Raw genomic sequence first — 69,326 nt, forward strand, 5'->3', positions numbered from 1 at the left:
AGAACGGGGTCCGAGGGCTGAGAGAGAAACAGAGAGTTCCAGGGGAAGGGAGCGGAGGGAGACTCGGAGAGAGGGAGAGCGAGCCAAGGACAGAAAAACAGGGAAGGGAGCGAGAGACAACACACAAGGGAAGGAGGGGGTTAGACAGAGACATTGACAGGGAGACGCCGAGACAGAGGTGGGTGGAGAGAGGAAAGAAAACAGAAAAGCAGCCCGAGCGAGACGGGCCGGGCCGAGCGGCCAGGAGGAAGGAAGGAGAGAAGAATAAGCGACGGAGGAGGAGGCGGCGCCGGGAAAGGGAGCCGCGGGTTGGGGACGCCTCGCGGGAGGGTCCTGGAGGGCGCGGGGCGGCCGGACCTTCGACAGCGGAGTGAGAGCCGGGCGGCCGGAGGACCCGCGAAGCCAGCGGGCTGCCGGGGGAGCGGACCGGGGCGCTGGGGAAGGTGGGCGAGGGGCGGGAGGGTACCCGAGGGCGGGGCGCTGCCGGGCTGGGAGCGGCGTGAGGGCGTGTCCGCAACGGAGCCGCCCCCTCCCCGCCCCCGGCTTGCGCGGCGAAGCTGAGCCGGGCCGGGGCAGCCGGGGCCGGGGGCGGCTGGCGCGGGCAGGAAGCGGCTCGCGGCCCGGGCCCGCCCCCCGCCTCCTGCTGCCTCCAGGCTCCGGGCTCCCGGCCGCGCCGCGCCCCATGCACTCGCCGTGCCGCGGAGCCCGCGCACGCCCGGATGGCTCGTCGCGCCGCGGGCGGCGCACCCCTTAGCGCCCGGGCCGCCGCGGCCAGCCCCCTAACGCCGCGCCCGCCATTCCGGGCCCCGCTGCTGTGCCCGCTGCTCCTGCTGCTGCTGCTGCTGCTCGGGGCGGGGGCCCGCGCTCTGGAGATCCAGCGCCGCTTCCCCTCGCCCACGCCCACCAACAACTTTGCCCTGGACGGCGCGGCGGGGACAGTGTACTTGGCAGCCGTCAACCGCCTCTACCAGCTGTCGGGCGCCAACCTGAGCCTGGAGGCTGAGGCGGCCGTGGGCCCGGTGGCCGACAGCCCGCTGTGTCACGCCCCGCAACTGCCTCAGGCCTCTTGCGAGCACCCGCGGCGTCTGACCGACAACTACAACAAGATCCTACAACTGGACCCCGGCCAGGACCTGGTGGTCGTGTGCGGTTCCATCTACCAGGGCTTCTGCCAGCTGCGGCGCCGGGGCAACATCTCGGCGGTGGCCGTGCGCTTCCCGCCCGCAGCACCCCCGGCGGAGCCCGTCACCGTGTTCCCCAGCATGCTGAACGTGGCGGCCAATCATCCGAACGCGTCCACCGTCGGGCTGGTGCTGCCGCCCGCCGCCGGCGCGGGTGGCAGCCGCCTGCTAGTGGGCGCCACGTACACCGGCTACGGCAGCTCTTTCTTCCCGCGCAACCGCAGCCTGGAGGACCACCGCTTCGAGAACACGCCCGAGATCGCCATCCGTTCCCTGGATGCGCGCGGCGACCTGGCCAAGCTCTTCACCTTCGACCTCAACCCTTCCGACGACAACATTCTCAAGATCAAGCAGGGGGCCAAGGAACAGCACAAATTGGGCTTCGTGCGCGCCTTCCTGCACCCGCCCGACCCTTCGCCGGGCACCCAGCCCTACGCGTACCTGGCGCTCAATAGCGAGGCGCGAGCGGGCGACAAGGAGAGCCAAGCGCGAAGCCTACTGGCACGCATCTGCTTGCCTCGCGGCGCTGGCGGCGATGCCAAGAAGCTCACCGAGTCCTACATCCAGCTGGGCTTGCAGTGCGCGGGTGGTGCGGGCCGCGGCGACCTCTACAGCCGCCTGGTGTCGGTCTTCCCCGCGCGAGAGCTGCTCTTTGCAGTCTTCGAGCGGCCCCAGGGGGCCCCAGCGGCCCGCACCGCTCCGGCCGCGCTCTGCGCCTTCCGCTTCTCCGACGTGCAAGCTGCCATCCGCGCCGCGCGCACCGCCTGCTTTGTGGAGCCGGCACCCGACGTGGTGGCGGTGCTTGACAGCGTGGTGCAGGGCACCGGGCCAGCCTGCGAGCGCAAACTCAACATCCAGGTACGCCCAGGCTTGGGGTTGCCGGGAACCCAGCCCAAGGCGGCAAGGGAGAGCCTGCCGGTAACCGGGCGGATTGTGAGCTGAGCGGTTCACTGTGCAAGCGTACCGGGACCCAGATGTGCGTGTGTGGGGACACAGGTGTGTGTTCTCGGCCACAGGTGCATTTGGGGGGACTTAGGTGTACTCATGAGGATACAGGTGTCAGCCGAGGTATAGGTACTGTCTCGACTCTGGCCCAGATGTGCGTGTGAGGTCACTCAGGTGAGTGCTGAGTTATAGATGCGAATACCTAGGTGTGTGGACAGGGTCCAGGATGCGGATTGGTACGTGCTGAAAAGAGCTAAAGGGGCATATATAGCTCAGGTGTGTGCCTGGAGGGGTGGTCATACGCGGTGAGTTGAGCACATAGCAAGTGAGTGCATGTCTGATCAAGGGCTGTGGTGGGGAGGTACTATGGCCAGAAGGGTGTACAGGGGGCAGGACCGAGCCCTGAGGCTTAGGAGGGAATGAGGTGGGGCCAGGCGGGAGGGGGGGAACACTAGCTGTGTGAGAAGGGGCCCTAGGTGTCTGGGCAAGGTTGGGGAGTGGCAAGGGGACCAGGCTGGGGGATCAGTGTGTGTTGAAGTTGTGGGGACAGTGACCCAGGGTGCAGGAGGAAACTGTGCAGTTCTCTTCAAGGAAACTCTCCAGCAAGGGGTCACCTCTGCAGGGGACTCTGGGAAGTGGACCCCTGCACTTTTTCTACGCTGTGCATCTGGGCCTGAGTCTGGGGAATCCATTTGAACCCCAGGTTTGCCACTGCCCTAAGAAGCCTCAGTTTCTCCCTCTACAAATGCCAAACTCAGACTTCTGGTGATTACAGAGCCCTCCTTGGGGCCAGGCTCCGGTGGCGCTGCTCCATCCCCTCTCTGTGGTCCTCAGGCTGTGGCCAGAATCTCATGAGCTTAATTATTTCTCTGTGGGTGTGCCCAACACTGGGGCTTAGAGAAAAACCCAGATTCCTTCTCCTATAGTCTGGCTCCCACGGCTACCCACGACCCGTCTGGCTGGTCGCCATGAAAACAAAGGTCACGGTGGGTGAGCAGGGCAGACTCTCCCAGGGAGCAGCTCTGCCACCCGCCGCCCAGCGCTGTGGTTAAGACATTCACTCTTCCTCTCCCCAGAGCTACATGCCACAGTGGGCTGTGTTTGAGGGGGTGAGTTTTGTTTCTGGGGGCCTCAGGGCTAGAGGAGTGAGTGGAGCGTCAGTCCTGCTCTAAGGACGGGACACCCTGTGGGGGCCAGGACCTCCCTTGACCTTTGCAGGCTCTGTGTGTCCGTCCAGGCCCTTGGTGAACCTGTGACCTGGGGCCTCCACGTTCTCCTCCTCCGTCTCTGGCAGGACCTGTCCTGGTTCCTAAGGTCTCTTATTTTCGGCTTGGCCTGGTGCTGTGACTCATTCTGCTGAAGGGGGCTGGGGTTTTCCTCTTTTTAGGGGAGCAGGGCCTCTCCAGGGACACAGTGCCCAGGACAGAGTGGCCAAGGGCCTCCTCCTGACCCCAAGGTGGGGTGATTTCTTGCCCTCCGCAGCCAGTCTCCCTGTGTCCTGCCCCCCACCCATACCCAGCTATGGACACAGGCCTGTGCTGTGCACCGGGGACGAGTGGTGACTCAGTTTCTCCTCTTGTGGACCATGCAGACCAGCAGAAGACTGACATGGAGCCAGGCCCTTATAGCCCAGGGGGGTGAGGGAGCCAGGAGAGAGGCATTGAGGCTTCCCTGGGAGAGGGATGTCACAGCAGAGGTGGACGGATGAGCAGGAGTTAGCCACGGGAGGCCACCGGGAGAAGAGGAAAGCATCCAGGCAGAGGGGACAGCCTGTACAAACGCCTGGAGGAAGGAGGGAGGATACAGCAAGGTGCTCTACAGCAACTGAAGGGAGGTGGGTGAGGTCTGTGGGGTGCAGGTTGGCCACATTACAGAATCGAGGCTGCCCGGGGCTATGGGGAGCCAGCCGTGAAGGGTTTGAGCCTGAGGAGTGATATGGTCTCAGTCAGCATCTCCGAGTCGTCCTTTGTGGAAGGGGATTGGTGCCGAAAGCACCTGCCTCACAGGACTGAGGTGGGGACGCAGCAAGGTAACACATGTCAAGCTCTTGGTCGCGTGGCTAGCACATGTGCTTGCAATTACTGGGATTATTTTTTTTAAAGATTTTACTTATGTATTTTAGAGAGGGGAGGGGAGGAGAAAGAGCGGGAGAAAAACATCAACGTGTGGCTGCCCCACCCCCGCCCCTGCATGCCCCTCACTGGAGAGCCAGCTCATAACCCAGGCATGTGCCCTGTCTGGGAATTGAACCGGCAACCCTTGACTTGCAGGCCGGCACCCAATCCACTGAGCCACACCATCCAGGGCTACTATGATTATTTTTAATGTTGTGATTTTAAAAAGCCTGTAGGTGACTGGTGAGGAGAGATGAGAGACAGGGAGAGCAGCTGGGTGGCCGGTGCCATCTCCCAGGCTGCAGGTTCACTCACTGATCTGCAAGTACTTCTTGAGCACGGACTGTGGTGGGGGCTGGGTGCAGCCATGCAGCGGGGGGGCCAGGCCGTGTTCTCGGTGACGGTGACGCACTGGGCGGCTGGGGGCCTGCAGGGAGGCAGTGGGCTTGGGACAGACTTGCCTGCCAGGATGTAGCGGCAGAGGTGGGGAGGGACAGGATGGAGGGGAAGGAAGCTGCCCAGTCCGTCCCAGCATCAGATGGAAGGTGGTGCCGTTGGGCTGGGGGACAGCACCTCGTTCTTCCACCTGTTCCCCAGGGGCGTCTGACCTCCAGGCACGAGAGGCGCACAGCCAGGCCTTTGGCAGGCCAGTGTCCCACAGGTGTTTTGGGGGCCTCTCAACGCCATAGCCTCTGGGCTGTGGTGGCCTGGGACACCCCAGCTCCTCACCTGGCAGGCTTTGTCCCCTGCTGTCCCCTTTTTGGACGGCGAAGTCTCAGTGTCTGCTGCCCCCTTCAGTCCGGGAACGTGGCCGAGAAGGGAGGAGCTTCGGAGGTGTGAGGTCAGAGGCAGGAAGCCTCGGTTTCCCCCAGCCCCCAGAGGGCCCCGGTGTTGTCCCTGATTGTTTTTAACATATTTGGGGCTGTTGGACTATTTTGAGAGAGAAGGCGAATGAGGAAATTAACATTCATGGAGTGTGGCATGGATCCCTTCCCTCACCTCGTGCTGAGGTGCATGCGGGTTGGGACGTTGCCACAGTTATCAAAGGGGGAAACCAAGGTCTGGGGGTCCCCAGCGAGGCAATGGCAGGCCGAGTCTCCCTTCCTTCCCTGATCGCCCCTGCCCTCACCTTTGAGTGACCACTATTTTTGTGTTTTTAAGTCAAAAAGAAAACTGACAAGGAAATGTCAGTCCTGCATTTTCAAGGTGTCTTTTTATAGTAAAGGTGGAAAAAAAACCCTCAGGCGGTTTTAAACTGGCATGTGGTGGGTGGGTGCTGGTTGTCAAGAAGGCGTTTTCTGAACCAATTTCGGGGCTGAAATACTGGGTGGAGGTGGAGGGAGGCAGAGCTTCCAAGATGGGCTTTCCATTTGGAGCTGGATGGGGCTGGGAGTGAGCTCCCCGCGGCCAAGGGGACAAGCAGAGACACTTGGCAGCATTCAGGAGAAGGGATTCCCATGGGCTTCTGACCTAGAGAGACAGACAGGGCTCGGTCCGGGAGATTGTTAACAGCCCTCCCGCCCCGGGCATGTCTGCATTTCCAGGTAGGCGAGGGTAAAGCTGGCGTTAAGTTCTGTTCTCCTACCTACATGCTGTGGGACCCAGGGTAAATGATACTATTTACCCTTTGGGTCTCATGCTTTTTCATTGTGAAACCAGCTAGGGTGTTGGCAGATTAAAATCTCACATGCAGGAAATGGTATTAGTACCAGAAGGAAAAAATTACATCAGAAAAAAGTGTGTTCAGTGTGTGGAACAGCCAACAGGCTCAAGAGTGCTCAGAGGAGGGAGGATGATGCTCTAGGGCAGGGGTGTCAAACTCATTTTCACCAGGGGCCCCATCAGCCTCATGGTTGCCTTTAAAGGGCCGAATGTAATTTCAGCTTCTTAACTGCTAAGCGATAGTTACATTTATACAGCCCTAAAATTATTTCAGCCCTTTGGAGGCAACCACAAGGCTGATGTGGCCCCCCGTGAAAATGAGTTTGACACCCCTGCTTTAGAGGATCTAACTAGGCCCTAGAGGTGAGCAGTTGTGGGCCAGAAGGTGAGGTGAGGGCGTGTCTAGAGCTATGTTCATCCCCCTTCCCCCCTCCCCCCCCACCACACACACACACACAAGAGCTCAGCTGCTGGCTGGCCTGAGGGGTGTAGGGATGGTAGGTGTCCTCTCGGCTCTCTGGGGCTGAGCCCTGAGTTCTGAGCAGGGCCACTGCACCAGCCCTTCACTAACACCAGTGCCTTCCAGCTCACAGCCCCTCTCCCCTTGCCCTCTTGAGGCAAGAAGTGCCGTTATCCCCCGTTTACACCTGGGACCACTGAGGCCCAGGGTCATTCAGCTGGCGAGCGGGGGCAGGGTCTGCAGACTGGCTCTGACTGCCGAGTCCCACTGGCCGGTGTTAGCTGGGAGCTCTCTGCCGCGTCTGCAGTTACCCTCCACCTGCTGGAGACTTGGGTGGAGCCCTTTGTACAAAACCCCTGCCTGTGATAGCACCCCAAGCTGGCCCCGGATGGAGCTGGAGCTGACACTGCAGTGACTCAGATCCAGAGTGGGGTGCCGCTGGCTGGGGCACCTGCAGAAGCCGGGCCAGGAGGTGGAGGCTGGCGCCGATGGGGCCTCCCGAGGAAGTGGGAGAGGCAGGGGCGCTCCGGGCTGCATTCATCTCCGAAAATAGAACCATCTGGACTCTGGAAGAAGTGAGCCCCCGGCCTTTTCAGTGTGGGAATGAGGGACACAGTCGATGTGAATGACGACTTGACAGGTCCCTTCCCACATCGACCCCAGCCCGGCCTGGTGCAGGCCATGCGGGGACCTGGGGCCGGCGGGCAGTCTTTCTCCTGTCCTGAAGGGCAGCACCTCGCCCTCTGGCGTTTGCTAGGAGGGTGGGCGGAGGATCTGTTATGGCCCTGGCCACGCCCACAGCTCAGAGCCGCTACACCCAGGCAGGCCCAGAGTGGTGGGTGAGTGCTGGACCCTGCTGCCAACTCCTTGGATCCAAGTCTTGGCTCAGCACCTTCCTTGTCTGTGGCCCTGGGCACGTCACTAGCCCTTGGTGGGCCTCCATTTCCCCATCTGTAAAGAGGGCCCAGCGAGAGGAAGAACAGGACGGCCGACGTTCGGCGGAGGCCCTGTGTGAGTCGGCGCCGGCCCCTGCAGAAGCGCCCTCCACACAGGTTCGTTTTGCCCGCCGGCGGCTGCGGGTTTTCATGGGGGTGAAGGAAATAGGCTGCCTGCCCCGAGTTCCCGGTGCTTCAGGGAGAAAGACGTGGTATATGCAGGAGGAGCGTGAAGGCTCAAGCCCTGGGAGTGGGGGTCCTTTTCCCTTTCTGGGCCCCAGTTTCCCGGCCTTCGTGGGCCATGGCAGGGGCCAGGGAGCCCCTGCGGGTCACTGGACTGCTCCAGTCAGCCTTACTCACTTGGTCCTGCCGCCGCTGTTTCTTGGGAACTGACTCCATGTGGGGCACTTTGCACAGCTCTTTACCTAAGTGTGTCTTTTAGTACCGCTCAGGATGGGCTGTGTCGTGTTCCCCCCCCCGTCTACAGAAAGGGGAGATGGAGGCCCAGAGAGACGGAGTGACTGGCCGAGGTCACCCGGTGGGCAGAAGGGGGAGCCAGCCTCGGCTGCAGAGTCTCTGTTCATCACCTTCACTCCCTGGTTCCTCTGAACGCACTGACCAAAGGGGTGTGAGCCAAAGGGGCCCCAAGATCGCAGTGGGAAGGGGTGAGTGGGCCCCTCGGCAAGGTGGAGAGACTGAGACCCAGGGAAGCTCTGCCCTGGCTGGGGCTGCGGTGGGGAGTGGTGGGACCTTTTCATGGGACCTGCACAACTGCCCGGCCCCAGTGTCCAGCGTAGTTCCATGCTGGGTCAGGCCCCCCAGGTGTGCGCTCCTGTTCCCCATGACTACAGCTGTCTCCACCTTTGCCCACCAAAGCCCAGCTCCTCCTGGGCCGCATCCCCCGCCCTCCTGTCCTCCTGGTGGAGGGTGTTCTGAAGTTTGGCAGTGTGGGTGGGCCCCACTTTGTTAAGGGGCAGCCTCCCAAAAGGCAGGAATCAGACCCCATCCGGACCCTTCAGGAGCCCCCACATGGTCAGGGAGGAGATCACGACAGAAGACATGCTGTAGCCAGAGCCACGCGCTGACCAGCCTCATCGGAGGGAATCAGGGAAGGCTTCCTGGAAGACGGTGCCATTGGAGCAGGACTTCGACAGATGGGGCTGGGGAAGGCATTCCAGGCAGAGGACGCGGCAGGGGCAGAGGGCCAGAGGTGTGGTGGGACGTGGCTTGGGTAGCAGGCAGAGATGAAGCTGAGAGTGTGTGGGGTCTGGGGTGTGGGCCAAGGCTTTGGACGCTGTCCTGTGGGCTGCGGAGAGCCAGCAAGGCTTTGGGGGAAAAGCAACACATAGTTAATCTGTTTCTAGAAGGGATCCTGGGTGCTGACCCTGAATTAGTCCTGCCTGGTACTGGCAGAGACAGGAGGCTCTCTCTCAAAGCCCCCATGGCGCTGGACCAGGCGGCTCCCCAGGGCCTCTCCGGCTCTGACAACAGTGTAGAGATTGCCATGGAAACCAGGTCCCCGCATGGGGACAGGCCGGGAAAGTCTCTTGGTGCCAGCCACATGGATTTGGATCCTGGCTACTACCCCCAGAGTTCGGCTGTTTTCTTCTGTCCGGAGCCGGTGCTCGGCCCGGCGTTCCCTGCAGGTCACCGGGACAGGCTCTGTACCGCCCACTTTCCCACTGACACGCGATGCCACCTGGGTCTGCCCGTCTCTGGGCTGGCGTGGCTCACCCGCCCAGCCCACCACCCTTCACCCTGAAACACGATAAATCACATGCCGGAGGAGGGAGGAAGCTCTAAGCTCCATTACGAGGCCCAGCGAGGCCCCAGTGGGGCATTAATCATGTAGCACTTTCTGCTCTGATCGGTAAATAATGGGGGGGCTGTGGGCAGAGGCCTTGAAGTGGAGGCCAGGCCGGGGGAAGGAGCCAAACGGGGATCAGCATTCACCCCTGCACCCCGTGCCCCTCTCAGGACATGTCCACCTTCTGTGTTTGAGGGGACCGAGCCTTCCAGAAGTGGCTGTGTCCTTGCTGGGCCTGTTTTCCCAGCGTGCAGCCCAGGGCATCTCCAGCTCCAGCTGGCTGCTAGCAGTGCTCTGCGGTGCCCCGATGAGAGGCTGAGGTGGAAGGTGAGGACTCTGGAGCCTGCCTGCTGAGGTTTGAGACTCCCATTTGGACATAATGGCTGTGGGACTTTGAGCAAGTCACTTCACCTCTCTGTGCCCCAGTTACCTTTGCCGTAAGTAGCATCAACTTGTTAGGGTGTGGTGAGGGTTAAATGAGGTTGTACATGTAGAGATGGCTGCACAAAGTAAACTGGCTGATTATCATTGTCATATTGTTGATTCTACTGTATTGTTATTGTTATAAAGCTGTCACTTTCCATCTTGGGTTTGGTAACTGGGATCTGAGCATCTAGAGAGAGGGACCTACCTATGTGTGGCTTCCCTGTCACCAGGACACGGGACCCAGCCCAGAGATGTTTGCTAGGGGCCCCAGGCCAGCCCTGTCCCCTCAGCTGTGCGCACAGCAGTTGCACGATGACTCTGGGACCAAGGCCAGCACCCCTAGGGAAGGAGGGTGTGAGATCCAGCCTCCAGGGCCCCTCAGCCCCAGGAGGGGGAAGGCGGCCTGCATCCCCTTCAGGGGAGAAGCTGGGACAGAAGCTGTTCCGGGTAAGGAGGGGCCAGCGCCACAGCACTCTGCCACCCCGCCCCCCATTAGAGCTGGTGGGAGGGAGGGACTTTTCACTGAGGCCAGGGAAGAGTCGCTGGCTGCCCATCCCACACTGTGCTCCTCTGGGACCGGTTGTGGGGGGGGGGGGGGGGCTGGAAATGGGGCCAGGCTGGGCTGGAATGAGAAACAGCTTCGAGGAGGGGGAGCTGGGTGTCTAGGGGGCCACGTCCAGCTAACAAAACAATGGCTGCTTGAGTCAGCGGCTGTGGCCGTGGTTCCCAGGCAGGCCCTGAGCGGAGTAGGCCTCGGCCTGCTCCCGACATCCAGGGGCACTGCTGATCTAGCCTAGATGCTGGACTTCGGGGACTGGTCGAGTGGCTGGGCGCTGGGGCTCCTCCATCCTCAGGCTTCTGCCCGCTGGCCTGCAGAGCTAACTGGGAACATCCATTATGGGAGTTTCTGTTACTCTCCCCACTTCCAGATGAGGAGGCTGAGGCTCAGAGGGGATGGGGCACCCCATTGTGTTAAGAGCCATGAAGGTTGGTGCATGAGGAGCCTCAGCTTCTGTTTGTATGGGGGCACAACAAGAGTGTGTGTGCCCCCCCCCCCGCCCCCCCAGTACAGCCAGGCCTCTACCCTCAGCCTAGGAGCGGTCCCTGCGCCTGTGCCCGGCCTGTTGGCAGGTCTGGAGCGCTGGTTGTGCATGGTGGGCCTGTCGTGTTCAGGGCAGCCTGGCTGACCGGTTCACACACCCCTTCCAGCGCTGGTACCCAGCTGGCCTGGCTCAACTCAGTGCCCTGGGGCTGAGTGGCCTGCCTCCTCCAGAGAGGGAGGTGGGGGAGCGGAGGCAGGCAGGCCTCTCTGAAGCTCTGGAAGGGTCTGCTGAACTGTGTTCATTGCCATTTGTCCAAAAATCCTGCCTGGTTCAGGCAGCCTGGAGCCAGGTGGGGAATTGCCGCACTGTGTGTCCCGGGGAAGCTGCTGCCACTCTTTGTGCCTTAGTTTCCCCAAGACGTTGCTTTTCCTGTCCAGCTCAGGGCCCGGCCTCCTGTTGTTTTCTGGCTCCTCCAGGAAGAGAGCGTCTTGGTCACCCACGGGGAGGTGCTGGTATTTATTTCCTCTCTGGGCAGCAGGCGGCTTCCTCCTTAGTGTGGGGGCCGATGCTCCAGGCCCCCCAGTAGGATCCTGACTCCTCCCAGGACCAGCAAACAGTAGGCCATAGCTTGTTCCATGCCTCAGTTTACCCTCGTTGCAGGGGTCAGTTCAGTGGACCCGTAGCCCAGCAGCTGCAGTGTTCAGAGAGGCCCCGCAGACCGAAGTGGGAGGGTGGAGGTCAGGTGTGGGTGTCGTAGGTGTGGCTTCAGATCCTGACCTGACCATGTGCTCTTGGGTGACCCTGAGACCACTTCCCCTTCAACGTCAGCGCTTCTGAAGAAGTGTGGGGGAGGAGCTACTTGACTAGGTTTTTCAGGAAGCAAAATGCAGGCCCTTTTGTCTAGGCCTGGCTTTTGAGGCCTCTGCAGACCATACCTGTCAGAGCCCTATTACGCGGTACCCTGTCTGGTTCCTGCTGGCTCCAGTCTCCTCATGCCCTGCCTCTGGGGAACCCCCCCCCCGCCCCCCCGGCCCCCGCTTGGCTGTCCAAGCCAAGGGAGGAGTTGGCCTGGACGCCGTGTTGAGGGAAGCCCGAGAGGCTGGCCAGATCCAGTCGGGCCTTGAGGGCCCAGACACAAAGTTGGGGTTTATGTCGAGGGCACTGGGGATCCACTGAAGGCTGTTGAGCTATGGAGGGGTACAACCTGGCTGGCATTTTCTTAAATAAACTTTTTATTTTGGAATAATTGTAGAGTTCTGGGAAAGTTCCAAAGACAGTTCCAGCATCCCCCTCCCTCCATTTTCCCCATTGCTAAGGTCTTTCATTGCCACGGGACATTTGTCTAAACCAAGAAACCAGTGTGAGTACTTCACTCTCAACCAAACTCCAGATTTTACTGCGTGGATATCCTTTTACTTTTCCAGGATCCCCCTCTGCATTTAGTGCTTCGCAGTTTTAAAGGCTTCCTTTGGCTGCTGTGGAGAGTGCGGGGGAGGGTGCCCGCCCCACCTCCAGCCCAGGAGTGGTGAGTGCTGGGCCGTCTGCAGCAGCCACTGCACACTCAGAGGTGTGCTCTCCTCCCCTGGCAGGGAAGCCTCCCTGGTCCAAGATCACAGTTGAGTAACCATCAAAGACTCGAGGCAGGAAGGTGCACGGAGTCCCCACAGCCGCTGTAGTCTCTACCTGGGACGGAACCACGGGGTCTTGCAGCCTGCCGTGGCACCCACCAGCAACGCCTCACCCTTCTCGGAGTGCCCCCTGAGGTGCGGCTGAGGTTTGGTGGGGCCTGTGGACAGGATGTGGGAGGCCTGAGAAGCCGGGCTATCGGCTCTCCAAGCTGTTACTCCAACTGGCTTCCTGGGGAAAGAAAGTCAACACAATTACAGTTGGTAGTGAAACCAGTGTGTCCAAGTTTTAATGGGAGAATGGGGCAGAGCTGAGCTTCGGCCCCAGGAGGCAGCCAGCTGGAGGGGACCGGGGCATCCTGTTCTCAGAAAAGAGTTGAGACCAGAGGCTGTCGCTCAGCCCAGTTCGGAGAGGGATAAACCGACGTTCTTAGAGGAATGCAAACCAGCAGCCAGGTATTGCCTGGGCTGGAACCTCAGCCTCCCCTGGGCGGCCACGTGCAGAGCAGGCACACAGCGGCTGCAGCCGACCCTCAGTTGTCGGGCGCTCACCGTGGCAGTTTTGCTCTCGGTGTCTCTGCTTGGAAAGGACACGGCCGAATACAGTTGTTCTCCCTTAAGTCAACATGAGTTTTCTTTCTTTATTAAACACTCGCCCCAGAGCCAGGCTCTGCCCTGGAGAGCGCATGCACGTGCTACCGCAGTGAGTGAAGGTGGTGAGCGACTCGGAGCCCCTCAGGGAGGAAGGGAGCTTGTTCGGAAGCTCCCACACTGCGAGGGCTGGCTAAAACTGCCTGCCTGGCGTGCTGGGCAGAGGGAGCGGCCTGGGTTAAGACAAGGAGACTGGAAGGCCAGGGGAAGTACCAGTGGCCCAGAGGCGTGGGGAGGAAACAACATTACGAAGGTTCAGGAGCCCTGGCAGGAATACATGGCCACCTGTGGGGACCTGCAGTGATTGGTGCCCTCGGAGCAGAGGGTGAGGCGGAGGAAGGAAGGGAGACCTGGCCTGGCCAGCTGGCGGGGGCCAGATCACAAAGGCCCTAAATGCCTTTAGCCTGGATCCTGAGGACAGGTGGGAGCCGGAGAGAGGTCGGAGTCGGGGAGGGGCTACCCAGCGTTGCTCTCGGAAAGGTGGCCCTTGCGGACTGGAGGGCTCTCCGCCTGCTCCTGGGCCATCCTTGCTTCTGAGGGGCCGGCGCTGAGTGAGACTTGGAGGGAGGCCGTGCTGAGGGAGGACTCTCGAGCAGTGCCGTTTGGCCGGGTGGTGGTTCAGGCCTGTGGAGCTGGCTGCCCCAGGAGACCGAGTTCGGCTGAGGCCACGCTCGCTGGGGATGGCCGCCTGGTCCCCCAGCCTGGTGTCCCCATTTCCTGGGCCTGCAGCCCCCTCCCCCAGCAGAGGAGGCATTTCCTGCCTGCCCAGCTTCCATTCTTGAGCCGGTTCAAAGCCTTGTGATTTCCCCGGCGGTTGGGGAGTCAGCTTCCCCCTTTGCGCACAGATCACTCGGAGCAGCCGACGGGTTACTTCTCCTTTTAAATTTTTTTTTTTTAATTTTATTTTTAGGATGAGAAAAAAAAGTTGGAGGAAAGGCTTTTTAGAAAATTCCTTCAGCGCAAAATTAATGGCTTGTGAACGTCAGGGCAGGCAGGCGAGAGCCGAATTCCCAGTATGCTCCCCCCTCAGCCTCTGCTGCCCTGGCCCACAGATCACCCGGAGCTGGGCGCCGGTCCGGCTTTTCCCAGGACCCCCCGCCCCCACCCCCACCCCCTGTCGCAGGACCCAGGGCAGAAAACCCCGAAGGTGACATCGGGGCCTCTCAGGTCTCCCCTCCTTCCCGTTGCCTCCCGGAGCTCAGGGAGGAAAGTCACGTAGTCTGGGCAAAGGTTTACAATTTTAATTTTAAAACAACTCATTGTTTAATGGTGCAAGTAATCCACATACAGTGAAGACAAGTTACGTAACCCCTAGGAAAAGCATCCCTCACGGCCAGACTCCCAGACTCGGGGCCTGAGCGCCGGCAGAGGCTGCTCCCTCCTCCCTGTGGCTTCAGGGTTGCTGGGGGGTAGGCCTGGGACTGGGAGGGGCATCTGGGAGATGGCCCAGCGCCCTCTTTCCAGGTGTGCCCCCAGCTGGGACACACCCAGGATGAAGGCCGGCAGGGTGGGTCTGAGGCTGAAGGGGGGGGCGCTGGTCACAGAGCACCCTTGAGCGCCCCAGGCCTGAGTCACTGGGGCTCACTTACACACAGATCTGAGAAAACACACAGCCGGCCTCTGTATCCCCCGGTTTCTCATCCACGGGTCCTACCATCTATGGGTCAAAAACACTGTTTTCCGTCTGTGACTGGGAGTCTGGGTGTGGAGGGCAGGCGGCATTACTCTATACCGTTGTAAGGCACCTGAGCAGTCTCACAGTTGGTATCTGCAGGGGGTCCTGGAACCAGTCCCCCTGCAACACCTGGGGCAACTGGGGAGTCAATAGTTGTACATGGATTTTCAGCTGCACGGGGAGGGGGGGGTCGGTGCCCCTAACCCCTGTGTTCAAGAGTCAACTATATATGACAGTCCGGGGAATGGCACTTCAGGCAGAGGGAACAGCAGGAGCAAAGGCCCAGAGGCAGGACCTAGCATGCAGTGTTTGAGAAGCAAATGAGGCCAGTGTGGCTGGAGTGGGGTGGACTGGAAGGTCCCAGGGGCCTGATGGGAGGATTCAGGGTTCAGGCTTCATTCTGTGTGTCACCCCTGGAGTGTCTGAAATGGGAGTGGGGAGCCTTCTTTGCACTTGGAAGGGCTCACTTGGCAGCTGTGTTCAGGGGGAATGTGGGGAACAAGGGTGAACCCAGAGAAGGGGGGCCTGGGAGAGCCTCCTGGGTAAGAGGATGGGTGCCTTAAGGTGGTCAGCAGCAGTCAGCTTTTGGGGTGGGGGTGACCTGCCCCAGGTTCCCCTTCACGATGACGATCGCGGTGACAGTCGTACTGGAAGCAGCGGCAGTGTCAGCTAACACTCCTGGGGCACTGACCACGGCTACGCCCTGTGCGCATGCTTGACAGTGAATTACCTCATCCCCGCTCCTTGCAGTGAGTGCTGTGGACGCACCCATTTCACAGGGGAGTACACTGAGGCTCAGAGAAGTGCCCTGCTTAGATTGCCCCAGCCGTCCCAGTGAAGACTACCCCACCCCTGGATTCTTGCCCAGGGCACCCCGCCCCACCCTGTCTCCAGGGTTGTGCTGGGAAACAGCCTCCCCTCCAGAGCCAGCAGCCCCAGCTCTGTTTATTTGCTGGAGGACAGAAGGACTCAGTATTTGTTGTTTAGAAAACTAGCTGAGCTTTCGTGCAAACACCACACAGGCACATAGTCAGTGCTTTGTGTTTGCAAACAGCACAGATAACGAAAAATAGAAGCCTTGCTAGAGGTGCCCCTTAGAGCCAGCTTCCGCGGTGCATTCGGTGACCTTCTGAGTGTCTCCTCGGAGCCTCTGATGCCCACATCCTGACATCTGGGGGTCAGTGGGAGCTCAAGTCTGCTACCAGCTTTAGTCCTAGGCGCATGGCAGCTCTCAAGCAGGCCCCGCCCCCTCTGAGCCTCAGTTTCCCCATCTGTGACCTGTGGCCTCACGAGCTCCCAGGATTCAGGGAGTCGGTGCCGGGCCTCACCCTCTGTGTTTTCAGTAAACCTGGCCCGTGGCTGGGCACCGCTGTGACGTGTACTGGCCGTTTACGCATCTGTCTTACCAAAATGGCCCACGACGTCCTGTGACCTTTCTCAACCACATGTCTTCCTGTCCCTGTTAATACAGATTCGTGGTGGCACTCAGGGGTCGGAGTGTCCTCTCTGGACGATGTGCTATAGTTTATGTAACTTACCTGCTCAGTTCTGTCAGATGCGAGGTTGTGTCCTGTCTGTCCTTCTAAGCTATGCATCCTTATGGTTCTGCACAGTTACCTCCTCGAAAGTGCTTCCGGGGGTCAGTTTCGTATTTTTGGAAATTTTGTTTTGAGGGGACCAACAAGATTTGGAGAAAGGTGGGAAAGGCGGAACAAGTCCAGGGGGTGGCTGGGACTGGGGTCACCAGCCGCGGCTCTCGTGCTTCCGTGCAGGGGGGCGAGTCTGCTGTCCAAGGCAGCTCTGGGCGGTGTGGCTAGGGGGACTGTGCGTCCCGACACACCTGGCCGCACTTCGCCCATCTGTAGTGTGTGTAGATGAGGGCACGTGTGCCTGAGCGGGGAGGGGAGGGACTCAGTCTGGGAGGCCCCAGCCTGTGGTCCGGGGAGCTGCTGGAACTTTGTGGGCGATGCGGGGTCCGAACAGGGGACCTGGGAGGGCAGACTTTCATGGTTGCTGTGGAGACACAGCCAAGGCCAGAGGGATGCCTGTGGGTGTCAGCAGGTAAGTTGAGTCAGAGGGTGGGTCTGGTGTGGGCCCCTCTGCTCTGCCGGGCTGTGACCAGCCAGGAGGAACAGCTCCAAGGGTGTGAGGCCTCGTTCTGCCCTGGCCTCCCTGGCCTCCTGCACACCTGACCTTGTCCCCTTGCCAGCGCTTCTGACCCCCTGACCACAACTCCTCCTGTATGGTTCCTTCATACCTGAAATGTCATCTTGGGGCAATTTCGTGACTACAGCCAAGGTCCGGGGTCAGTCCAGGGCCAGGGTGGGACCTGCTTGTGTTGGGGTCTCAGCCCAGGGCTGGGCCCATAAAGCAGAAGCAGGACTTGGAGGCCCTGGTGCTGAGCCCCGAGACCCACACGGTGCGGACAGGGGCTGAAGAAGGTTTTGGAGCCGAGGTCTGAGGTGCTGTTTCTCTTCCAGCTGCAGCCGGAGCAGTTAGACTGTGGAGCGGCCCACCTGCAGCACCCGCTGTCCATCCTGCAGCCCCTGAAGGCCACGCCTGTGTTCCGAGCCCCGGGCCTCTCCTCCGTGGCTGTGGCCAGTGTCAGCAACTACACAGTGGTTTTCCTGGGCACAGTCAGTGGGCGGCTGCTCAAGGTAGGGCGGGGGCGGAGGCTGGGGGGGCAGGGGAGCCGGGAGGCTGAAGTCCAACACTAGCCCTCGTTTTCTCCGTTTTTACCTAGCACGTGACAGTTCACAAAACATTCTCACATCTGTGTCTTCCCCTCTGGCTCATGGCGATAAGCGCCCCATCATGCAGAGGAGGGATCCTGTGGTCCAGGGCCCGCCCTTCTCTCGGGGTCTCTGGGCCTGGGGCTTTGGGGCAGATGGAGCTGAGTTCAAGTCTCTGGGCTCTGCCACTCTCAAGCTGTTTGACTGTGGGCAACACACTTTCTCTTTCTGGGCCTCAGTTCCCCATCTGTGAAGGGCTGTAAGCCTTGCCTCTTGAGACCATTGTGGGGCTTTGACAGGGAGAGGCCATGGCCTGGCAAGTGGGGGCTCTCGTCCCATTTCCACCCCACCCCACCTGCCACCCTTGGGAGAGCCCCTCACCCGCACCCCCACCAGCTCCAAGGTGACGGGTTTCCAGGGCCAATAATGCCGGACCCGAGGTTCCTGGGGCTGGGAAGGTGAGAGGAGTCTGATGCCCACCCTGGGGCAAGAGGGACAGGGCCTCCACCGGGCCCCCAGGTGAGGGCCCGGACCTGCCCCCTGCCGCCTCGGGTTCTCTGCCTGTCCGGAAACTCAGCTGCCTGACCCTGCTGCAGTGTGTGCCAGGCCCTGGCCTAATTGACTCAGAGCCGATAACCTAATTCCTGCAGCTGCCCAGGCAGACGCCACAGGCCGGAGGCGGGTGGAGGGGTGGGCAGGAGGCAGATGGAGCCCAGCCCACCTGGTCCTGGGACCCTTGCCTGACCACTAACAGGTGGGGGAGATGCCAGGTGTGGGAGCGAGGCTGGGGGTGGGGGTTGTTCTCAGCCTTTGAATACCCCAGTCAAGGTCCTTAAGCAGTGGGGCTCAAGATTTGGGGTAAGATACTTGGATTTGGATCCTGGCTTTGCCACCCCCAGCTGCGTGACCTTTGGGCGGTTGCTTCTCACCCTGAGTGAGCCTCAGTTTCCTTGTCTGTCACGAGAAACTAAGGAGACCAGCCAGGACTGTGGTCAGAGTCTCCTCTGACGATGCCTGTGGTCAAAAGCAAGGAGTCTCTCCCGCCCCTGCCCATGAAGCTGCAATTTTTTTTTCATGATGTTGGCTTTTTTAAAAGATTTATTTATTTTTAGAGAGAGGGGGAGGAAGGGAGAAAGAGGGAGGGAAACACTGATGTGAGAGAGAAACATCAATCAGTTGCCTCTTGAACGCACCAGGGATCGAGCCCGAAACCAAGGCTTCTGCCCTGACCAGGATTTGAACTGGTGGGGGACCTTTTGCATTGAAGGACAATGGCCCAACCCACTGAGGCACGCTGGTCTGGGCACAAAGCTGCAATTATTGGGCACCCACTGTGTCCCTAGCCTCGAAGGGCACACATCCTGGGCATTATCTCTTTTAATTTTCACACCCCTGCAAGGGAGGCATGGCCGTGATCCCTGCAAGGGAGGCATGGCCGTGACTCCTGTCTCAGAGATGGGGACACTCAGGTTCCGAGAGGGAAAACAGTCACCCTGAAGTCACAGAGCGAGCACTGGGGTTGAATTCAGGCCCAGCCTCTTCTCCTGCCATCCCAAGCTGTGCGGGCTCTAGCTCCTGCCAGCTCAGGGCCCGGAGCACAGTAGGTGCTCAGTAAACATTTGAAGGAGTAGAAATCTCTACTGGATGTGTGGGGGTGGGGCCGAGGGCAGCATACTGAACCTGGGCCCAGCTGCCTGGGACAGACTCTGCCAAGAGGCCGCCTGGGACCGGGGATGTCCCGAGCCTGTGGGAACCTGGCGAGAGAGTAATTTCAATCTGGTGTGTGGAGGGCGTGTGGGCAGCTTTTCTGGAGGAGACCCTGGGAGAACAGGGCGTGGCCTCCTTTGCACATGGGTAGGAGGGGAGAGACATTCCAGAAGGGAGCACAGCTGGGCCAAAGGCCTGGAAGTGGACTTCGTGAGTTGGGTTGAGTGGGTGGGTGTGAGGCTGGCAGAGAAAGTCGGGGTCAGATTGTCAGGGCCTTGAATGCCAGAGCAGGTTTATTGCATAACCAGGAAGGAGCTGCTAATGGTTTCGGAGCCCGCCGAGGAGGGCTGGGAGTAGGAAGCCCCAGGAAGGCACTGACCACGGTTCCAGCTCAGGGCCTGCTGGGGCCTTTGGAAGGCAGCGTGCTGGGAATGTGTGAGGCCAGCCGGAGAAGCCACTTGGTGGGACTCTGAGGGACATGCACAGGGGCCCCCGGGCCCCAGCTAGTCGTGATGGTCCCCCTGCCCGGACACGGGGCCCCAGGCCCCAGCCCCAGCCGTGGACTCTGGGGTCAGACAGGCCAAAGCGTGTGCCATGGCCCTGAGGCGTCTTCAGTTTAAGACTCTTGCCAAGTCCCTTGGCCCCCCTGAGTGCAGTTTCCTCATCTGCAAAGTGGGTGTGAGGGGGAGGAGCGAGCAGTGTGGTCTCATTAGCACTTCGCTCGCATCTTCTCACTCAGAGCTGCCCACGGTCCTGCGGGGCCGGCACTGTCATTAGTCCCATTAGCCCAGGAAACTAAGGCTCAGAGGGGAGTGCCTTGGACAAGTTGTCCATTTATACAGCTTGCAAATGTCAAAGCCGGAATCCAAGACCAAGTTTCTGCTCTTAGGCAGGATGCCAGACAGCCTCCCAGGGAGTGTTTATAAACTGTAACACCCGTACATATTTACGGGGTGGGATGTGCTGCTGGGGAGCAGAGGGAGCTCCTGGTGGGAGCACAGCGGAGGCCGAAGTGTAGAGGCTGGACCCGCTGCCCTTCCATGCCTGTGACTTCCCGCCAGTCCTGGAAGGGCCCCAGAGGACGGGGAGGCGGAGCCCCCGAGTCTGGGTCAGGTCCCCTCTGCGGGGCGGCAGCTCCCGTGTTGGGCCCCCCTGGGGGCCCTCTGCTGGCACGCCGTCACCCTGACAGCCACCACCCCCGCAGATCAACCTGAACGAGAGCATGCAGGTGGTCAGCAGGCGGGTAGTGACGGTGGCCTATGGGGAGCCCGTGCACCACGTCATGCAGTTTGACCCCGCAGACCCCGGTTACCTTTATCTGATGACGTCCCACCAGGTAAGGCCAGTGCCCCAGCCTGACAGGGCCCCAGGGTTACTGGGCATCTTGCTTGCCCAGCCTTTGCACACTGTCCCTTCCACCAGGAGCGCCCTCCTTCCCCACTTCCTTTGCCTGCTCACCCTTCGCCTCTGCAGGGAAGCCTTGTTCCCGTGTTTCCCCAGTTCTAGTGTCAAGCCTCAGTTTCCCCAGCTTCTGGTGGCCCTCACCAGGCTGGGTCCCTGGGGAGGGGCCAGGAGCCCCACTGAGCTGGGCCCCTGCCTCTGCCTCCAGATGGTTAGGGTGAAAGTCGCTGCGTGTGCCGTGCACACCACCTGCGGGGACTGCGTGGGCGCGGCCGATGCCTACTGCGGCTGGTGTGCCCTGGAGACACGGTGAGGCCCCCGGGCAGGGGCTGGGCCCAGGAGGCTGCAGCAGGGAAGGAGCCCGCCTGGGTCCTGATGTGCGTCCCACCACTCCAGGTGCACCCTGCAGCAGGACTGCGCCAACTCCAGCCAGCAGCATTTCTGGACCAGTGCCAGCGAGGGCCCCGGCCGCTGTCCCACCATGACGGTCCTGCCCGCCGAGATCGACGTGCACCGGGAGTACCCAGTGAGTGGGGGGCCGGAGCCCACTTTGGGGGGACACAGGGTGGGGAGTTGCCCTTCCCCTGGCACCCAAGCTATGCGAGGTGGGGACTTCTGCCTTTAGTGCCCCAGGGACCTGGGGACAGATTGTGATGTAGGGAGAGTGACTGGGTTTTCCTGAGCATGTAACAAGTGCCAGAACGTGCTGTGTGCATGCTGTTCACCTCTGTTAGGGTTGTCACACAACCCTGCGTAGATGCTTTTAACATCCCCATTTTGTACATGAGGAAACTGAGGCACAGAGAGGTAAATGGACTTGCTCAAGGTCATTCAGCTAGGGAGTGGCAGAGCTGGGATTTGAACTCATGTGGGCAGGTTCCAGAGTCCCAAGAAGGGCCCAAATTGCAGGATGGGAGAAGAATGAGCCCCATCACCACCTCACCTTTATGCCTTTCCGGGCCCCTGTGCAAGGGAGGGGGTGGAGGGACCACCAAGTGCCAGGCTGCTCTTTCTCCTTCTCAGAAACGGATGCATCTGTAGCATGGGGGCAGGTGTCTCTCCCCTCACCTGTGCCCAAGAGGGCCTAGAGCCACCGCAGCCCCCACCCTGCCCACAGAAGGCACTGCTGGGAAGAGGGTGGTCCAGACCCTGATAGAGGGCTGGGGCAGAGGAGCACACGGGCCTGAGGCCTACCCACCCCCGCCCTCAGTGACTTTGCTGAGGCTGGTGTCCTCATCTGTCACCTGTGGGGAGGTGATGGTTCTAATGGGTCAGGTGGGGCCTGGGCCTCCTCCAAGCCCCCCTTTGCATTATATTGCACGCCACAGTTCTGCATGCGCCTCAGCTCATCCAGCAGATGAGGCATAGGTTCGCCCGTCCATCCGTCTATCCGTCCATTTATTCATTTGGGATATCATGGTTCTAGACCCTGGATGGGCATAGCAGTGAACAAGATAGACAAATGCCTGGCCCTTGAGGGGCTGACACTCTCCCAGGGTGAGGGAGAATGAATGAGGTGACGTGTCAGGGTGGTGGTGGTGAGTGCTGTGGGGAGAAACGGCAGAACAGAGAGGGGGCAAAGGTAGAGTCAGGGGTGCTGACGGTTTAGAGCAGGTCAGGGTCGGGAGCTCACTGCAAAGGTGACGTTCGAGTAAAGATACGAAGCAGGTGAGCCAAGGTGAATGTCTGGGGAGGGGATTCTGGGGAGAGGGACCTGATGGTGCAAAGGCCCTGTGGTGAGAACAAGGTTGGTGGGTTTGAGAGTATTAGGGGTGGGGTCAGAGAGGTCATGGGCCAGATCATGCAGTGCCTCTTGGCTACTGTAAGATCAGTTCCATTTGCAGGAAGAGGGGCTGGGGGAGAGACTGAAGCCCCAAGGTCACATGTAGGCCGCAAGCAGAGTCCCAGCCACCGCACCACTGCGGGTTCTCCCAGGGTTGCCGGGCTGGGGGTAGGGCTGTGAGGGGAGGGCTGCCCTGTGCCCTCCAGCTAAAGGTCCCTCGCCTCCAGGGCATGATCCTCCAGATCTCTGGCAGCCTGCCCAGCCTCAGTGGCCTGGAGATGGCTTGTGACTATGGCAACAACATCCGCACTGAGGTCCAGGTCCCAGGCCCTGCCTTTGGTCACCAGATCGCCTACTGCAAACTCTTACCGAAGACCCAGTTCCCCGCCTTCCTGCCCCACCAAGGTAAGCTCTCCATTCACTGGACTGTGGGGCAGCCGTCTGGGGGCCCTCAGATGCCCAGCCCCTGAGGGGTGTAATGGTGGATCTCAGGCATGGAGGTCCTGATATCACAGCCTCTAATGTCAGTGGAGACCCCTGCCCCCTTGTCCTTCTCTCCCCCCATCCATTCCAGACCATGTGACCGTGGAGATGTCCGTGAGGGTCAATGGGCGGAGCATCGTCAGGGCCAATTTCACCATCTATGACTGCAGTCGCATCGGACAGGTGTACCCCCACACGGCGTGAGTGGGCTGGGGGCTTGCTTCCGGGTGGTGGGAGGAGGTTTTCTCTCCTAGGGAGGCCATTGAAAGAAAAGTGATAGGGTCCCAGAAGTAGATATGACCTGCAGTTGTTCACTTGCCAGCTCATTTATTCGGACAACAAACTCTTACCACCCAAGTGTCTGTCCTCTGTAAGTACCTAGTCTGGTAGGGGTGGAGAGAAATGCTTTGATTATACTTAATCTAGTCTCCTAAAGGCCCTGCTTGCCTATTTCCTCTTTGCATACCTCTCGCAGCAGGGAACTCACTACCTTACAAAGTACAGAACCCTTTCTGGGAGCCCTGATGATGAGAAACACATTCTTCCCTTGTGCTGGGATCTGCCTCCTGGATTGCAGTTGCAGGGGGCAGGGGTGAAGGGAGGGCCGGGGTCCTGAGTATCTGAGGGGCCCCCTTGTCTTCCAGCTGCACCAGCTGCCTGTCAGCACAGTGGCCCTGTTTCTGGTGCACCCAGGAGCATGCCTGCGTCTCCAACCAGTCTCAGTGTGAGGCTGCACCGAATCCCACGGTAAGCCAGGCCTGGGGGACACCCTCTGCCTTCCCTGTTTCATTACCTTTTCTTAAATGTAATGTGTTGAGAACATTTCCACGTCATTAAACTGTCTTCTTTGGCACTGGACTTCACAGCCGGGCTGGGCCCGGCGCACAGCAGCGCACTTACCCGGTCCTGCTGTCGGACGTGCAGACCGCTTTGCGTCTCTTTTTCGCATGCTAACGTAGTCAGGGTGCTGTGAGCGTTCCTGACTGTTCCCTGCACACCAGTTCTTAAAAATGGCATTTTGGGGAGCAAGTGTGGTCATATTTTCCACACCTTTAGCTCAGTGGCCCTCCAGAAAGACTAAGCCAGTCTGTACTCTCACCTGCAATAGGAGGGCCCCTTTCCACAGAGCGTACTGGCTGGGTTTTAGTTTCACCTTCAACATTTTCAGCAACCCTAAGGGGGGTGCCAGACTTGGATCTTGAATCCACACTGCTCCTTCTAAGCCCACGTTCTCCATTTCCCCAGACGAGGAGCTGGGCTGAAAGGCCCCTGCCTCGGTCTCTCTGTTGGCACTGGGAAGCCAGGGCAGGGGATGCCGGGCTCTCCCTGGGTCGAGAGGACATGCTGCCTCAGGAACCACACACCCCCAGGTTCTTCTGCTTTGCTCATGGTGGTCCCCTGGGCTCCACAGACTGATTCTGCGCTGGCCGTGGGCCAGGCCCTCCCCAGTGCTAGGAGATGGCTGGATTTAATCAATTACACTGGGGCCGGGTGTGTTGGGAGAGTGGGGAATAGGAGGAAAAATACAAACGGAAATGCCACATACCTTTCGTTAGTTGTTTCTGGGGTGTGTTCACTTCAGGGTGGCCTCTCTCGCCTTAACCCAAAGGGCCTCAAAGGCCACTCCAAGCTTTGTGCCAGGGATGACCAAATGGGATTCCTGAGACTTTGGCTGGAGTGGTACTGCCCAGCCAGGTGGGATGGTTGGACCGGGGGTGGGGCCCCTGGGTCCTGAGACCACAGCTCATCTCCTGTCAGACCTGACTGCTGGGCGCGCTGACTCGTATCAGGGCTGCGAGGGGCCAGGGCGAGATCCCGAGCTCCTGCCTGCCACGCATCTCTCTAGGAAAGGGATGTTTCCGCCCGTTTTCCAGATGGTACAACTGAGGTGTAGTCAGCATGCCCCAGGGGCCCTGGCTCTCAGCAGAAGGTGGCCACTGGGGCCCCATTCTAGACATGCATTCCAGCAGCTGCCCCAGCCTCTTGGCACTAGGCTCAGAGAACCTCGTCAGGAAGCCTCGAAGCCTTGTCTGTCCACAGCAGGTACCATGCATGGCCCACACCTGGACTCTTTCAGTCTCAGCACCCGCTGCCTGAGCCTCAGAAGTGCTTTGAGGAAGAAGAGTCCAGCGACAGCAAAGCATAACTCAGAGCAGTGAGGCAATAATGTGGGTCTCCAGCTCTAGGGGAGGCCCAGTGGAGGCCGTGTGGGGAGGCCCCAAGCCTCTGCACTGGATGTTGGGATCTCCAGCCTGGGCTGACCAGGACTCCTGATCTTGTCTGGGGTCCACATCTTCCAGCCCGTGGCCCAGGGCAGTGTACATAGCGGGAAGCATCTGAGCTGGCGGCCAGCCTCCTGTGTGTAAGTTGAGGGGTAGTGAGGCAAAGGGGACCCAGCCTCAACACAGTGCATTCAGTATTTATTAAACACTTGTATACCTGGGTCCATACTGGGCACTGGGAAAGAACCCAGTTAGCCACAGTTCTATACTCCCCGTGAGGAGCCAAGACCTGAGTTGTGAGTTATGACTGCATGGTTCTGGGAAAGCCACTGAAACTCTTGATGCCAGTTTCCCCATCTGTAAAGTGGGGCCTACTTCAAAGGCTGTGGTGGGGGTCTGAAATTATACCTGCCAGGCATTCACTTCATACTTGGCACATAGTAAGTGCTCACTGAAAGGCTAGGTGGGCCAGGAGGACTTTGCTGGGGAGGGTACCTTGGTGCCGGGGTCCTGACATGCACAGGAGCTCACGGCCTGGAGGTGTTTCTCCGGCTGCGCCCTCATAGCCCACTCTCCCCTGGGGCTGTGGCCCTGTGGACCAGGAGCTGGGGTGGGGGCACAGGCAGGGCCTGTCTTCCAGGATTACGGTAATCCAGGAGGAGAAGAGGCAGCCCCTCCCTGGGCCTGTGGAAGGCTCTGAGCTGATGCTTAATTTGCCGTCTAATTGAGTGCCAGTCAGCTGAGGAGGCGCCATGCCTCCAGTTGGGCGGCGGGCTGTGGGGTCTGAACATCCTCCTGGGCTCCTGAGGAGCTGGGAGGAGGCGATGGTCTTGGTCAAAGCCAGGACAGTGTCTCTGGGAAGGCAGGTGCTGGGGCCCGAGTCTTGGGTCACTTCCCTATTTCCCTGTAGGCCCCAGAGGAAGCAGATGGGGTGTGGAGGGTGCTGGTAGCAGGGTTCCAGCTTTTCCGCGGAGGGGAGGAGGTTGAGGATGGTGGCCGCACCCTCCATCTCGAGTCGTCTGAGGGATGGTGTGGCTGCTCTGAGGGTGGCTTCCTCAAGGAGGTGTGACTTTAGGCCTTAGAGGTGAGGAGGGTTTGGCAGATTGGAGGGCGGACTCTCCTGGCGGGGAGCCTGGATGGGCACCCCCGTGAAGGTCGGCTTCATTAGGAGCCAGTGGGGAAAGGGGTTTGGTAGGAACATGGGGGCTGTTTAGGGGAGCTATGGGGATGAGGAAGGTAGAGAGGGGGAACAGGTCAGGTGGGTTCAGGGTCCCTGGGGCTGTCAGTGCTCCCCTTATTGGGATACAAGTCCTCTGCTCTTGAACTTGGTAGAGAATGTGGAGAGTCTGAGAGTTCCAGTGTGGGGACAAGTGAGGCCCTCTGTGAACCAGCATGCCCTGGGCTCGTATCAGGTTTACGGTAGTTCCCCGCATTGCTGCCCCCATGTCTGTCCCCAGTCCTGGTCTCCCAAGTCTGCAGGCCAGGCCCCGTTCCTTGCTCCGGCGAAGGGATAAGCTCCTTGGCTTCTTTCTGAGGCATCAGTGGCTTGGCTTGGTACAGGGAGTCCTCCATCCTTTGTTGCAAGTAGGGAAGCCCTAGTTCAGACTGGCGCCAACTTCAACAGAATTAAGGGCTCATGTGAGTGAAAAGTCTGGTGGGGTGCGGGGGCATTGCCTTCAGCTGGATCCAGGGCTCCGACTATGTGGTCTGGGTCCTCCCACCCCTCCGGGTGGGCTCTGTGCTCAGGCAGGGCCTCCCTCTCAGCAGCATGACAGGCTTCAGGCTGATCCTGATCCCCTGGCAGCTCTGGGAAGCAAGGAGAGCTTTCACTGGTTCTATAGAAGTTCCATAATCGGGTCTCACAGGCTGAATCTCACTGGCTGAACTGGGGTTCCTTATACTCCCTGAACCAATTGCTGAAGCTGGGGTAGCCTGAGACACCCGCCCACTCCTGTGGCTAGGGTATAGACCAGTCTTCCCAAAGCAGAGGCCTGGGGTTGGGGAAGTTCCCCAGAGACCAAGCCAGAGTTGGAGGTGGGTGGTAGGGGCCGGAGGCCAGCAGCAGACACACCGGGTGCTCCCATGGAGGCTTAGCTGACACTGGGGGAGGTGTTAGAGGAGGGCAAAGTGGTGCCAGCACGTTCAGCCTTGGTTCTGATCTGTAGAATGGGTACTGACATTTAAGTGGCTGTGGGTTACAAGGGTCAGGGGAGTCAGGAGGCCCTTGGAGATGGTCCCACGGCATTCCTTCTGGGAGGTCTCTTGTGAGAACTCCCTCTCCCTTGACCCTCATCCCCAGCCCCACGCCTCCCCATCGGCCACCTACCCACGGGGAGGGAGGAGCCGGGGGGACAGAACCACTGGGTCTCCAGCCAGCTGCAGAGTAGAACTGGCAGCAGCCGTGAAACCTGATTGAAAACATGTGGGTTCCAGTTCCTGAAATTCCATGAGGCTCACACGCGAGACGGCGCAGGACAGCGGCTCAGAAAGGGACGGTGACTTGCGTGTGCTCACACGGGGCTGGGGGCCCACACCATCTCCTACCTCCCAGCCCCGCACCGTGGTTGGCTCAGGAGGCCTCCCCAGGCCAGCCGTGTGGTTTCCTCAGCCCAGGCCCCCCTGCTCCGCACCAGCCACCGCTCCCCGCGATGGAAGCCCACCTGTCTGGGCAGGGTTTCTGGCCTGCTGCTCAGCAGAAGGTCTGCACAGCCAGAGCCCTCTAGGCTGCGCATTCCGTCTCGGGCAGCTGTTTGGCGTCTCTGTGCCTCTGTGCCTCTGTTTTCTGTCTGTAAGTGGGAGTCCTGCCTCACAGGGCTGCTGGGAGGAGGATGTGGTGAGGGAACAACAGAGGGCTCAGTGCTGCGGACTGTCCCGCGCACACTGAGAGCGTGTGAGGAGCAGGCTGCTGCCCTGAGCATGCTCACTGGTGGTGGTTGTTGGCAGTGGTGTCCCTTCAGGGTCTGGTTTGATGCTGGACCCTGCGGTTCCCCTCAAGGAGCTCTTTGATTAACAATCAGGGGAAAAAAAACCAGGAAGGCCTTCAAATCACATACCTGGACGCCTTTGGCCCTGGCTGGCGACTTCAGGGTGGCAGATGGATCATCATCGTGTCCCCAACCAGGCGTGGGCGGAGCGGGGCAGGAAGCCCCTGGGCGGGGGTGTCTGGCTCCTCAGCAAGGCTGTGGTTGCTCCAGGGGCCTGCTGCCTCCACCAGTCAGTGTCGGGCTCTGGGAGTGCGAGGAGGCAGGACGTGGCCCACAGGGAGCCTGGGGCAGGATGGGGGCCCGAACCCCCCAGCTCAGACAGGCACTAAGGTGGCCCTGCGGGCACAGCCCTGCCCTGTCTCTGCCCCTTGCCCTTGCCCTGCAGGCAGCCCCTGCCTCTTTGAGCCTCAGGCTCTCTCCTGCCCTCTCTGCCTCCTTCCCTTCCTTCATTTTCTTAAAGTGTGCTTTTTTAATTATGCTGTCACGGTTGCCCTCGTGTTTTCCCTTTGCCCCCCGCCCACCTGCTACCCCCTTCCCTCCAGCAATCGCCACCACTAAGTTCATGTCCATGGGTCGTGCGTGTAAGTTCTTTGGCTTCCCCATTTCCTATACTGTTCTTAACCTACCCCTGTCTATTTTGTACCTACCAGTTATGCTTCTTATTCCCTGTGCCTTTTCCCCAACTCTCCCCTCTCCCCATCCCCACTGATAACCCTCCATGTGATCTCCATTTCTGTGATTCTGTTTCTCTTCCAGTTGTTTGCTCAGTTTTTTGTTTCTGTTTTGTAGTTTCAGTTGTTGATAGTTGTGAGTCTGTTGTCATTCTTTTCCTTCCTTTTTTGAAGGAGCCTCAGTGGCCTGCCTTTGTCACGGGAATGGTGATGCCCAGCCCCCCACCCCCCACCCTGCCCCCCGGGAGCTGGTGCCTCTGCCCAGGGCTGGGACTCGAACCCAGGCAGCGGGGAAGGGCTGTCTGTCTTCTGGAGCCTGCTGGCACCAGGGTCCATCCTTGCAACCCGTTTATCATGGGCCATTTGGAACGCTGGGGTTTCTTTTTTCTTTTCTTTTAAAAAAAGATTTATTTATTTATTTTTAGGGTGAGGGGATGGGAGGGAGAAAGGGAGGGAGAGAGACATTGAAGTGAGAGAGAAACACCGATTGGTTACCTCTCGTACCCGCCCCAGCTGGGGACTGGACCCGCAGCCCAGGCACGTGCCCTGCCTGGGAATCGGACCAGCACCCTGTCGCTTTGTGGGATGACTCCCGTCCAGCTGAGCCACACTGGCCAGGGCAAGTCTTGGGTTTCTCCTCTCTGAATCATTTACCATGTGTCATCTGGAAACCAGCATTCCAGAGCTGGGTGGGGTCTCGGAGAGTGGGCACAGCCCCCCATTTCACAGTCGAGAAAGATGGGGCCCAGGGACAAGGAGGGGGCTGCTCCTCGACCTCAGCCTCCTAGCCTCCTCTGAGAGGCACGGGAGGGGTCCAGCTCTACCACTGGGCAGGTTATTTCATGTGCCTTCTCTGTGCCTCAGTTTTCTCATCTGTAAAATGGATCCAGTGTACTGTCCTGCTCATGGAGTCACCACGAGGACCAAATGAGGTGGTGTAGGACCCTCTGGCACGTGGCCCGCGGTGCTGGTGGATCTTAAGGAGTTTCTCACTAGTGTTTTCTCACCACTCCGGCTGATGGGCGCCTGGGGGAAGCAGGACTGCTCTGGCAGGCTGGGGGCGTCATGAAGCCTGTCTCTTCTGAAAGACACCCCCATCACCCCCACCTCCTTGTGTTTTGACTGCAGAGCCCTCAGCACTGTCCCCAGATCCTGCCTTCGCCCCTGGCACCCATGCCCACGGGTGGCTCCCAGACCATCCCTGTGCGTCTGGCTAATGCCGCCTTCTTCCAGGTGAGTGCAGGCTGGGCTGAGGTGGGATGGAGCCGAGGGCCGGGAGACCTCAGTCCAGGGTGGGGCCTCATGCTGTGGGCCCACCACTGTGTTTTGGTTTCCTTGCTCTGAGTTGCTGGGTTCTGTTAGAGAAAGGCCCACTCCGGTTGCATGGTTGCACGGGAAAAGGGGGAAAAGGAAGTGGGTAGTGAGGGCTAGGCCAAGGGGATAGCAGGCCACCAGTAGCCTGAGGGAAACCCCGGCCAGGACCCCCAGACTCCCCTTAAGATCCCCTGGCAGAGCTGGGCCCCAGCCCATGGTGCGCACTGCCCACATGTACAGTGCCCTGCCTGACCCCTTGGCTCAACTGTGACCCTGGTCACAGCTGCCCAGTTGTGGCTGCCAGGTCTTCCCTGGAGCATGCCCAGAGAACCTCTTTGCTGCCGCAAGCTCCATTGTCCAGATGGGAAAAAATGAGGCCCAGTACAGGATGTAGGTGCCCCAGGTCACATGACATCGGGCTAGACTTGCACCTTAGCCCTGGACTCCCAATCAAGTGCTCTTCCCTGCAACCAGCCCTCCCTTCCCCCATTGCCCATCTGGGCTGGGGGAGGGGACGCCACCCTTTTCTGGGTCCCTTCTGGGTGGGAAGCGTTGATGAGTCCTGGAAGTGTGCCAGCCACCCCTTCCCCAGCTCCTGGGGATTCGCCATCTGTCGCTTTCACGGGGGAGCCGGGGCCTGTTGTCACACGTGGGGGCCACGTGCCGGGCATCTGGGATGCGTTGGGCAGCCTCCCGGCTGGGCTGGAGTTCTCTGAGGGGCAGGCGGGGTCCCTGTCCTTGGCCCTCAAACTCCACCCTGTAGTAGTTGGGGCTGAGCCTCCCGGAGCCTCCAGGCATCTGGGTCCACATGGACGGCAGGCAGTGCCGCTTCCCTGGGCTGCAGGAACCTGGCATGGGGCAGCCTGCGCCCTGGGTTTGGGCCCTGGCTGCCGCTTTCTGGCTGTGTAATTGGGGGGCGTGTGCCTACCCTTACTGGACCTCAGTGGCCCTGGCCCTCCTGTCCCCAGGCCAGGCCTGCCTCCAGGACACAGGGTGGGGTGGGCATAGCCCCCTGTTGGGTTCTGCAGCAGTCCTGTTTGCCGAGCCTGTACCCTGGGGACCCCCAGGACAGACCGGACCTGCTGTCCCCAAGGTGGCCGAGGCCTGAGCTCAGGCACTCAGGAGACAGAACCACCTCTCAGCTCAGTGTGGCAGGGGACAAATGAGCTTTCAGCCCTGTCAACAGCCACTTTCCTGTGTAAGCTTCAGAGCAAAGGGAGGAAGGGGAAAGGTTGCTGACCTGCCTTCTCCTCAGGGTGTCACATCTGCCAGTGATAGGGTCATAAACAGGAAGTCCTGCCACGCGGCTAGACTAACACTCATGAAACCCGAGTTTGTTCACTCAGCAAATATTTACTGATGCTCATACCCAGAAGCCCTGTCAAACTGGGCCAAGGGCCAGATGAGACTGAGGAATTGAGCCCTGTTTATTCATTCAACAAACATTTATTGAGCACCTCCTGTGTACAAATAACAGCCAGCAGCTAGTAGGCACCCACAGTGTGCAACCTACTAAAGATACGTGAGTCCAGTTTTCTCAGCCACCCTGCAGAGTTGGGAAGCTCGTTTCATTGCAGAGTTTAGAAAACCAAGGCTCAAAGAGGAGGACCACATGCCTAGGGTTGCACAGCTAGGATGTAGCAGAGACGGGATTTGAACCAGGGCTTGTGTGAGGCAGAACCTGAGCTCTTTCAGCTGTCATCAGCCGCCCTTGGAGGTATCAGAGGGGCCAGGACCCAACCTCAGCCTTTCCTAGTGGGTGGGCGGAGGTGGGGACAGCCTGGGCACCAGGATCAGGGCAGTCTTTGATATTCAGGGCGGTGGGCAAGGCTGTAGGAGCTTAATAGAGCCTCCACACACCGCCACACAGTTACTGCTGAGTGAGCGGGTGGGTGGGTGGGTGATCGAATGAGGGGTGCCCCCTGCTCTGAGGGGCGTCAGGGAAGGCTTTAGAATGTTTGAGCTGGGTTCGGAGGGCTGGGTGGAGTTTCGCTGGGTGACAAGATGAAAGGTGAGCCTTTCCAGTGGAAGAACGAGGTCATCCACGCCATGCCCTCGAGTGTCCTGGTCTGTCTGGGCGCGGACCCTGTGGGCAGAGATGGGGGTGTTCAAGTTCAGAGAGCTGCTGGACTCTCACTGGGACGAGCCTTGAATGCCGGTCACGCCACAGTCAGTGCCCTGCGAGCTGACTAAGGCCCTTGGTGAGGCCCCTAGGAGACGCCGAGGAGGCTGTCAGTGGCCCGGAGAGCACAAGGCTGACGCTCTAGGTGCCCTGCGCTCCCTGCCTCCCTCCGGCACTGTCCACGGAGGCGAGGAAGGACGTTCTGGAGGAGCATGCAGCCCAGGCACGGGGCCCCCACGTGTGACGGCCGGCCCGCTGGCCCGGGCAGCAGTCTGTGATGTCCAGATGGAGTTGGAGGGCAGCGGGTGCTGATCTCACTCTCGCTGCACCACCCCCTGTTCCCACAGAGTGCTGCCCTCGAATGCAGTTTCGGGCAGGAGGAGGTCTTTGAGGTCGTGTGGGTGAATGAGTCAGCTATACTCTGTGACCAAGTGGTGGTGAGTGGTGTGGCTCCAGAGGGGGGCAAGGGGGGCCCCCCGGCAAGTCCACATGTGGCACTGCCTCCTTCCCCTCTCACCTCCCTCCTCCTTCGGGCCCCCACCCAGCAGCCCTGCCCTATTCTGTCTCCCTGACGTCCCGTCCTCTGGATCAGAGACCGACCGTCACCTCCACCCCTCACGCTTTCCCTGTCCTTTTGCAGCTGCACACGACCCAGAAGAGCCAGGTGTTTCCGCTCAGCCTCCAGCTGAAGGGACCGCCAGCCCGTTTCCTGGACAGCCCTGACCCCATGACAGGTCAGAGCCCCCAACCACTTGATGTGGCCACACGGGACTCAGCTCCCAGGGGCTGGGGCTCCACTTTGGAGGGGAGGGTGTCTCATCCACTGCTCACTGTATAGTCACACCTGTCCCACCTCGCCATTCCCCAATACACACCGGTAGGCACCAGCCCTGCCATTCAGTGCCCCGTCGTTTAGTACTTCTACTGAGCAGCTGGGCCAGGTACCGCGCCCTCAGGCCGCCTCTGTGCCAATGGCCGTGCAGCCTCGGGCATGCACCTCCCCCCCTTCCTAAGCCTCAGTGTCCCCATGTGGAGTGAGGGCACAGGCCCTTCTGCAAAGGGCTCAGTGAGGACTTGCTGAGGGGACGCACACAAAGCCGTACAAGGGTGTCCAGGGCACAGCCGGTGCCCCAGACTGGCATTTGGCGTCCTTGCTGTTTTCATGCGTTTGACAGCTCTCCCAGGGCCTGTCTGTTCAGGGGCAGGGCGTCTCAGACGTTCCTAGCGAACATGGGGTCCTCACATGCCCACTGTGAAGGCTTCAGATCGGCCCACACACCAAGGCCCTGGAGAGGCCTCCCTGTGTGCCTCCTTGGGCCACTCTGGGCCTGGGGCCGAGAGAGCCCATGCTGCTCAGAGTCTCCCCAGCACCCTGGGGCTCCGCTGCAGGTAAAGAGACCCACTCAGGCCTGGGTGTGAGTCCCAGTTCTGCCACTCAGGCTGTGTGACCTTGGCCAGTCACTCTACCTCTCTGAGCCTCATCTCTTGTCCGACAAATGGGGCTAATAAGCAGCTCCCATCTGATGGAATCATGGTGAGGATGGATGACCTTAATGAGGCTGTGGCTGCAATGGGCTTAGCACAGGCCCCAGAGGGTCTGGGGAAAGTACTAAGAACGCCTGGGGGTCCTGACCCTCAGAACCAGGACCCACCTCTGGGTGGGACACCCAGTGCATGGGTGAGTGTGGAGGGGACGGCAGTAATGGGGGGCCGACCCATGCCGCCTCCGCGTCTTTTCCAGTGGAGGTCTACAACTGCGCCATGGGCAGCCCCGACTGTTCCCAGTGCCTGGGTCGGGAGGACCTAGGCCACCTGTGTGTGTGGAGTGACGGCTGCCGCCTCCGGGGGCCCCTGCAGCCCATGACCGGCACCTGCCCCGCCCCTGAGATCCGGGCGGTAAGCACCTCCCCCGTGGAAGCCCCTGCGTGTGCCCAACACGGGCTCATGGGCCTGAAGCACAGGGGCCTGCACACAGCCCGGCACACGCGTGCACTGGCACCAGCCGAACATTGGGTGCCGGGCCCCTGCAGTGCCGGAGACACAGCAGTGAGCAAAGCACGGTGCCTGCCCTGGTGGAGCTAATGTTTTAACGGGGGATGGGTAAGGGACCAATTCATACGGGGAAGGTAGTGAGTACCGTGGAGAAAAATAGTGGGGCCGGGGCACTGGGGGTCAGGTGGAGGAGACGGCCGAGTGAGGGAAACCTTGATGACACGGTGACAACTGAGGATGCTCTTTACTCCCAGGCCTCCGTCTTAATGAAGAAAAGCGTCTCAGAGACGGATTCTGATTGGTTTAGCCTGGGTCAGGGGCCCACCCCAGGCCCAGTCAGCTCTGCCTGGGGTGCAGGGTCGTACGGTCAGCTGTGACCACTGAGAACGGGCTTTGGTGTCCTCAGGAGACCCACGCTCCCGCTAAATAGCTTTGGCTCTATCCATACGCTCTGTGTCCCCAGACGCTCGTGGGCTTAATGACACAATAACACACACTCATGCTTCCTGGCAGCCCCGGTGTTCTCAGAGTCTCCCCTGGTGGCCCTCCAGGTGCCTGTGACAGTGGCGGGGACCCCTGCCAGCATCCCTGCCTCAGATCCCCATCCGCCCCTCTCTCTCTCACCTGGCAGATTGAGCCCCTGAGTGGCCCCTTGGATGGTGGGACCCTGTTGACCATCCGAGGCAGGAACCTGGGCCGGCGGCTTAGCGACGTGGCCCACGGCGTGTGGATTGGCGGCGTGGCCTGTGAGCCGCTGGCTGACAGATACACAGTGTCAGAAGAGTAAGTAGTGGGCCGTCCCTGGGGTTGTGTGAGTGACCTCTAGGCCCCGCTCCACTGGGCAGTGCCAGCCGCACCTCTGCCCTCCCTTCTCCCCTTGGCCGTCCCTTCTGTCCCCCTGAAGTTGCTCACTGTCAGTTCTCCCGGACTTGGCTCAAGCTTTTCCCACCACACATCATGCCCTTTTCCACTCAGCACACCACTCTATCCTTAAGTGCCTGCTCCTCTGGGAAGCCCTCCTGTGTTTTCCTAGGCCAGCCCAACTTCCCGGGAAGCCTCATTCTGATGAAAGTAGTGTGCAGTTGAGAAAGGATGGGGCTGCTGGCGAGGGCCAAAGCCCTGGGCCTGTAGGTGTGGGGCTTGGCCCAGGGGACCTTCAGGAAACCTCCGGGAGCAGGGAACGAGTGAACAGGATTTCCTTCCAGGAGCCTGTACGTCAGGCTTGCAGATAAGGCGTCCAGCCCAGCCAGTGTTCCCGTGGTCACAGAACCTCCAAGGGCCCTAGGAGACTGTCTTGTCTACCCCCTTGTCTTATAGCTGCAGAGTTGTGGGAGACTTGTAGGGTAGGGGGTGTCCCCAGGAAGAGCCAGGGTGACAGTTGGGGGACTCAGTCGCTGTTTTCTAACTAAGAGGGAACTTGGGGTAGTGCCCATGGTGTGCCCCGCAGAATGCCAGCCCCAGCAGTGAGTGGGAGGGGCGGGCGGTGGGTGCAAGGATGGGGAGGTCACCCCGGGGTGCAGTGGGAGGCCCTCTTCAGGGGAGAAGCAGGGCGGCGCCCACAGTCCCCCGGACCCGCTGGCTGCTCCCCTCACCAACGCCGCCTCCCCCAGGATCGTGTGTGTCACGGGGCCAGCCGCAGGGGCCTTCTCAGACGTGGTGACTGTCAACGCCTCCAAGGAGGGCAGGTCGCGGGAGCGCTTCTCCTATGTGGTAAGGGAGGCCACAGCCCACCATCCCGCCCACCCTGCTGGGCACACACCCCAGGGGCTAGCCCAAGGCCCGACCACCTGCCTTCCACCCCGCAGCTGCCCCTGGTCCACTCCCTGGAGCCTGCCATGGGCCCCAAGGCCGGCGGCACCAGGATCACGATCCACGGGAGCGACCTCCACGTGGGCTCCGAGCTCCAGGTCCTGCTGAACAACACGGAGCCCTGCGCGGAGCTTGTGTGAGGAAGCCCCTGCGCCCCAGCTGCCCCTCCTTCCCATAGAAACCATGCGGCCGGGGGGCTGGCCAGGTGGGGATGCTACCCTGGCATCAAGTGTCACCCCTTGGCCAAGCCCCTTCCCCTCTCTGAGCCTCTGTTTCCTCATCTGGTAAGAACAGTACCAGTGCGTTGTGGGAAGTACTCCGTGCCTAGCACAGAGTAGGTGCTCCATAAATGACAGCCACAGTAAAATGGTGATGATTGCATACCCTCTGAGACCCCTAGCTCCTGGTGGAATAGGGGTCTTTACACTTACCGTGTGTCAGGCTCCATTGGTGGGCCTCGCTGGGGACGCCAGGATGAGCCCAACACAGTCTCAGTCCTCAGGGGGAAGCAGACGCTCCCACAGGAAGCAGAAATATCCAGTGGAGTTGGGATTGGGAGAAAAGTCCGGGCTTTCAGAGCCATGGGACAGGGCCCTCACGAGGGGCAGAAGTTGGGAGAGGAGCTCTGGGAAGGCTTCTTGGAAGAGGCGGGACTTGGCAGTTGGGAAGTACAGGCATGGTCAGAGAGGAGAAGGGTGGGGAGGACAGCCCAAGCAAAGTGTGGCCGTGAGAATACAGAAGAAGATTTATGTGCAAGGGTGCAAGAGACCCAGTCGGGGCCCATTGAAAGGGCCTTAAACCCAGGCCAAGTACACAGGCCTATGCCCCTGGGCGATGGGGCAGGGACAGCCAATGGGAGGTAGGGGCCCTGCTGATGAAGCCCGCTGCCCTCCCACAGGCGCATGGACACCAGCATTACCTGCACAGTGCCTGGGGGCGCCCTGCCGGCTCCCGTGCCCGTGTGTGTGCGCTTGGAGCGCCGGGGCTGCGTGCATGGCAACCTCTCCTTCTGGTACATGCGGAACCCGGTCATCACAGCCATCAGTCCCCGCCGCAGCCCTGTCAGGTGAGACCCTGACCCTGATCCCCGGGCGGGGCCAGCTCTCTGGGGCTATAGGTGGGTGAGCTGATGGGGCTTGCTGTCCCCACAGCGGTGGCAGGACCATCACGGTAGCTGGCGAGCGTTTCCACATGGTGCAGAACGTGTCCATGGCTGTGCACCGCATCGGCCGGCAGCCCACGGTGAGGGGGCGGGGGCTGCGGTGGGTGGAGGGGTGGGGGTGGCCGGCAGCCCTAACTGACTGGGCCTCCCTCTACGGCACCTCCTTGTCTCGGTCTCTCCTCATCTCTTTGCCTCTGTCTTGCCCTCCCCCCTTCTGTCTCTCTCTGTCTCCATCTCTTCCTCTCTGCCTTTCTGTCTCCTTAAACCTCAATCTCTCCCCATTTCTCCACGTACATCTGTCTACCCCCCATCCCCAACCTTTGCCTGTGGCCCTCTCCCACCAGCTCTGCAAGGTTCTCAATGCCACCCTCATCACCTGCCCGTCCCCGGGGGCTCTGAGCAACGCATCGGCGCCAGTGGACTTCTTCATCAATGGACGGGTCTACACCGATGAGGTAGCAGTGGCCGAGGAGCTGCTGGACTCTGAGGAGGCCCAGCGGGGCAGCAGGTTCCGCCTGGACTACCTCCCTGACCCTCAGTTCTCCACCGCCAAGAGGGAGAAGTGGATCAAGCACCACCCCGGGGAGCCCCTCACCCTAGTCATCCACGTGAGTGCCAGTGGGTGCCGGGTGGGGGCAGTGGGTGGGCCAGGCTTGGCCATGGGCCTTGGTGAGCCCTCCCCTCCTCTCCCACAGAAGGAGCAGGACAGCCTGGGGCTGGAGAGCCACGAGTACCGGGTCAAAATAGGCCAAGTGGCCTGTGACATCCAGATCGTCTCAGAGAGAGTCATCCACTGCTCAGTCAATGAGTCCCTGGACACAGCTGAGGGGCAGCTGCCCATCACGGTGAGTGGATGGGGCACTGGAGGCAGAGGCGGACCTGGCCCGCAGCCCCATCTGCCTGCCTGGGTACCTGTCCCTGGCTCAGCACGTTGAAACTGAGCGTTTTCATACTCAATAGCTTAGGCAAGCGAAACAAAGCAGAGCTTTACATCCCCACTTGATAAATGAGGAAACAGGGCCAAGAACTTAGGAGTTGCTGAAGGTCACAGATTGGTCCCAACTGATCAAGGTCAGTGATAGGCCCGATGGGGCTGAACTCTGAAAGGCACACAGAATCATGAAGGGGACGGAAGCAGGAGGAGTGGAGAGAGGGCCCAGAAAGTGGGGTCTTTCTGTACTGTACCTGCTTGCATGCTTCCTGGGACAGGGAGCTCATTTCCTCACAGGCAGCACTTACTACCTCAAGACAGCTCTGACCGGGAAAACTCCCTGTCATCTGCACCCCAGTCCCAATTCTGCCCTTTGAGTCCTCACACACCACATGTTCCCCTGGTGCCAGGACAAGCCCACAGGCCCTGCGAACCGCCCTTGCTCCTCCACCACTCTTCCCAGGCTGCAATAGTAGTCACAGGCCCCTGTACTGAGTTTCTCCTGGTGCCAGTCCCAGCACTAAAAGCATGACAAGCATCATCTTGTTTAGCCACCAGGCTTTCTCAGGAGGCGGGTGTAGTTATCTCTGTGTTACAGATGGTTCAGAGAGGTTAGGTGACTTGCCCCAGGCCACACAGCTAGTTAGGAGAAAACCAAGGCATAAGTCCAGTGAATCTACAAGCCCCTACCCCTCCCTTTGTGCAGATCCAGGTAGGGAACTTCAACCAGACCATTGCCACGCTGCAGCTGGGCGGCAGCGAGACCGCCATCATCGTGTCCATCGTCATCTGCAGTGTCCTGCTGCTGCTCTCTGTAGTCGGTAAGGAGCCCCACCCTCATGACACCTGGAGGGCACACCTGCCCCACTTTGCCCCCACCCCCGCTGAAGAGGACAGATAGAAGGGAAGGCAAGTGGGCTGGGGGTACAGCTGGAACACAGGAGCAAGTTCCACACCCACAGGTGGGGTGAGAGGTCGCCCGGCCACAGCACAAGTGGATGAAAGAAGGTAGATACTGGGGCGGGCATGCTTGGCCTGGCTGTGGGCTGCAGTGCCAGGCAGAGGAATTTGGAGCCTTGCTGTCCAGTCAGTAGGGAGCTATTGAAGGTGGTCGGGAGAGGGTGGCTCAGGGAAGCTAACCTAGTCTACACCACTGTTAAAATAGTGGTTGTCAAAGTAGTATGTTCTGTGCAGCAGAGACATTAGAGCCCCCTGCACTGCGGGCGGGGTTGGGCCACCGTGCAGCCTTTGGAAAACACTTGCGCAGTTCCTCAGAAGGTCAGACAAAGAGTGACCACGTGACCCAGCAGTCCCGCTCTTGGGCGTCGACCCGAGAGCCAGGAAGGCATGCTCACACAAACTTGTGCATGAAAATTCAGAGCCGCATTATTCATAACCTCTAAAAATAGAAACAATCCAATGTCTCTCAGCTGATGAATAAGTAAAATGTACTGTATTTTGCCACGTTTAATGTGCTCCTGTGTATACAGCGTACCCATGTTTTTGGCCCAAACTTTGAGGGAAAAAAATCTTTTGTTTTAATTTTTTCATTCAATCATTTATTTATATTTAGTTACTTGGGGTTTTTTTGTATTATAAAGGAACTTCAGCATTTATTTTTGAACATATTATGGTACAAGAAATTTTATGTAACAAATAATTACAAAGCCCAAGGACAGATGTATTTCAGGAACTATGCAGGTATAATGCGCATCCTTATTTTTCCCTCAAAAATTTGGGCAAAAAAGTACACCTTATTATACATGGCAAAGTACGGTAGTATATACATACAATGGAATATTATTCAGTCATACAAAGGGAGGAAGTACTAGCTTAGGCTACATCATGGACGAACCCTGACAACATTATACTAAATGCACGGAGCCACTCCCAGAAGACCACATACGGTCTGACCCCATTTGTGTGAAGTGTCCAGAGCAGGTAAATCCACAGAGACAGAAGCAGACTGTTGGCTGTCGGGCCGGGGAAGAGGCGACAGGGAGTGATGGCCAGTGGTCAGGGGGCCCCTTGAGGCGATAACCATGCGCTGAAAGTAGGTGGTGGTGGCGGATCCACAGCCCTGTGAATACACTAAAAACCATTAGAATTGTATGCTCTATATGGATGGATTATATGGCATATGTATTATACCAAAACAAAGCTGTTTTTAAAAAATAAGTATTTGATGTAGAAAATTATAGGGGCCCTGGCCAGGTAGCTCAGTTGGTTAGAGCATCGTCGATATGCCAGGACGGCGGGTTCGATCCTAGGTCAGGGCATGTGCAGGAGACGACCTGTGAGTGCATGGGTGAGCGGGACAGCAGATCAATACTTCTCTCTCTCTCTCAAATCAATAAATAAAACAAATTTTTGTTTTCATTTTAGGGGAAACGGGATGCAAAAAATATCTATCATTAACACCCTATAGATTTTGGTATATTTCCTGCCAGCTTCTTTTCTTAAAATTTTATATGTATTATATGTATAATAATAATATATATTTGCATATACCATATGTATACAAATATATATTATATATAAAAAATAAACTATTTAATATACATATTTCTTCTCCCACTTCAGAAAGGGATTATAATATAATACTGCTTTGTAATCTGCTTCTTAAAGTTTCTTTCAAAAGAAAAAATTTTATTTATTTATTTTTAGACAGAGGGGAGGGGAAGGAGAAAGAGAGGGAGAGAAACGTCAATGTGTGGTTGTCTCTCGTGTGCTCCCCGACCAGGGACCTGGCCCACAACCCAGGCATGTGCCCTGACTGGGAATCAAACTGGTGACCTTTTGGTTTGCAGGCTGGTGCTCAATCCACTGAGCCATACCAGCCAGGGCTGCTTTTTAAAGTTTCTTAATTCACAAGTAACACTCGGTGCTTGTAGAACGAATTAACTGAAAATGCTAAGAACCAGAAAGAGCAGAAATCACCCATAATTCTCTCAGCTAGGGAAACCCACTGCTTACCACTATTTTATACATACACACACACTTCTTTTTATGAGAATGGGACACTGAGCCTTATTTTACTGGTTGTTCCCAAGCCCTTTGCCCTGTAGGAGTTTGTCAGCCCACCAGGGAGGGGAGGACTGGGGGGCCCCTTCCCACACCCTTCCCAGGGGAGGTCGAGCTGAGGCCAGCAGGCAGGACTGTCCCTCCAGCCTCAGGCCCCGCACACAGCAGGTGCCCACGCATGCTTTCCGAGGGTTTTCAAGGCCTGACCCCCTGTCCAATGCCCGTAGCCCTATTTGTCTTCTGCACCAAGAGCCGCCGCGCCGAGCGCTACTGGCAGAAGACGCTGCTGCAGATGGAGGAGATGGAATCGCAGATACGAGAGGAAATCCGTAAAGGTAGCGGGTGGGGACCACACAGGACCACGGGCCTTGGCTTTCTCAGTTGGGGCGTGGGTTTGCGACGCGCTCACTGCCACCTGCCTGTCGCCAGGCTTCGCCGAGCTGCAGACGGACATGACGGACCTGACCAAGGAGCTGAACCGCAGCCAGGGCATCCCTTTTCTGGAGTACAAGCACTTTGTGACCCGCACTTTCTTCCCCAAGGTCAGCCTGCGCCCTCACTGGCCCCCTCAGGGCCCCTCCAGGCCGTGGGCACTTCTATGCATATGGGAAACCTGGCTAGTGCCGTGGGGGCCCCTGAGGCAGTACGGAACCTGCCCCCAGGGCCTGCCGGGGGAGGGAGCCCGGGTTCTCCCCGCACTGTTCTCTACTCCTTTAATGTTTAACGTCCAAATACAAGCTGGCTGCCAGCCCCACTCCCTTCCTAGGTGCTAGGCCTGCCTCTCCCCTCACTGCAGGGGTGAGCAGAGGGGGCCCTGGCGCTCCCAGGCTTCCTGTGCCCTGCCAGCCTCTCTCCTCTCTGGGCCCCTTCCCGGCCAGGCTTCCCTTGGTCTCCATATCCCCTCCTCCCGCCCTCTGGACTCTGCCCCACCCCCTCCATGCTCCCATGCCTTTGTTCCAGCAGTTATTGCCCTGTCCCCGCCTGCCCTGGCCTGTTCAGAGCGTTTGTGCTGATGGCCAGTGCCCTCTTCTTGCCCCGTCCACGTAATTTTCTAATTTTCTATGCAGCAGCCTATCTGCCTCAGTGTCCCTTATTCCACACGGAGCTGCTTTTGTGTTAAGCCTTCTGCCCTCTCGCATTGCCAGGCCATGGCTCCTGCTGGCTCCGCTCCTCCTTTTCCTCCAGGAGCCCCCAGGACACCCTTCCCCCGCTCCTCTTGAGTCCGTGACTCTTTGGGCGTACTCCATTGTCTCTTCTTTCTTCATAAGTGTCCTTTGCCTTTGTTGAGGGGCCCTCGCATGCCAGTCAGGGGAGCTGTAGCCCCGCTGAGATGCTGGGGGTCTGCCTCCACAGTGTTCCTCCCTCTATGAAGAGCGTTACATACTGCCCTCCCAGACCCTCAACTCGCAGGGCAGCTGCACAGTGCAGGAGACCCACCCACTACTGGGAGAGTGGAAGGTGAGTACCCCCGGCCGCTCGTGCACACACGCCGGGCTGCCTCAGGGCAGCCCCATCCCTCCAGGCCCCACTGTCCAGTTCATCCGATCAATCGTTGACTCCACTCACGGGGGGCTGGGAGGCATCTGCCACTGGAAGGTAGTGAGCACTTCATCCCAGGAGGCATTGAAGCAGCTCTTCAGGGTGTTGTCGTGAGTGCTGACCCCCAGGCCAGGTAGAGAGGCGAGAGGACTGGGCTCCCCAGACACCCCACTCTTCCCGCTGCTCAAGAACAGAAGTAGGGAGGGCCCCTCACAGGGATGCTGGGTTACTTCCAGGTGCCCTTGCCCTTCTCCGTGCCCCAGTTTTTGGTTTGATTGAACCATTGTTCCCTGTCATGGGGAGTTAGAGGCATCCACCATTAAAAGGTAGTGAACTCTCCATCCCAGGAGGCATTCAAGGAGCTGTTCAGAGCATTATAAGTGCTGACTCCTGGGCCAGGCCAGAGGCACTGGACCCCTGCGGACACCCCACCACCAATTGCTTCTGCAGATCCCTGAGAGCTGCCGGCCCAACATGGAAGAGGGCATCAGCCTCTTCTCCTCACTGCTCAACAACAAGCACTTCCTCATCGTCTTCGTCCATGCACTGGAGCAGCAGAAGGACTTTGCAGTGAGAGACAGGTAAGGCTGCGAGGCTCTGAAGGTGGGGAGGGGCCTGTCTGAGGCCGTACCGCGGGTTCTGGATTGGCCTGGCCAGACCTTAGGCTCGGCAGGTTTGCCAATCACCATGTCCTCTGGGCAGCTGGCTGGTCCCCAGCATCAGGCCCTGGGTCCAGAGGGTCCTGAGACCCCACCTCCCTCCCCTTCCTGGGCCTGGATGCCACTTGCACAGGCACACCAGTGACACAGGGGCCCCTAGCCCCCACCATGAGGTCCTCAGATCCTGGGGCATGAGGTGTGGCCAGAAGCCAATGCCCTGCGCCCACTTGCAGGTGCAACCTGGCTTCCCTGCTGACCATCGCACTCCATGGCAAGCTTGAGTACTACACGAGCATCATGAAGGAGCTGCTGGTGGACCTCATTGACGCCTCTGCCGCCAAGAACCCCAAGCTCATGCTGCGGCGCACGGAGTCGGTGGTGGAGAAGATGCTCACCAACTGGATGTCCATCTGCATGTACAGCTGCCTGAGGGTGAGGCAGGCACAAAGGTGCCCCCCGTGTGGCGGGGACTGCCGCCTCCCAGCCCACCCTTGAAAGAGCAGACTTCGCTTTATCCTTCCACCCGCTCCTCCAGGAGGGTTATCGTGCCCTCCATGCAGATGTGGGGAGAGGGGCTCAGAGGAGAGAGGGGACAGACCCAGAGGACCCCGTGCACAGACGGGGGCTGAGGCTCAGTGGAGGCCTGGCTTCCTGGGGGGCTCAGGGCAGAACAGAGGCCACGTCAGGGACCTTGTTCGGGAGATTGTCCTTGGTCATCACACCCTCCCCAGCGTGCTTTTGGGCCAGTAACTCAGACCCAGGCCCGGCCACTGGGGCTCTCCCAGCTTTAGTGGAGAGAGCTGTGGAGACAAACTGAAACACGGCGGGGCTCCACAGGCCGCAGCAGGTGCAGGGCGGTGGCCTAAGTGAGGGTTTGAGGGGGAACGAGGCAGGTGAAGAAAGGGCTGGGGAGCATGTCCCGGTTTGGTGGCAGCATGGGCAAGGCCAGGAGGGGGACTGTGTGTGAAAGGAGCTGAAGGAAAGCCAGCGAGTCCTTCTGATGAAAAGGGCTGGAAAGTCCAGTAGGGCCAGGTGGCCAGGGCCTTCTGCGTTCTGCTGGGGGACCCCATCCAGGCTTTTCTGCAGAACAGGAGTTGCTCAGCCCCTGGTTCTGTCCCCCTGTCCGGCTACCCTTCAGTGGCAGAGGCCAAGAAGCCATCTGGGGATCATGGGGGAAAGGCACGGGCCTGCCTGGAGCCCAGGGTCAGGGCCTCAGCTGTCCTGGGTGCAAGTCCTGCGGGGTGACCCTGGGACAGCGTTACCTTCTCTGTGCCTTGGTTTCTGCCTGTCAGGGGGACCGTGCCCCTGGGCTCGGGGCTCGTGAGGGCAGGTAGTCGGGAGGAGCCCTGCGGTGGGGAGGGGCTGTTGGGAGACACAGCCCCTTGAGGCTCTTCCGGTGTAATTGGTCTGGGTGTCACCTGCACCGGCTTCCTCTGGGCCCTGAAGGGAGACTGGCTGCCACCGGACCACAGGGGCTGCGGTGGACTCTGGACCCAGGACCCCTGGCCCCTTTGCGTGGCGTCCCCTTTGAGCCTCTGGTTCCTCCTCCAAAAAAACAGGGCACCCGTGGCTCCCACCCCCTGGACCTGGAGAACTAGATCAGGAATAAGAGCTGGCATGCTGCCTTCAGCATCTTGCCAAATCTGCCTGACACTATTATGTACTTAAGTTTTCCCTTAAATCAGCTTACCATTTTTACCTAAATATCTGCTATAAAAGGACCGTGAAAATCAGCTCCTGGCTGTGGATAGCAGCCAAGTCCCTGTGAGAGGGAGACTGGCGAAGGCAGGGGGCCCAGCCAAGCCCAAGACTCTCCACACTCACAGGGCTGTGATTTGGGTTGAGACCACATCCGTGTTCTGCTTCTGCCTGCACTCACCTTGGGAGGCTTAGCAGAAAGAGGGTCATGGGGGTCAGCCAATCCACTGTTTGAGCCCAGCTCTGCCAGCTTCCTGCTGGGTGACCCTGAGCTGGTTGCTTGCCCTCTCTGAAGGCACAGCCACAGCAATGAGGATGATACCTGGAAGGGTTGCTGGGAGGATGAAATGAATGTGTCTGCCCACAGCCATCAGTGTTCACCCTCAGAGTCCATGGAGACCCCAGGGGGCTGAAGGAATGGCGCCAGGATCCAAAAAGAGGATGTTAAGCAGGCAGCCATGGAGGTGGCGGTGGAAGGGGGTAGGGAAGGTATTCAGGGCTGCAGCATGGTCAGAGGCTCAGGGGCTAGAATCTGGAGGCTGTAGGGGGGCTCTGGGAATGGGCAGGCTGGGCCCAGCCCCCTGACAGCCCCTGCCCACCCAGGAGACGGTTGGGGAGCCGTTCTTCCTGCTCCTGTGCGCCATCAAGCAGCAGATCAACAAGGGCTCCATTGACGCCATCACAGGCAAGGCTCGCTACACGCTCAACGAGGAGTGGCTGCTGCGGGAGAACATTGAGGCCAAGCCCCGGGTGAGCGGGTGTTCAGGTGGGGCGAGGGAAGCCGGGCAGCAAGGAGGGACTGTCTCCCCAGCTGGCCGGGTGGGGGTCCCCCCATTCCTGGAGGCTACCGTCCTACACAGCCTCCTCTGGTGGGCTGTCACCCTGCCTGGCCCCCGGGTGGTGAAGGTGAGGACTTGCTGACCCTCCCTCCCCCTCTCGTGCAGAACCTGAACGTGTCCTTCCAGGGCTGCGGCATGGACTCGCTGAGCGTGCGGGCCATGGACACTGACACGCTGACGCAGGTGAAGGAGAAGATCCTGGAGGCTTTCTGCAAGAACGTGCCCTACTCCCAGTGGCCTCGCGCCGAGGACGTCGACCTCGGTGGGCAGGGGTGGGACGGCACAACTTGGCGGTGGGCTGTTTGGGTGGGAACTAGCCCCTACCTTAGTCACGTGCTCCTTTCAGTCAGCTGACGTGCACAGATGTGGACACTGGGGACACGGAGAGGGTCAGATGAGTGTGTGTCTGCAGAGAGCCCCTATTCTGGCCGGGAGAGAGGCCCTTGTGAGCAAGCTGCGCACACAGGGCAAAAAAGTACTCAGGGAAGGCTTTTCCAAGGAGTGGGTGTTGGGTAGGTTTTGAAGGATGCATAGGAGTCCTGTTTTGGCCAAGAAGCTTGGGCGATACATTCAGTGAGCACAGGCCTTTCCCGAGCACTTGGTCTGTGCTGGGCTCTCACACTAGCTCCAGGCTGTGGTGGTGAGCCCGAGGGCACAGCGACTGCCTGTTCAGGGCGGGAGCTCTAGGCAGCTCACCAGGGCTGGCGTGTGGGGGCCAGGTGCTCAGTCACCCAGAGCCTGGGAGGGCGGGGGCCACACTTGGGCTTTATTCTGAGGACAGTGGGGAGCTATGGAAGGTGTGCGGACCCTTTCACAGGTGGTACCTTTTCTTATTTCAGCAGCCGTAGCAACTGTAACAGCCCCGAGGCTGAGGCTGAGGGCGTTTCCAAAGCTCCTGCCCTGCTCCCACCACCACGGCCCTCTGTTCCCAGGTCTCTCCCCATGCCCGTTTACAAACAGGGAGACAGAGGCTCAGAGAGACGTGTCATGCCCCAGGTTCCCCAGAGAGAGCAAGTAGCCTCTCCCCGTGTCACCAGCTGGTGCTGTCCTCCTGCTGTCCTCCAGGGACCAGGGTGTCAAGGATGGGCTAGCTCCCAGCCCATCCTTGACACCCTGGTCCCTGTCCCCAGAGTGGTTCGCCTCCAGCACACAGAGCTACATCCTCCGGGACCTGGATGACACCTCAGTGGTGGAGGATGGCCGCAAGAAGCTCAACACGCTGGCACACTACAAGGTGGGGTCCCCACCCCCACCCGACCCCCACTTCCAGCCTCCCTAACCTGACCTCTGACCTCAGCCTCTCCCCTCTGCCAGATCCCTGAAGGGGCCTCCCTGGCCATGAGCCTCACGGACAAGAAGGACAACACGCTGGGCCGAGGTAGTGCCGGTGACATGGAGGGTGTCTAGGGCCCCTCTGAGCAGTTCTGTTGGGGAAACTGAGGCCTCCAGAGACAAGGCTGGGCTGTGATGGGGCCTCCTTGGCAGGGGCCTGACCAGGCCCCTCTGACCCAGCACTGCTTGGCAGGGCCCGTGGCCAGGCCGCTCAGGCTGGTTTCCTGCGGGCAGCCAGAGAGCGGCCCCAGGAGGGCAGGACGTGGTTCCAATAGGCCTGGGCAGCGGCCAGGCCAGAGAGGTTGGCTGGCATGCCCATCTGGGCTTTGGGTTGTGTCCCTTAATCAAATCCCACCATCCACACCCTCAGATGCCCCAAGCCTAGCTGTCCAGCTGCCAGGTCTGAAGTCCCAGGCCCCTGTGGGTCTCAGGGTCCCCTCCTGAGGTCAGCAGCAGGATCTTGGGTCTCCCACAACAGCCCGTGAGGTCTGGGCTGGTAGGCGCTCTGGGGCCGGGGGTGGGGTGAGGGCAGCCACTTTGGGGCCTCTGCTGTCTCCATGTGTGACCGTGTCTGTGTTGCTCCACCTCGCTCTCCCCACCTCCGTTTCTGTCCCCCCCCACGTGTCGCCCTCTCAGTGCCTCTTCTGTCTCGTTCTGTGTGTGTCTTTCTGGGCCTCTCGTCTCGTCTCCTGCACTTCTCTCTGTCTCTGTCTCATCCTCTCCATGGGCCTCTTTGAAACTCTTTGCTCCGTTCAGTTTCTCTCTCCCCATCTTTCAGTCTCCGTCTCTGCTTCTCTGTCTCTTCCTCCCCCTCCCTTCTCTTGTTTATTTACTGTGTGTGTTTTTCCTCTCGCAGTGAAAGACTTGGACACGGAGAAGTATTTCCATTTGGTGAGTGCCCGGCCTCTGGCCCTGGGGGCTCCCGCCCCTCGCCGGGTGTGGACTTGGCTTCCTGCCGCCCTGGCCCTCTGGGGACAGGGTTTGCAGGCTCTGGGAAAGGCTGGGGCTGGGGGAGTGGGGATGGGACCCAGAATCAGCAGGGAGCCTGGTCATTTGTGCGAACAAAGCGTGAGTGGACCGAGCGCCTGTGGGGGGAGGATGGAGGACGGACCTCCCCGCGACAGCGCGGGGAGCCCGGCGCCAGCACTGACCACTGCTCTGGCCTCCCAGGTGCTGCCCACAGACGAGCTGGCAGAGACCAAGAAGTCCCACCGGCAGAGCCACCGCAAGAAGGTGCTACCAGAGATCTACCTGACCCGCCTGCTGTCCACCAAGGTAGGCCTGGCCTCGCACCCACGCCTGGGTGGGGGCAAGAGCTCCTCCTCCAAGGAGTCAGGCTCCCGGGGTGAGAGGCTGAGGGCTCAGGGTCCTGCCCACGGAGGGTTTTTGCTCAGCCATGAAGGGTGCGTGATAGACAACTTCTGTGTTAGCCCATGTAACAGAGGGCAGCCGAGGCCCAGAGCTGGGGGTCAGTGATGTCTGAAAGGTCACATAGCCCAGGTGCAGAGTGCACCCTAGAGACCACGCCCTGGCCTCACTGATTTCCCACTCTGTGCCCCAGACTTTACAGCACCCCTATGCCATAGATTTCACTAACCTATTTCACAGATGAGGAAACTGAGGCCCAGAGAGGTTAGGTGACTGGCCCGATGCCACATGGCTTCCACATTCACGAGCTCAAGCCCCCTCGGCTCCCCAGAGCCACCAAGGATCCCGCTTACCCTCTACCCGTGTCCTGGGCTAATGGCAGGCACCCTGCTGTCCCATAGGGCACGCTGCAGAAGTTTCTGGATGACCTGTTCAAGGCCATCCTGAGCATTCGTGAGGACAAGCCCCCTCTGGCTGTCAAGTACTTCTTCGACTTCCTGGAGGAGCAGGCCGAGAGGAGGGGGATCTCAGATCCTGACACCCTGCACATCTGGAAAACCAACAGGTGGGTGGCGTGTGTGTCGGGAGGGCTGTGCAGCTTCCGTGCATCACTGGGGGCAGCCGCGCTGCCGGCGTTCAGAGCCTGAACTCTCAGTCTGCCTGCTGCTTCAGTCCCTGCTCTGCCACTTCCCAGCCGTGTGATCTTGGGTAAGTGATTTAACCTCTCTGTACGTTAAGTTCCCCCCAGCTGTAAAACCAGGGCAATTGAAGTAATGCACCTTAATTATAAGAATTATCTAGAAGCAAGCATTATGTAAGTGTTACCCTCACCTGCATTCTTCTTGGGCGCCCTGACAGCTCCACATCACCGATGGGAGCGCTGAGGCTCACGGACACGTGACTGCCCAAGGCCACGCAGCCCTTGTGGTGGCAGAGCCAGGCTTAAAGCCACGTGACCTGATTCCCATACCTAGTTCAGAGCCTTCTTTTGAGGCATGTCTTAGCTTTTGGAAATCACAGATCCCAACAAAAAGTTGTTGAAAACCTCAGCCTGACCCTCGGAAAAAATGCCATGGGCCCAGAAGTTTCTGTGCAGTTGCAGGAGCTTCTCAGAGCTCTGGGAGGCCCTGGGGTGGCGGTGGGGGTACTACCCACGTTCTGGCTCCTGAGGCCAAGGCCAAGGACGTAGGCCTCCTTCAGCCCTTGCCTGCTGCTAATGGTGGCCTTCCCACTGTCGTGCGAGGCTAAGGGAGGAGCCGTGGACTGCCAGGCAGGGTGGGGGTGCTTCTAATGAGAACCAGGACCTGGCTCGAGGCTCCTGCTGGAGGCTTTGTGGGGGATGGGGTGGGGCGGGCAGTGAGGCTGGACTCAGGCCCCCACCGCCCAGCCAGGCCTGCAGCTCCTGACTCAGCCTCCTGCCCTGCTCCTCCTCGCCCAGTCAGCAGGGGCAGTCATCAGCCCCACCTGTGGGTGTGCGAACCGGGTTTCCTAGAGCTCCCATCTTGCGCGTAGACTACGCCAGCCCTGAGGGGTAGAGCCAGCCTGTCCTCTGGGCCTGGCTGCCCTGCGCTTGGAGTGAGCTCACACCGGCTCTGCTGTCCCCATTGCACAGCCTTCCTCTCCGGTTCTGGGTGAACATCCTGAAGAACCCGCAGTTTGTCTTTGACATTGACAAGACAGACCACATCGACGCCTGCCTCTCGGTGATCGCACAGGCCTTCATTGACGCCTGCTCCATCTCTGATCTCCAGCTGGGCAAGGTCAGCTGCTCCCCGGGTGGGCTGCCCAACGGCGGGGCCCAGGGTGGGTGCCAGTGCTGGGACTGAGCTCTTTCTGAAAGGGGAGCCACAGGAGCTCAGGATGGGGGATGTGGGAGTCAACGGGGACATTCCAATGGGTGCAGACGCCCAGACAGCGGCACCTACAGTCAGAAACTGCACCGCCCAAGACCAGCTGCACCTGCCTCAGGTGTGCCCAGCGTCAGCTCCCAGCATTTAGGCCATAGAGTCAGGCCTGGGAAACCAGTAAGAAGGTGGAAAACCTGCGAGCCTGCTTGGCCAAGCGCAGCGCCATCTGAGGATCAGCCAGGCTGCTGGCCGGATGGTTAAGAGCCATCTGAGCGGGCACTGAGCGAAGGGGTGGGCAGAGGGGAAACCGCTGCCCAAGACCTCTGAGACACTGGCAGGAGGGAGCACCCCGAGGGTCTGTCTGCAGGGAGAGAAGAGAGAACGGTGTTCCCAGCAGAGGGAATGGCAGGGGCCAGGCGGGGAGACGTGAGAGGACTGGCTGCCGTCAGCGTTAAGGAGACCCGGCCAGGCAGGATGGCGGGTGCATGACCCTGCATCTCGCCTGTGACTTTCAGGGACAGGCCACGAGAGATAGTAAATGCCATCACTTCACACTATCTCAAAAGGCAGGATGCCTGTGACAAAGAACTGGGAGTGTACTTGGCACATTGCACTCTCAGGCGTTGGAAGTCTGTGGTGGGAAACGTTCCACTGAGCCAGCAGCCAGGCTCCCAGAAATCTCAGCCCCCGAGACCTGTGACCCTAAGCAAGGATGTAAACAAAACAGCCTGTGTGCGACTGAGAGCTGGCACGAAGCCCGTGCACTTTTCTCCATTAGAAGAAGTAGGTCCCCTCTCAGGTCACCACCCAGACAGTCCCACAGAAGACAGGGCAAAGGTTCGATGTAAAAGCGCGGCTGGTGCAGTGTGGCGGTGAGGAGCTGGCGGAGTGGGAACACAGTGATGGGGCCATTAGTGCAGCAGCAGGGGCCGTGGCTTATCCAGAAAAAGATCCTTTCATTTTCTTACTCCCTCACTCCTCTCTACCCAGGATTCCCCAACCAACAAGCTCCTCTATGCCAAGGAGATCCCCGAATACCGGAAAATCGTGCAGCGCTACTATAAGCAGATCCACGACATGACACCACTCAGCGAGCAGGAGATGAATGCACACCTGGCGGAGGAGTCGAGGGTGCGGTGGTGCTGTGGTTGGGGCGGAGGGGGGATTGACCCCTGCCCCCATGGGCAGTGGGGGCGGGGGCTGTGAGAAACTGTGGGGCTTCTATATGAGCAGCAGGGGTGGGCCCAGGTTTGATGAGTTAACCACCCTTCCCAACTCCTGCCTTCTCTTTGCTTGTAGAAATACCAGAATGAGTTCAATACCAATGTGGCCATGGCAGAGATTTATAAATATGCCAAGAGGTATCGCCCACAGGTGGGTAACCCCAGTGCGAGGGACCTGCCCTCAAAGCCATAGTGTTCACCCCCCATCCCCCATTTCACCCAGGGAGAGGTTCTTGCTCCTGCATTTACCTCCCGGGATGTCTGTGCTCTAGGGGCAGGCCACCAGCAGTGGAAATCCGGGCAGGGTGTTCTCCCCAGAGACCTGCAGGGGGACCCACTGGAGCCCAGGGCTGGGGCCCAGCTACCCCTCTGCTTCCCCCGCAGATCATGACAGCCCTGGAGGCAAACCCCACTGCCCGGCGGACTCAGCTGCAGCACAAGTTTGAGCTGGTGGTGGCTCTGATGGAGGACAACATCTACGAGTGCTACAGCGAGGCCTGAGCCCGTGGGCGACGGCGCAGGGAAGGAACCAGGCCCCGGCCCTCGACTTCGTCTAGTCCCCAGGGCCTGCGACTCCGCCTGGGTGATGACTGAGCAGAGCCATTGGAGAGGAGGGAATGAGGGGCCTCTCTGAGCCAAGCAGAGGAGCCCCGAGCCCTGGCCCCTTGGGCACCTCTGTCCCCTCCTACTTGTCCCCCGGCCAGGCCTCTGGAATGGGGGCCTGACTGACACAGCCGGTTTCTGGTGAGGCTCCCACTGTCCACCAGCACAGCCCGGGCGGTGCCCCCACTCGCTCTGTCACAGCCAGCTGCCAGGAGCCTGTCTAATTCGGCCCAGCGAACAAACGAACAGACGAATGGAGAAAAGGCCGCCTGGCCCAGAGGCCGCAGCCGGAAACACTACCTCAGCCATTCCGATGGAGGGGAGGCCTCCCCGAACCAGCCCTCGATTGTTTCTGCTTCAACCACCAAAACGCTGTCTCCATCTCTCCTCGCCCAGAGAGGAGGCCGGCCACACACGTTTTCAAGTGGCGTCAGATTTTTGTTGCTCAAACGGCTGCTGGTGGAGCGGGCAGTGCCCACTGCCTGTGGGCAGGCTTCGAGGGCCCCCCCCTGCGCTGGGGAGGGAGGAAGACAGGGGGACCAGTGCTGGGCTCTTCTGGTCTGGGGGGTGGGGACGGCTAAGTTGCACCAAGGCTGTAGCTGGGCTACTTGATCTTGCTGGAAGTGTTTCTAAAGATAGCACCACTTTTTTGTTGTTTTTTTTTAAAGAAAGCTTTTATATATTAAACTTATCACATGCCAACTGTGAATCGCTGCCGCTTGTGCAGAGAACCTGGGGAGGGGACTGAGGGGCTCCCAATGCAACACTGGAAAGGACTGTTCTAGAGACGGGCAGACCTGGCAGAGACCCCCCTTGCCACCCTGAGAAAATCACCCATTCTGTTCCTGTCACAGGTGACCCTCTGGCTGACCTGACCCCCACCCCCGGAGCAGACCCAGCCAGTGTAGGGCCTGGCTTGGAGCCTTGGGGGCTGGGTTGGAGGGTGTGGTCAGGATGCTCTGGAACCTTCTTTATAATAAAAGCCTGATGGGAAAACCTGCTGTGGGCTCCAGCCTTTATCCTGAGATGGCCAAGAAGGGAAAGCAGAGTTTGTACCAAGGGGGGTGGGCGCCCTGGCTCAGAACCTGCCTCAGCCTTCCGAGAAGGCTCTTGGCCATGGGACAGTGTAGCTGCCTGCTTGCCATGGGCCTGGCCCACAGCTGACATTTCCTGGGCTCTGAGGGCACCCACGGGACCTCCAGGAAGATGTCACAGCTGTTGTGTTGCCACCTACCCCTGGGTGGGCCCGACTCCTAGCTCCTTACCTCATTTGACAAGCCCATGAGGAATATAATATTGTATTATACCCATTTTACAGATGTAGAAACAGCGCAGGTGAGGATTTTCCTCAGGTGGCAGGGAGGGGCAGAGTAGGGGCACAAACCAGGTTGGGCCTCACTCCTCAGTTCCCACGCTCCTGCCCGGCCAGTCTCCCCAGCAGCCCTCTGGGTGTGAGGGGGTGTTCAAGGAGATCACACTGGAAAGACACCTGACATTTACACACCCTGAATTCTCCATTCATCTGAAAAAATAGGCATCATTAATCCCATTTTTCAGATGAGGAAAGTTTCCCCCAAGCCAGTAGGGCAGGCTGCTCTTCACTGTAGCCCGTGAAGACAGTTACGCTGAGTTGAGGTCAGCCAATACTCAGAGAGCCCAGCCCACCCAGCTGGCCTGAGCTGGGAGTGAGGTTCATCCGCAGACCCCGGGACAAGGTCACTAGAAAGCAGAGCTACCTCCGAATTAGAAGCAACTCAAGTTAGTTTTCTCCCTTCATGAAGGAAAAATAAGCACACGCATTGATCAAGGGTAAGAACTAGGACACAAAGATTTATACAATTTAAACAAAACCCCACAAATACCAGTTTTAGAACTAATGAGAACAGAAAAGTGAGAAGAGTAAACAATCTTTAGCTTTAAAAATAGCCTTTTCCTGTATTGGTTTCTGGGTACAGAGAGATTCTATCTTTTCAAATTTTCTATTCTAAGCACTGATTCCTTCTTATTAAGCAGATTTTCTAATTTAAGTTATAGACACATTTGATAGGGATTTTTTTTTTTGGTGTGCTTCTAGAATTAATGCATTTCCTGCAGAAATGTCAGGAAGTACAAAAAGCACGAAGAAAATAAGAGCCACCCGAACCCACCAGTGGTTACTAGCTCGGAGGACGCCGGGCCTGCGCTGCCTGGGCCAGGGCAGAGGAGGTCAAGTGGGATCAGGGCGCACACGCCGTTCTGAAACCTGTGTTTTCCCCATGCAACAATATGTCAGCAACATCTTTCTATATCATTAAATATTCCACAGCCTGTTTTTAATGCCTAATTAACATGCAATTCCTTCTTGACATTTAGAAACGTATTTGCGAATGGAGGAAATCTCTAGTTTCCAGGGTCACTTCTCAGCACAGAAGGTGGCCCACTTCTGTGAACCACCCACCCACAGTCCTTGTCTGGGGCCCTGAAGACTTGCCTTGCAGCTGCAGGTGTCCCTTGGCTCAGTCTGAGGGTCAGGAGGTGGGGGCCTTTGGCACAGTGTCGTCATGCAGCAGAGGAGAGAGACTCGCCCATTTCCTGGGTGCCCGATGCTGTCCGGCCTCCGCCAGGTCAGGGGTACTGGCCTGTGCCAAACTCATGGAAGTGAGATACCTGGTGATGACCCCCCCGAGACCCTGCTCAGGCACTTCCCACAGCCTCTGGCCAAGCCATTAAAAGAACAGAGAAAAAAACAGAGACCACCACCCCCTACCCTGTGAAGTGCCCGCCCAATCTCCTGCCACCTGCTCACAGTGCCCCCTGGGGCCCGACCTTACAGACACACCAAGGAAGCTGGTGGCACAGCTAAACAAAGCCTCACGTGGGGTTTGGGGAGGAGAAGAGTGAGTAGAGAGGGTAGGGCAAGGGAGAAAACAGTCTGAAGCCCCATGCTGGGCTGCCCCAGTTTCCCTTTTTGAACCATGTGTTCCCTTCTTAAAGTGCTATCCAGTTTACCTCTGACTCCCTTCAAATCCACCCTTCCCTTCTCTGCCCCCAGCTGACTTAGCGCCTGGACCTCTTCTTGACAGCCTCCTGACCAGGCTGAGTCCTCACACTGGGGGATGGTTGCCATGCAGTCCCCAAGCTGTGAAGACCTCAAACTGGATTCATCATGGACCCCATTCTACATCCAAACCCTCAGCAAATCCCATCCATCCTGCTTCAACATCTACCCACCTTCCACCACTCCTAACCCCTCCCTCCACAGCCACCTTTCACCGTTGAGAAGGACCATTGCAGGGACCTCCTCACTGGCTCCTGCTGCTGCCCAAGCCTCTCTGAAGTCACTCTGCTGCTCACTGTCCTCTAATGGGTCCTTACCAGAATTAAAACAAAGCCCAACGTTCTTACCCTCACCTACGGGGCCCTTCAGGATCTAGCTTCTGTCTGCCCCACGGCCCCTGTTACGTTGACCTACTGCTAAGTAACAAACCACCCCAGTACTCGGTGGCCTGAAAACAGCAGCAGCTGCATACCTTGCTCAGGCCTCTGTGACCGGGGAGGGGCTCGCAGGCAGGCTGGTCCCTGCTCCACGGGTGTCAGCTGGAGCAGCTCCACTAGGGCTAGAAGATCCAAGGCTGCAACACTCTCGCAGCTGGCAAGTTGGTGCTGGCTGGTCAGGGACCTCAGCAGGGGCTAAAAATTGGGTTGCCTAGGTTCCTCTCTACCAGCTGCTTAGGCTTCCCTACAGTATGGTGGCTGTATTCTAAGACCAAGTATCTAAAAATCCCCTCTTATTTGAGGATGTCCAAGATGGCGGCAATATAGGTAAATGCTAAACTTACTCCTTCCCATGAGTGAACTCTAACATACATGAACATAGAGAATAATTATACCTGCCAGGCAACTACAGGCTGAATGAACTGTTTCTAAAGAACAAACAAGAGAAAGAGACCAATAGAGAAGGCTGGGAAGCCATGGGAGCCCCCACCCTGGAGCTGTGGAAACTCTCAGAGTAGGAGAAGCTGGTAGTGCCATTGTTTATATCCCCCTCCACTTCCATACATAGGGCGGTGGGAGCTCTATTCAGATGCTTTGCCCTACCTGCAGGATCACCAGAGAGTTCACAGCTACATTGCCTGGAGCCTTCTGCATCTGAAGGAAGGGAGCAAGCAGGAATAATCACACACCCCTGGCCTCCTTGCCAAGAACTGCTCCAGCCCAGGGAGCCAGTGCCCCAGGCACTGTAAGTACCTGCCCGGCTCCCCACCAATTTTTCAAAACTACCCACCACTTAAAGCACCCTCAGAGGTGGCTTCTACACAAGTCCATGTTCTCAACAACAAGCGAGATTGTCTAGAGAAGGCTGGGGAGCCACGGGAGCTCTCAGGGCGGGGGGCTGCGGGGTTTCTCTGGGGTTGGAAGTACCAGTGAGCACCATTGTTTACCTCTCATTCCACCTCTATAGTACAGGCAGGCGCTCTGTCCAGGTGCTCTGGCCTACCTGCAACATCACCGTAGCATGTTCTCAGACACATCGTCCAAGCCCATTTCAGTGCCAAACTGAGAAAGCAAGCAGGATCAACATGTTCTCCCCAGCTGAAGCTTCCCCGACTCAGCAGGCCAGTGGCCCAGATTGTCACAGAACCCCAGCCTATAAAATTCTGAGACAGCGGGGGTGTCCTATTGCCTACTGCCAAGAAGTGTGACCCCCAATGCCAGAGTTTGGTGAAAAGGAAAGGAAATATTTATTTAAAAGTTATACAGGTTTAGAATGATGGCAGAATTCTTCCATTAAATCTCATTCCCTTTAAAACACCCACAAACACAGTCTTGCCTCCCTTTGCCAAACCAGGCCAGTTTCCGAATACACCGGTCAGAGGTATCATCTTTTAGAAAACGGAAGTCCATGGCTCAGCATTCCCAGTCACAGTTCAGGATTCAGGCAACTCCCATTAATCTGTGCTTGGCCGGACAGGTCCCGGCAATTCCATCAGGCATACATACTGCCAAGTTTTTCAGCTGTCAGTCCAAACCTGCGTAGCGCCTCCTTCCACATCAGCCTCCTGGCAGGCTGCTGGGACCCCTTCTCGGCAGACCCCTAGTCCTTCCCAAAGCACATGGCAGAGAGAGAGAGCCTCGTGGCTGCTGCACCTAGTTTAAATCCTGGCCTGGAGCTTCCAGTGCAACCCCATTTCTGACTTCTCCCATAATGGGCTACATCTGCCTGTTCTTTGTAGAGTTCACATTCTCTCTGCTGCCATTATCAGTCTGGGCAGGCGTGGGCCAGTGATGCAGGGCAAACTGTAACAGGGGAAACACCTCCCTGCTTGTGCAGATGCTGTAAGCTCCCCCCACATCTCAAGTCAAAGTCATACCCATCTCCTTGCCCAGCCACAGCACAGCTTTTTAACTTAACAATTAAGCTAGTCACATTGCTATAGATATGCAAAGTACTACTCAATCATCCTCTGCTTCCTCCACCTCCCAAGCCAGGTGTGTGGGGAATATCCTCTGAACCCCATTACAAGATGACTTTGCTGCCTGCTCAACACCTACTGGCCTGCCAATACCACCTGGCACAGTCAACCTATGCAGAGGCCACTTCTACATAAGGCCACTTCTTGCAGACTGGGAGAGAGTTATTTTGTTTAAATTCATATAAACAAACATAGAAAGTCAAACAAAACAAAAAGACAGAATATCTCTCAAATGAAGAAACAAGAAAATTCCGCAGGGAAACCCCTCTAAGGAAATGGGGACAAGTAATTTGCTTGATAAAGAATTCAAGAAACAGCCCTGGCTGGTGTGACTCAGTGGATTGAGTGCTGGCCTGTAAAGCAAGGGGTCACTGATTTGATTCCGAGGCAGGACACATGTTTTGGGTTGTGGGCAGGTACCCAGGAGGGGGTGTGCAAGAGGCAAGCACACATTGATGTTTCTCTCCCTCTCTTTCTCCCTCCCTTCCCCTTTAGAAATAAACAAAGTCTTTTAAAAAAGGAAAAGACTTCAAGGAAACAGTCACAAGGTGGCTCACCAAACTTGAGAGAAGAGTAGAGGAACTTAGGAGAAACTTCAACAAAGAATTAGAAAGTATAAAAAAGAACCAAGCAGATCTGAAGAATACAATAACTAAAATCTAAAAAAAATACATTAGAAGGAATCAACAGCAAATTAGCTAATACAGAAGAATAAATCAGTGACCTGGAACACAAACTAGTGGAGGTCAACCAATGAGAACAGCAAAAAGAAAAAAGAATAAAAAAAATGAGAATAGAGTACGAGACCTCTGAGACAACATAAAGTGCTCAAACATTTGCCTTATAGGGACCCCGGAAGGAACAGAAACTTTAATTGAGGTAATAATGGCTGAAAACTTTCCTAACTTGGCAAAGGAAACAGACATCCAGGTCCAGGAAGCACAGAGTTCCAAACAAGATGTACCCATTCAAAAACATATTGTAACTAAAAAGACAAAAGTGGCCCTGGCTGGTGTGGCTCAGCAGATTGAGTGCTGGCCTGTGAACCAAAGGATTACTAGTTCAGTTCCCAGTCAGGGCATATGCCTGGGTTGCTGGCCAGGTCCCCAGTTGGGAGGTGTGTGAGAGGCAACCATACATTGATGTTTCTCTCCCTTTCTTTCTCCCTCCCTTCCCCTCTCTCTAAAAATAAATACGTAAAATCTTAAAAAAAAAAAAAAAAAGAAAGAAAAAAGTTGCCCAGACCAGTGTGTCTCAGTTGGTTGAGAGTCATCCCACAAAGTAAAGTGTTGGCAGTTTGATTCTTGGTCAGGGCACATGCCTAGGTTGCAGGTTTGGTCCCTGGTTGGGGAGTGGACAAGAGGCAACCAATCGATGTTTCTCTCTTGCATGGATATTTCTCTTCCTCTCTTTCTCCCTCTCTTCCCCTCTTTCTAAAAATAAATCAATAAAATCTTTAATAAAAAATACTAAGTGCTTTCAAAAAAGACAAAGTTGACAATCTTAAAGGAAGTAAGGGGAAAACAACAAATTACATATGAAGGAAACCTCATAAGTCTATCAGATGAATTCTCAGCAATAACTTCATAAGCCAGAAGGGAGTGTGGCAGGACATCTTGAAAGTACTAAAAGAAAGAAACCTACTACCTAAAGTAATTTACCAGCAAGGTTATCATTCAGACTTGAAGGAGAGATAAAGAGTTTCAAAGATAAGCAAAAACTAAAGGAATCCATCACCATTAAACCAGCTTTACAAAAATTGTGAAACTTCTTCTTTAGGCACAAAGGAAAAGGTCATAAACAGAAATACAATAATATGAGAAAGATAAAAATCTCAGAGGAGAAGCCAAATATTTAATAAATACAGCAAATCAGACATTTTAAAAAGTTACTGTGAAGGTCAAAGAAAAACATTTCAGGCTCAACTCAAATTACAATAAGTAGTTAGGGGATATACAACACAAAAAGATTTAAAACAGCCCTGACTGGTGTGGCTCAGTGGATTGAGTGCCGGCCTGTGAAGCAAAGGGTTACTGGTTCAGTCTCCAGTCAGGGCATATGCCTGGGTTGCAGGCCAGGTCCCCGATGGGAGTTGTGTGAGTGGCAACCACACATTGATGTTTAAATGAAAAAAAAAAAAAAGACTTAAAACATAATATCAGTAACATAAAAGCATGGGAGTAAAATGTAGTCCTTATAGAATAGAGTCAAATTCAAATTCCTATCAGTTTAAAATAGACACAGAATGATATACATAAACCTCATAGTAACCACAAACCAAAAATCTACAAAAGGTATAAAAAAATAAATAAATAGACAGCAAACCAGCAAACCACAAGACAAGAGAGAGAAGAAAGGAACACAGAAGAACTATAAAAACAATCAAAAAGCAATTAACAAAATACATACAGTGGCTGAATGGATTAAAAAATATTACCCATCTATATGTTGCTTGCAAAAGAGACTCACTTCAAATCCAAAGACATATACAGACTAAAGTAGAAGGAAGGAAAATGATATTCCATGCAAAATTAAATGAAAAGAAAGCTGAGGTAGCAATACTCATATCAGACAAAATAGACTTTAAAACAAAAATATGTTAAGATAAAAAAGGACTTTGCATAATTACAAAGGGGTCAATTCAAGAAGCGGATACAATAATTGTAGATATATATGCACCCAACATAGGAGCATCTAAATATATAAGGCAATAATATTAAAGAACACAAAGGGAGAAACCCACAATAATATAATAATAGCAAGGGATTTTAATACCCCACTCACATCCATGGATATATGAACAGATATCCATAATAGGAAGAAGATTATAAGAAAATAATGACCTTAAATGTCACATTAGAACAGATCCACTTAATAGGCATTTATAGAATATTTCATCCCCAAATTGCAGAATACATAGTTTTCTTCAAGTGCACATAAAACATTCTCTAGAATAGGTCACAACCCCCCCCCACCAAAAAAACCCTTAATAACTCAGAAAGATAGAAACCACATCAAGCATCTTTTCCAACCACAATGACATGACATTAGAAATCAACTACAGGGGAAAAAAACTGAAAAAGAAACACAAATATGTGGAGACTAAACAACATGCTACTAAATGAATGGTTCAAAGAAGAAATCAAATAAGAAATCAAAAACTATCTTAAATAAAAATGAATGTGGGGCTTCCCGTGAAGATGGCAGCATATGTAAACATGGCTTGCCTCTTTGCACAATCACATCAAAATTACAACTAAAATTAGAACAACCATCACTCAGAACCATCAGAAATCAAGCTAAATGGAAATCTGACAACTACAGAATTAAAGAAACCACATCCATCCAGACTGGTAGGAGGGGGACAGATGTAGAACAGGCTGGTCCCTCACCCACATGTGGTGGATAAAAATTTGGGAGGGACATCTCTGGAGTGAGGAGCCCCAGCCCCACACCAGGCCCCCCAGCCCAGGGTTCCAGAGTCAAGAAATATAAATCCAAACAAGTTTTGGTTGCAAAAACCAGCAGGGATTGAGTTGATGGAAGAAACTTCTAGAACACCAAGCAGTTCCTCTTAAAGAACCCACAGATGGGCTCCCCTTCTCAGACTCACTCCCTCTGAGCTCCAGCACTGGGGGAGCAGCTTGAAAGGCCACAGTGCCATATAGGGAGAAACTGAGGTGTCTGGTATCAAGGTGAGCAGAGGCCACTGTCCCTTTTCTGAACCTTCCCCCAGCAGAGCCAGCAGACTGGTGCCATATCTGAGATTCCATCAACCTGGCTGAAACTATTTGATCTGCCTTGGAGATCCCCAGAGACTCCACCCGACCCAACTTACAGGTCTGTGCAAGCTGCTTTTCCATATGAATGGCTGGTCTTGACTCATGCTTCACAATTTCCAAATCCTCTCAAACAAGCAACAACTGGCTTCAGTGAGCTTCAGGCCCGGCACTAGCAGCAGGCAGCCTAGATTCATAGCTTGCTTTGCCTGAGAATCTCCAAGTCCAGTACAAGTAGAAGCCAACTTAGAGTGCTTTATAACTCAGGTGGGGTGGCACCTGGGGCAAAACACTGGTGGGGTCTGACCTTGGCCTGCACCACCCGGAAACCCCAAGGCCAGCACACCCAGGGGACAGCTACAGACCACATCAGATCACCACCACCCTGCCCCTACATAGCTGATCCTTCACGAAGGGCAGAGACTGGTGGTTAAGTGGTCATGGTCAGTCCTTGCAGCTGATATTGACCTGCCAACATCAACCAAGCCTCAACTACAAGAGGGGGGTGTACTCAACCCACACAAAGGGCACATGCACCTCAAGTATCCAGCTCGGGTGACAGAGGAGGTTGTGCACTGGACCCTATAGGACCACTACTACATTATAATGGGGAACTCAGATGTTGGAAAAATTTTAGTTTCAGGTAATAGCTAATAAGCTTAGTAATCAATGTAAAAAAAACAATTATTTCAGGAACTGAAGATCTGACCCATCTTGACTCAGGATACCATAAGCCATTTCACACTTGTGCCTCAGGAGGACTGCAAGCAATTCAAGTTGGTATCTGAACCAATGTACTCCAGGGTGAGACACCCACTGCCCAGGGCACAGAAAAAGACCATTGCCCAAGTCACAGATAAAGACCACTGCCCAGGGCACAGATGAAAGAATGCTGCAGTTTTTATCTGATTAACTTCTTGTCTGAATTCCAATCCTCTTACTTATACTTTTCTTCTCCTTATAAAAAGGGTTGGTTCAAAATGGAATTTAAGATGGTCTGTTAGGGTACAAACCTGCCATCTTCTCAGATCACTGACCATCTAAATAAAGCACCCATAAAGATTCAGTCCCTGTCTCTGCTTGTTGGGTCTGGTAAGTGGCAGGCAGCACAAATGCTAGCTTTCCTGGTTTCAGTTAGGCTGCACTACCAAGACATGGAGTCAAAGCAGCTCTACCTAATACATAGACACAAACACAGGGAGGGTGCTAAAGTGAGGAGACAAAGAAACATGACCCAAATAAAAGAACAGATCAAAACTCCAGAGAAAGAGCTAAACAAAATGGAGATTAGCAATATATCAGATTCAAAGTTCAAAACACTGGTTATAAGGATGCTCAAGGAATGTAGTGAGGGCCTCAACATAAAGACCCAGTCAGAAATGAAGGATACACTAATTAAATAAAGAACAATTTACAGGGAAACAACAGTAAAGTGGATGAAGCCAAGAATCAAATCAATAATTTGGAACATAAGGAAGCAAAAACAAGCAATCAGAACAACAAAGAAAAAAATGAGTATAGTATAAGCAGCCTATGGAACAACTTGAAGTATTCCAACATTCGCATCATAGGGATGCCTGAAGGAGAGGAGAAAGAGCAAAATATTGGAAATCTATTTGAAAAAATAATGAAAGAAAACTTCCCTAATTTGGTGAAGGAAATAAACATGCAAATCCAGGAAGCACACAGAGTCCCAAACAAGATGGATGCAAAGAATCCCATTCCAAGACACATCACTATTAAAATGCTAAAGGTTAAAGATAAAGAGAGAATCTTAAAAGTGGTAAGAGAAAAACAGTTACCTGCAGGGGAGTTCCCATAAGACTGTCAGCTGATTTCTCAAAAGAAACTTTGCAGGCTAGAAGGGATTGGCAAAATAGTATTCAAAGTAATGAAAAGCAGGGACCTACAGCCAAGATTGCTCTACCCAGCAAAGCTATCATTTAGAATCGGAGGGTAGACAAAGAGCTTCCCAGACAAGAAAAACTCAAGGAGTTCATCATCACCAAACCATTATTACATGAAGTGTTAAGGGACTTGTTTAAGAAAAATAAAAACATCAGACTTCTGGCCAAGATGGAGGCATAGGTAGACACACTGTGTCTCCTCACACAACCAAAATAAGGACAACAACAATTTAGAAACAAAATAAAACCCAGAACTGACAGAAAACTGAACTGTATGGAAGTCCGACAACCAAGGAGTGAAAATAGACATATTCATCCAGACCGGTAGGTGGAGCGGAGCCACATGGCTGGGCAGAGAGGAACTGCATCACAAAAAGCTGTGGCACCAGGCATGCAAGGCACCCCAGGTGTGCAGGTGGTGGCTGGCAGACCCCGGGCTTGGGGTGTCAATGGGCAGACCCAGTGAGGCGGGAATTGTGAAGTGAGGCACTGTGCACAAGGCAGCTGGCTGACCAGGTGGTCCCACATTTGTGTGCAGATAAACCAGGTGAAACTGGGGAGCAAGACAGACCAAACAACCCAGGGTTCCAGCGCCGGGAAATAAAACCTCAAAATCCCAATTGAAAACACCTGAGGAGGTTGAGGTACAAAGAGAGACTCCCAGCCTCATGGGAGAGTTCCTTGGAGAGACTCACAGGGTCCTAGAACATACACAAGCCCACCCACATGGGAATCAGCACCAGAAAGGCCCAGTTTGCTTGGGGGAAGCCATGGAAGGGACTGAAATCTGACAGAGAGTGGACCCCGCCCACACATACAGCATCACAACCCCGCCCCCACATACAGCATCACAACCCAGCAACTGGGTTATCCCGCCCTGGTGAATACCTAAGACTCTGCCTCTCATACATAACAGGCGTGACAAGACAAAAAAAAAAAAAAAATGGCCCAAATGGAAGAACAGATCAAAGCACCAGAACAAATACAACTAAGCGATGAAGAGATGGCCAACCTATCAGATGCACAGTTCAAAACACTGGTAATCAGGGTGCTCATGGAATTGGTTGAATTTTGTTGCAAATTAGATGAAAAAATGAAGGCTATGCTAAGTGAAATGAAGGAAAATGCACAAGGAACCAATAGTGATGGGAAGAAAGCTGGGTCTCACATCAATGGAGTGGACCAGAAGGAAGAAAGAAACAACCAAACAGGAAAGAATGGAGAAACAAGAATAAAAAAAAAAATGAGGAAAGGCTTAGGAACCTCCAGGACATCTTTAAATGTTCCAACATCTGAATCATATGGGTACCAGAAAGGGAAGAGAAAGAGCAACAAGTGGAAAAGTTATTTGAACAAATAATAAAGGAGAACTTCCCCAATCTGGCAAAGAAAATAGACTTCCAGGAAGTCCAGGAAGCTCAGAGAGTCCCAAAGAAGTTGGATCCAAGGAGGAACACACCTAGGCACATCATAATTACATTAGCCAAAATAAAAATGAAGGAGAGAATCCTGGAAGCAGCAAGACATAAGGAAACAGTAACCTACAAAGGAGTTCCCATCAGACTGTCAGCTGATTTCTCCAAAGAGACCTTACAGGCCAGAAGGGGCTGGGAAGAAGTATTCCAAGTCATGAAAGGCAAGGACCTGCATCCCAGATTGCTCTATCCAGCAAAGCTTTCATTCAGAATGGAAGGGCAGATAGAGTGCTTCTCAGATAAGGTCAAGTTAAAGGAGTTCATCATCATCAAACCATTATTTTATGAAATATTAAAGGGACTTATCTAAGAAAAAGAAGATAAAAAACACATACAGTAAAATGACAGCAAACTCACAATTATTAACCACACCTAAAACAAAAACAAACTAAGTAACAACTACAACAGGAACAGAACCACAGAAATGGAGATCACATGGAGGGTTAGCAACAGGGGAGTGTGTGTGTGGGGGGGAAGTACAGAGAATAAGTAGCATAGATGGTGGGTAGCAAGTGGATGGGGTGGGGCAAGAATAGTATGGGAAATGTAGAAGCGAAAGAACTTATGACACATGGACATGAAATAAAGGGGGGAATGTGGGTGGGAGAGGGTATGCAGGGTGGAGGGGAATGAAGGGGGAAATGGGACAACTGTGATAGCATAATCAATAAAATATGTTTTTAAAAATATCAAAACTGTGAACAATAAAATGGCAAAAAATACCTATCAACAATTGAATCCAGAAAACAAACTAAACAAACAAGAACAGAGACAGAGCTATGGATAAGGAGAAATGTTTTGATGGTTGCCAGATGGGAAGAGGATTTGTAGGAATGGATGAAGAGGTGAGGGAATTAAGAAGTAGAGATAGGTAGTTACAGAATAGCCATGGGGATGTAAAGTACCATATAGGAAGTGGGGTATCCACAGAACTTATACGCATGACCCATGAATGTGAACAATGGTGTGGGGATTGCCTGGGGAAGTGGGAGGGAGGCTGCTGGGTGGAAAGGGGAAAAGGGATAAAAATCATGACAACTGTAATAGCATAATCAATAAAATATAATTTTAAAAAATTTTAAAAATTTTGAAAATGAATGCATAACTTTTCAAAATTTTGGGGATGCAGCAAAGAGAGTTTTAAGATGGAATTTCATAGCTATACAGGTCTACCCCCTAAGAAACAAATAAAAAAAAAATCCAAAGAAACAATCTACCTCTACCTCTAAAGGAATTAGAAAAAGGGAAAACAAAACCCAAAATTAACAGAAGAAAGGAAATAGTTAAGATCAGAGCAGAAATAAATGAAATAGAAATTAAGAAAATAATAGAAAAGATCAATAAAACTAAGAGCTGGTATTTTGAAATTATAAATAAAATTGGGGACTTCCAGCAAGATGGAGGAATAGGTGGACGCACCGTACTTCCTCGCACAACCAAGAATAGAACAACAATAATTTACAGACAATGACACTCAGAACTGACAGAGGATTTATCTGAATGGAAGTCGGACAGCCAAGAAGTTGAAGTAGACCCATACATCCAGACTGGTAGGGGACAACGAGCTGGGCGAGCGCGGGGCTGGCGCGGGTCAGCGGCGCGCAGAGGTCGGGGAAAATTTGGTGCAAAATCGGTGCGACAGCCATCTGGGGCGCAAGAATGCAGCGGTGATCACTGAGTATGCAAGCTGCAGCTGGGGGACCCAGTGAGGCAGCGATTGTGGACCAGGGCAGAGTCACAGCCCAGGGTCCCAGAGAAGGGTCTGGGCCCAGGAGAATGGAACTACCGCCATTGTTCCCTCCCGCTCCTGCCCCCACATATAACGTCACAATCTAGCAACCGGAATGCCCAGCCCCATGAACACCTAAGGCTCCGCCCCCCCACCGTAACAAGAGCGACCAGACTGGAAAAAAAAAAAAAAGGAGAGATAGGGAAAGACATAAGACATGTTTCCAACAGAGCAGATCAGTCCCCCAGGACTCATCCTTTTGAGCGACTAAGAAATAGCCAATCTATCAGATGTGCAGTTCAAAACACTGGTGATCAGAAAGCTCATGGAATTGATTGACTTTGGGCGCAATTTAGATGAAAGGATGCAGGTTACCATAAAAGAGATGCAGGAAGATACGCGGAGGAGAGCCAATAGTGAAAGGAAGGAATCTGAGTCTCAAAACAATACAGTGGACCAGAAGGAAGATAGAATCAACCAAGCAGGAAAGCATGATGAAATAAGAATTCAAAAAATCGAAGAAAAGCTTAAGACCATCGAGGACACCTTTAAACGTTCCAACATCCGAATTATAGGGGTACCAGAAGGGGAGGAGCAACAAGTGGAAAAGTTATTTGAACAAATAATAAAGGAGAACTTCCCCAATCTGGCAAAGGGAACAGTCTTCCAAGAAATCCAAGAAGCTCAGAGAGCCCCAAAGAAGTTGGACCCAAGAAGAAACACACCAAGGCACATCATCATTACATTAGCCAAGGTAAAAACGAAGGAGAGAATCCTAGAAGCAGCAAGAGGTAAGGGGACAGTAACCTACAAAGGAGTTCCCATCAGACTGTCAGCTGATTTCTCCAAAGAGACCTTACAGGCAAGAAGGGGCTGGAAAGAAATATTCCAAGTCATGAAAGACAAGGACCTACATCCCAGATTGCTCTATCCAGCAAAGCTCTCATTTAGAATGGAAGGGAAGATAAAGTGCTTTTCAGATAAGGTCAAATTAAAGGAGTTCATCATCACCAAGCCCTTATTTTATGAAATGCTAAAGGGACTTATCTAAGAAAAGAAGATAAAGAAAAGACATGTATAGTAAAAGGACAGCAAACTCACAATGATTAACAACCACACCTAAAGCAAAACCAAAAGAAACTAAGTAAATAACTAGAACAGGAACAGACCACAGAAATGGAGGGCACATGGAGAGCTAGCAGCAGGGGGGTGGGAGGAGGAGAGAGGGGGAAAAGGTATAGAGAATAAGTAGCATAGAATGTAGGTTGAAAATAGATAGGGGGAGGGCAAGAATAGTACGGGAAATGTAGAAGCTAAAGAACTCATAAGTATGACACATGGACATGAACTAAAGGGGGGGAACGTGGGTGGGAGAGGGGGTACAGGGTGGAGGGGAGAGAAGGGGGGAAATGGGACAACTGTAATAGCATAATCAATAAAATATATTAAAAAAAGAAATTATAAATAAAATTGATAAACTGTTAGTCAAATAAATAAAATAATAAATGAAAGAGAAGTAACAACCAACACTGCAGAAGTATGAGGAATCATTAAAGAATACTACAAATGATTATATGACAACAAATTTGACAATCTAGAAGAAACAGATAAATTTCTAGAAGTATATTACCTTCTAAGACTGAACCTGGAAGAAATACAAATTCTAAACAAACTAATTACTAGCAATGAATTTGAAGTAGAAAAAAAAACTCCCAATAAATAAAAATTCAGGACCAGACAGTTTCGCAGGTAAATTTTACTGAGTATTCACAGAACAATTTAAAATATTTTATTTATTTATTTTTAGAGAGGGGATGGGGAAGAGAAAGAGGGCCAGAAACATCAATGTGTGGTTGCCAACTGGGGACCTGGCATGCGGCCTGGGCTGGGAATCGAACTGGCAACCCCCTGGTTTGCAGGCCCACACTCAATCCACTGAGCCACACAAGCCTGGGCAGAACAATTAATATCTATTCTTCTTAAACCTTAAACTATTTAAAAAGACTGAAGAGGAAGGAAAGCTTCCAAACTCATTATATGAAGCCAGCATTACCCTATAACAAAACTAGACAAAGACATTACAAAAAAAGAAAAAGAAAAAAAATTACAGTCCAACGGCAATCAAGCAAGAAAAAGAAATAACAGGCATTTAAATCATAAAGGAAGAAGTAAAACACTAATATTTGCAGATGACATGATACTATGTATAAAAATCCTAAAGACTCCATAAAAAATTGTTAGAACTAATAAATGAATTCAATAAAGTTACAGGATACCGAATCAGTATGCAGATCAGCATTTGTTGCAATTCTATACATCAATAACAAATGATCAGAGCAGAAATTAAGAAAGCAAAACCAATTTACAATTATATCAGAAAGCATAAAATATTGAGGAATAAATTTAACCGAAGGGGTAAAACACCTATACTCTGAAAACAATAAGACACTGAAGAAAGAAATTAAAGATACACATAAATGAAAGGCTATACCTTGCTCATGGATTAGAATGATTAATGTTAAAATGCCCTCATTACCTAAAGCAATAGAGATTCAATGCCATCCCTATTAAATACCAATGGCATTTTTCTCAGAATTAGAACCATAAAAATTACAAGAAACTACAAAAGACCCCAAATAGCTAAAGAAACCTTGAGAAAGAACAAAGTGGGAGGTATCACATGTCCTGGTATCAAACTATACTACAAAGCTACAATAGTCAAAACAGCATGGTACTTGCATAAAAACAGACATATTGATCAATAAAATAGAATAGAGAGCACAGAAATAAGCCCATGCCTATAGGGTCAGTTACACAATAGATATACAATGGAGTAAAGAGAGTCTCTTCAATAGGCACTGTTGGGAAAACTGAACAGATACATGCAAAAAAATGAAATTGAACCACTTCCTTACACCTTGTACAAAAATAAACTCGAAATGGATTAAAGAATTAAATGTAAGATGTGAAACTATAAAACTCTTAGAAGAAAACACAGGCAGTAAACTCTTTGA

The 69,326-nt window shown here is 55.8% G+C and overlaps 1 protein-coding gene across 1 annotated transcript; it reads left to right on the forward strand.

Moving 5' to 3' along the window:
* Positions 1 to 555: 555 nt before the first annotated feature.
* On the forward strand, positions 556 to 52,968 carry PLXND1 (plexin D1). The gene is made up of 36 exons (XM_028518039.2): positions 556 to 2,039; positions 17,005 to 17,181; positions 20,168 to 20,299; positions 20,573 to 20,673; positions 20,761 to 20,890; positions 22,375 to 22,552; positions 22,722 to 22,830; positions 23,275 to 23,377; positions 29,636 to 29,740; positions 32,291 to 32,380; positions 32,584 to 32,677; positions 33,685 to 33,839; positions 34,567 to 34,718; positions 35,546 to 35,645; positions 35,741 to 35,880; positions 36,643 to 36,810; positions 36,896 to 36,986; positions 37,251 to 37,514; positions 37,602 to 37,751; positions 38,544 to 38,658; positions 41,089 to 41,196; positions 41,291 to 41,403; positions 42,215 to 42,319; positions 42,851 to 42,981; positions 43,293 to 43,491; positions 45,361 to 45,507; positions 45,702 to 45,858; positions 46,727 to 46,830; positions 46,911 to 46,974; positions 47,785 to 47,819; positions 48,099 to 48,203; positions 48,698 to 48,861; positions 49,909 to 50,056; positions 51,134 to 51,274; positions 51,443 to 51,517; positions 51,751 to 52,968. Exons 1-36 carry the CDS (start codon positions 720 to 722, stop codon positions 51,865 to 51,867), a joined length of 5,787 nt encoding a protein of 1,928 aa, XP_028373840.1. The 5' UTR covers positions 556 to 719; the 3' UTR covers positions 51,868 to 52,968.
* Positions 52,969 to 69,326: the final 16,358 nt, after the last annotated feature.

Source organism: Phyllostomus discolor, chromosome 7, assembly GCF_004126475.2.
Source record: "Phyllostomus discolor isolate MPI-MPIP mPhyDis1 chromosome 7, mPhyDis1.pri.v3, whole genome shotgun sequence".
NCBI lineage: Eukaryota > Metazoa > Chordata > Mammalia > Chiroptera > Phyllostomidae > Phyllostomus > Phyllostomus discolor.

What these genes read in the sequence shown, in the direction of transcription:
- PLXND1 (XM_028518039.2), top strand. Translation starts at nt 720, where the DNA reads ATGGCTCGTCGCGCCGCGGGCGGCGCACCCCTTAGCGCCCGGGCCGCC. An exon ending in GGACAACACGCTGGGCCGAG is followed by an intron (nt 46,975 to 47,784) that starts GTAGTGCCGGTG and finishes TTCCTCTCGCAG; the next exon opens with TGAAAGACTTGGACACGGAG. An exon ending in CCCGCCTGCTGTCCACCAAG is followed by an intron (nt 48,204 to 48,697) that starts GTAGGCCTGGCC and finishes GCTGTCCCATAG; the next exon opens with GGCACGCTGCAGAAGTTTCT.